Source organism: Vigna umbellata, chromosome 5 (genome assembly GCF_029865625.1).
Source record: "Vigna umbellata cultivar VRB3 chromosome 5, Vumbellata_1.0, whole genome shotgun sequence".
NCBI lineage: Eukaryota > Viridiplantae > Streptophyta > Magnoliopsida > Fabales > Fabaceae > Vigna > Vigna umbellata.
Genome location: NC_142169.1, coordinates 46,231,148 through 46,301,336, shown reverse-complemented (window position 1 = coordinate 46,301,336; position 70,189 = coordinate 46,231,148). Strand labels below are relative to the sequence as shown.

At 37.7% G+C, this 70,189-nt stretch overlaps 1 pseudogene; it reads right to left on the bottom strand.

Moving 5' to 3' along the window:
• Window positions 1-18,651: 18,651 nt before the first annotated feature.
• Window positions 18,652-56,461, bottom strand: LOC124824653 (uncharacterized; annotated as a pseudogene).
• Between the last annotated feature and the right edge of the window lie 13,728 nt (window positions 56,462-70,189).

Here is a 70,189-nt window from a genome sequence, read left to right as displayed (position 1 = left end):
CCTACAAAATCAAGGGAATCTTGCACAAAACCATTAAATTCACTTTCAACTCTCTTATTCTCAAAACTAAAGCAAAAATATGAGTTCAAGCTAGTTTTTAAGTCTTAAAGGTTGCTTTTGGTATCAAATTTAAGCATAAAAATAACGGTTTTTCAACCGTTATCAGGCAGCGAAATGAAGAAATGGTTGGTTAAAACAGTGCACTCAAGGTGTTTGTGATATTGTTTGGAGCGGTTTGCATGTGTGTGTGTAGATTCTCTAACTCAGGAGGCCTTCCAAGAGGGAAGGAAGCTAAAGGATGAGTGTGCTAAAGTGGCACAAAGTAATGAACTCGAGAGAAGTGGCTGGAAATTAAATTCGGCAGCAATTCACTATATCACTCAAGTTCCCCTTTACAGAAGTTCAAAGCTCTCTTTTATAGATGAATAGAAGCTATTAATCGTGTAAGGAAAGCTACTGAATTTCCAAATGACATGTGCTAATGAAGGTAGCCAGCGTGGGTTGTGTTTTCCAGGTGAAACACATTGAACACCTTTAAAATGTGAAATGGCTGATGCAGAAATGTTGGTCACATGCTAGCAGCTTGTTCAATTTGGCAATGGCACTTCTTCTTTGCTTTCTTTTCCTTCCTTTGCTTGGCAAGCTTGGCATGGTTTCCCACCCTTATTGGTGACCTACAAAAACAAGGTAAATGTATTTAGGTAAAGAGAAGAAGGGTTTAATAAGTAATACTCCATAAGAGTAAAGTAGTGAGTGCTTCCTCTTCCTCTTGTATTCTCCTAGACATGGCTCATGTTAGAGGTCCTATTTGTAGCTTGGATGGTCCTCCATCAGGAGCGCTCGTCAACCTTTGCTTTAGCTCTTGGAAACTAGCTTCACACCGATCGGTCCATGCAAAAGGTTGATCTTTCATGGTCAGTTGCGTCAACGACGCTACTACTTGGGAAAAACCTTCAATGAACCGCCTATAGTAGCCCGCTAATCCCACAAAACTCCTTATCTCAGTGGCCGACTGAGGTCTCTTACACTAAAGCACCGCCTTCACCTTTGTAGGATCCACAGAAATACTGCCCACTGAGATTACATGCCCTAAAATTTGCACCTCGTTCATCCAGAATTCACACTTAGACAGTTTGGCATACAACTTCTTCTCTCTCAACACACCGAGCACTATCCTAAGGTGACCCTCATGCTCTTCATGAGTTTTAGAATAAATAAGTATGTCATCAATAAATATGATACACTGTCGTTGAAGCTATCAAATTAATACCACTTTTCAGGCAACTTCAGTATTGCCAAGTAGTATTAAAGAAAGTAGATAGGGTTAAAGTAACCCTGAGTCGTCTCCTAACGAACACGAAATTACTTTCGAATATCTGACTCTTATGAATGCTATGCAATGCTTATGAATAAAAGTAATGGTTGAAGAATGTTTAAAGAATAAATAAGAAACATAAAAACAGTTATGATTAAATAGGCTAATTCCACTACTTTTCCAAGATAGATTCATCATCAGTTATTCACAGTGCAAATGAAATCACTCTATTCTTCACACATAAGTTGACCTTTTTGAATTCCCAAGAAAATAAAATATGAAAGATAATACTCAAGTCAATATGTATCTATTCCTCTCCAACTCTCTCAAGTGTTTTTGGCTTGTGTTTACACTCAAAATACCCATGTAAGTAGACACCATTGATATTTTGCAAGATTCTAACATTCACATACTTCAGAAAACATGCAATTATTGGTCATGAGGGCTTTTTAAGGTTTTATTGAGGCCAAGGCAAAGGTAGGAAATTTTCTTGGAATTTCTGAGTTTTTGAAATTGATATAGAAAGAGTAATGATACTTGATTTCAAAAACAAATCTATTTCTTTTTCTTTTAAGGAAGATTTACTTTTCTTTGTTTTTTTTTTTAAACTCCAACTTTTCATCTTCCTTTTTGCTTTTTCTTTATTATTTTATGGGTGACGTACTCACCCACACACTTATTCCTTAGTTTACTTCTAATAGAATCCATTACTCCTTCTTCTTTCCTAAGGTAAGGAACATATGATTTTTCTTCTTTTCTCATTTGACAATGACTGGAAACAAGAAAAATAGGCTTAAGGCTCAAAGAGGGTTCCAATGGATTAAAGTTAGGACAAGTTTATTTGGCCAAGTAGCTAAAACAAGAAATGTCTCAATCATATCAAATCATGCATATTCACCTCAGTTGCACAACATAGAATCAAGCTAACTATTACAGTATCAACCAAAGAAAAATAGGTATGGCACATGGTGGTCCATCCTTAACATTAAGCCCAAAACTCACATGGTTTCAAATTTCTTTCACAAAAGATTTAATCAGGAAATTCTCAAGTCAACTCAATCAGCAAATTATAAAAGCAATCCACTCATATCAACATGACTCATTTTTTTTCCTTGAATTCATGAGCATTCCAGTTACTGATTCAAACTCTCAAATCCAATGCAAATATTTTTTTTTAAAAAAAAACAAACAAAATAGGGAACAAAATTAATTATTTCCCCACACACCCCCACACTTAAACTATGCATTGTCCTCAATGTATGCCTTATATGTAGAATGCAAAGAAAAAGTATAAGGGTACTTACCTCCTTCGTGGTGGAAGGCATGTTGGAGTGGTCAAATTCACTCCATCCATCGTCTTGTTCAGCATGTCTTGATTTTCATTAAATATCCGCAGACGATGGCCATTAACCTTGAAGATTCTATCAGAAGATTCTTCCTTGATCTCCACTGCTCCATAGGGAAACACTTGTGTTACAATGAATGGACCTTCCCATTTGGAGCGTAATTTACCACTCATAGGCCCTACCCTGGACTTGTACAATAACACCTTTTGACCTATGTTGAAATCCTTTTTGGTCACAAGCTTTTGATCATGGAATTTCTTGGTTTTCTCTTTGTAAAACTTGTAGTTTTCATAGGCTATGAGCCTAATCTCCTCTAGTTCTTGCAGTTGGAGCTTTCTCTCTTTCCCTGCTCCTTCCATGTCCAACTTACAAGCTTTCACAGCCCAATAGGCTTGGTGTTGAATCTCCACAAGTAGATGGCAAGCCTTTCCAAATACAACCCTGAAAGGTGACATACCTATTGGTGCTTTGTAGGCCGTTCGATGTGCCCAAAGTGCATCATCCAATCTTGCGGCCCAATCCTTCCTATTTGGCTTCACTAGCTTTTGCAATATCTTCTTGGTCTCTCTGTTAGAGACCTCAACTTGTCCATTAGTTTGGGGGTGATATGGTGTAGCAATGCGATGCGTCACCCCATACTTTTTCAACATATTCTCTAACAGCTTATTGCAAAAGTGGGTGCCCTGATCACTAACGATGGCTCGTGGTATTCCAAACCTACAGAAAATGTTAGATCTGACAAAACTCATAACAACTTGAGCATCATTAGTCATTGTAGCTATGGCTTCCACCCATTTGGAAACATAGTCTATAGCAAGCAAAATATAAGAAAACCCAGAAGAAGAAGGAAAAGGACCCATGAAGTCAATACCCCAAATATCAAATACCTCACAATATAGCATGGGTTGTTGAGGCATCTCTTCCCTCCTAGTGATGGATCTAGCTGCCCTCTGACATTGCTCACAATTTTCATATATCCTCCGTGCATCTTTAAAGATGGTAGGCCAATATAATCCACAATCCAACACCTTCCTACCTGTCCTTTGTGTGCCATAGTGTCCTTCAAAAGGTGATGAATGACAAAATTCAAGCACATAAGGTATCTCTATGTCAGGAACACACCTCCTTACAACTTGGTCACTACCAATGCGCCATAAGAATGGTTCATCCCAAACATAGTACTTCGCCTCGTTTTTCAGTTTGGCTTTCTCAGATTTGGAGAAAGATGGAGGAATAGCTGAAACAGCTAAATAGTTAACAATGTCACTAAACCAAGGTTCGGGATACATACCTTTTACAGAAGTTAATGCTAGCAAAACTTCATCAGGAAAGTCATCCTGAATAGGAATTTCATCTTCTTCTTTTTCAATCCTACTAAGATGGTCTGCTACTAGATTATGGGCTCCAATTTTGTCCTGAATCTCAATGTCAAACTCTTGGAGAAGTAGCATCCATCTGATCAACCTTGGTTTGGAATCTGCTTTCTTTAGAAGGAATTTCAATGCAGCATGATCTGTATAAACAATTACCTTGGATCCAAGTATGTATGATCTAAATTTATCCAAGGCAAATACAATAACTAGTAATTCCTTCTCAATTGTGGTATAGTTTGCTTGTGCAGTGTCCAATGTCCTGGAAGCATAGTATATCACATGTGGTAGCTTCCAATTTCTTTGTGCAAGTACCGCTCCTACTGCAAAGTTTGATGCATCACACATCAACTCGAATGGCAATGTCCAATCAGGTGGTTGGATGATGGGAATGGTTATGAGTGCCCTTTTCAAGGAATCAAAAGCGGCTTTGCACTTCCCTCCAAAGTCAAATGGTACATCCTTCTGAAGTAAGTTGGAGAGAGGATTAGCTATCTTGCTAAAGTCCTGTATAAACCTCCTGTAAAACCCTGCATGACCAAGAAAAGATCGAATCTCTCGTACAGAAGAGGGGTAAGGCAATTGTGAAATAACATCAATTTTAGCTGGATCTACAGATATACCATTCCTGGAGACAACATGACCCAAAACTATACCTTGTTCCACCATAAAATGACATTTTTCAAAATTCAAAACAAGGTTAGTTTCCCCACATCTCTGCAAAACTCTTGCAAGATTAGCCAAACAATTATCAAAAGATGAACCATACACACTAAAATCATCCATGAAAACCTCAATACAATGCTCCAATAAGTCTGTAAAAATACTCAACATACATCGCTGGAATGTACCAGGAGCATTGCATAAACCAAATGGCATTTTCCGATAAGCATATGTACCAAAAGGACAAGTGAAGGTAGTCTTATGTTGGTCCTCCGAGGCTATACAAATTTGAAAATACCCCGGAGAATCCATCTAGAAAACAATAATGTGACTTACTTGTCAAACGATCTAGCATTTGATCCATGAATGGCAAAGGAAAGTAGTCCTTTCGAGTGACTTGGTTCAATCTCCTATAGTCAATACAAACCCCCCAGCTATTCTGAATACGAGTAGGAATCAATTCCTCCTTCTCATTTTTAACCACTGTGATTTCAGATTTCAGATTTCTTGGGAACCACATGTATAAGGCTCACCCAAGTGCTGTCAGAAATGGGATATATAATACCTGCTTGTAGCAACTTGGTTACCTCTTCCTTGACAACCTCCATCAGTTGAGGATTCAGTCTTCTTTGAGGTTGTCCCACTAGTTTGGCATCCTCCTCCAAAAGTATTCTGTGCATACAAAATGAAGGGCTAATACCAGGAATATCTGCCGAAGTCCAGCCTATTGCTTTCTTGTGATCTCTGATAACTTGTAATAGTTGTTTTTCCTGCTCATCAATAAGCAATGTAGATATAATAACAGGGAGTTTCTTATCCCTCTCAAGATAAGCATATTTCAAATGAGATGGTAAAGGTTTCAACTCCAAAACGGGTGGTTGTATCACAGATGGCAGGATTTTACTGCCTAAGGTAATCTCATCCACCTCAACATCACACTCGGACGCCAGAGAGATATCTTCTATTGACACTGCGTTCTCAATATCATCTGTTTTACAATTTTCTTCGTCGTCCAAAATCAGGCACGACATGTTTGAAAAAGAAAAGTCCAAAGATGCAGAAAAAGTTGAAAAAATGTCCAAGAAACTAACAGAAAAATTATTTACAATTTCACTTAATAAATCAATACAAAACAGAGAATGCTCTTCAATTGGGTGCTTCATGGCTTCCAATACAATAAAATGGACCTTCTCATCACTTATCTTCATGGTTAGTGTTCCTGCATGCACAACTATCTTGGTTCGTGCTGTCATCATGAAAGGTCTTCCCAAGATAATAGTTGATGACTTGATTCCATCTTCATCCTTCATATCCAAGATGTAGAAATCGGTAGGAAAAATTAGCTTGTCTACTCGGACAAGGACATCTTCGAGCACACCTACAGGGTTAATTATGCTACGGTTGGCCAGTTGAATGACCACATCAGTAGTCTTAAGAGGTCCCAGAGATAGAGAAGTAAACACTGATAAGGCATTACATTAATGGAAGCCCCTAAATCTAGCATGGCATTGTCAAACTTTAAATTTCCAATAGTACAAGGAACAGAAAACATACCTGGATCTTTGCATTTATGTGGTATTTCAATGTGTTTCTTAACCAAGCTTGACACATTTCTTTCCAAATTCACAATCTCATTATCCCTAATACGCCTTTTATTTATGCAAAGTTCTTTCAAAAACTTGGCATACTTAGGGATTTGTTTAACAACACCAAGCAAAGGAATGTTGATCTCTACCTTCTTGAAAGTATTTAAAATCTCTTGGTTTAATTCCTCCATTTTTTTGTTTCTCGATTTTAACCGATTTGGATATGGAGGAGGTGGAGAATGAGATGAAGAAGAATTTTTAGAAGAGTTAAAAGATACTAACCTGGATTTTTCAGTGGTAGATTCAGGTGATGGCTCACTTGATCCTCCATTGTCATCAATTTGTGTTTCTTCTTTCTATTTATCTTAATCCTCTAGGAATCCTTTAGGGCCTTCTACCTGCTTACTCGTTCTTAAAGTAATAGAATTTACATTTCTCGGGTTGATCACTATTTGTGCAAGCAGTTTATCTGATTCCTTAGCCTCTAACTTATCCACCCTCTAAGTCAACTCTGCAATTGATTTCTTTATTTCTGAATTTTGCTCAACTATTATTTTCATGAAATCTTGCATTGACATTTCAGGTTGAGATTATTGCCTTTGTTGAGGTGGAACATAAGGTTGCCTGTTCTGCTGATATCTATTGGAGGATGAATCATGATAATTCTGGTATGGTCTATTTCCTCCAATCATGTTTGCAGCAAAAACTTGAGATGGGTTTTCCACAGTGGTTTCCACCAATCTAGGACATTCATCAGTATAATGGTTAGTTGAAATGAAAATTCCACACTTCTTAGCAATTTGTGGAGTTGAGGTTTTAAACAAACTTGCAATCTCGTCGAGTTTGCTTTCTAGCTTATTCAATCTTTCATTTATCCTCTTTCCATCAACTGCACCATTATCAATTTCATGCACTTCCTTCAACAAAGTCACTGAATTTTCTCTTATGCCATACTGTCGATTGTCTACTGCCTTCCGTTCTATTAGATCTATACCATCTTCTGGTGACCTGTCTAAGAAAGATCCTCCGCTTGCAGCATCTGTCCATGACCTATCAGTAGGACTTAAGCCTTCATAAAAGCTTAGAATAAAATCTTCCATTTAGACTTGAGGGCATGAAGAACATAGTTTCTTAAATCTTTCCCAATACTCACTAAGATTTTCTCTATCTCTCAGTCTTATGTCTTGGATTGCTCTACGGATGGCAAATAATCTGGATTCAGGAAAATACTTTCCAAGAAAAAGTCTTTCAATAGTTTCCCAATTTGTAATCCTTGTAGAGAGATAGAGCTGCTCCTTGAAGAGTAAAAGGAAAAGCTCTCATTTTAAGGCTCTCTATTGTGATCCTTGGAGATCTAAAGTTTTCACACAACATGGGGAATTATCTGAAGTGCTTGTGTGGATTCTCCCTTGATAACCCATTGAACTTTGGTAAGGCATTTAACAGGTCAGGTCTCAACTCCCACTCCTCATTAGGGTATTCAATGTTACTTCGGATAAATGTATTCTGGGAGGTGGCTAATTGTCTGATGGTTCTTTGTGCCATATTGTTTAGGTTAGGATCAGGTAAAGGATTAAATGGTATGTTTATAGCTGGAGATAATGAAGGTGGTATGGCCTCAGATGTAAGAAGTGTTCCCTCAGTAGAACACCCAAATTTCAAACTTCTTCGCAGCTTACACAAATTCCTTTCGACTTCAGGGTTAATTTGATAAAATTCTCCCAGGTTAGCTCTGGTCATGCACTACGCAATCTGCTTGAAGTTGTTTCTTTGTTACTTCTCTTTTTCTTTTGTTCTTGCTTTAGAGAAAGATTTCAAATAAGAGATAACATAAACTTGTTGGGTCCACTCCCAGGAAAGAGAGGTGCCTTACAATGGGCAACTTAAGTACCAAGTCTTTCCTAGCCAGAGTGTATTCAAACTAGCCTCAAGTATTTCTCAAGAGAAATTCTTAATTAAAACAAGAACAAAGATTTTTTCTAAAACAAGAATGACTAAAGACTACAAAATAACTCAAATTAAATTAAATGTATGTGCGTTAAAAAAAATAAAGATAAAAAAAAAAGAATCAGAATATTAAAAATACTAACCATATTCCCCGACAACGACGCCTAATTTGATACGCTGTCATTGAAGCTATAAAATTAATACCACTTTTCAGGCAACTTCAGTATTGCCAAGTAGTATTCAAGAAAGTAGATAGGATTAAAGTAACCCTAAGTCGTCTCCCAACGAACACGGAATTACTTTCGAGTATCTGACTCTTATGAATGTTATGCAATGCTTATGAATAAAAGTAATGGTTGAAGAATGTTTAAAGAATAAATAAGAAACTTAAAAATAGTTATGATTAAGTAGGCTAATTCCACTGCTTTTCCAAGATAGATTCATCATCGGTTATTCACAGATAATTGTTCAATTGATTATTATTTAAGTTTCAAATTAATTAAAGTACATTGTTAATTAATTTGAGGGCGATCATGCATTTAACCAAAGTGATGAGTCAATATTTTCTTGACTTCACTTAGTTTAGTATGCCAGAATTAATCAGGGAATTGTGCTTAAATGTCCGGTATTTTTCTGTTTTTGCTAATTGTGCTTAACTTGACCAAAAATTCTTATTTTAATTAATTTGAATTATTTAAGCTAATTATTTTCATCACTGATTGTAGGAAAAATTTTGGAAATACAATTTGGGACATTTTGGAGGTCAAAAGAAAATGTCACATCAAATATACTTTAAACTAAAATGAGTGAGGAGGTGGGCTTTATGGGAATGAACATGGAGATGGGCTTGATTGGAGAAGCTAAGAAGTGGTGCTAGAAGAAAAAGGAAGGCTCACGGCCTTCACACAAGCAAGGCACGAGGGAAAGCAAGAGAAGCACACAACAGCTTTAGTGTGCCACGTCCAGCTAAAGGAAGCTCATGGCCCACAATGGAAAAGGTGCTTCAATTGGAAGATCCACTCTGCTACGTCCAGCAAGCACCTCATGTGCTGAATTGGTGCAGCAGCCCACACGGAAGAGAGCACGACCCACAAAGCAAAGAGGCCTTCACACGTCCAGCAGAGCAGCAACATGTGGTGGCAACGTGAAGCAACATCCAACAAGGCTCACTGGTCCAGCAAGCTTCAGCGGAAGCACATCCAGGAGGTGTCACAGCTCATGTTCGTCCAACATGGCCCACAAGAAAGAAGCACACGTGGCAGTAGGAGATGGCTCATTTGGAAGAAGCATTGATTTCCTTTTCAATGAAGGGGTGGAGCGGTCTAGCTGGCCTTCACGATACAGCTGCAATCCACACGTCCAGGAGCATCTCGGTCCAACACATCAAGCACGTGAGGTGGGCGTTCATTCTTCATGGAGGGGTGCACGCGGAGTAAAGGTCCAGGAGAGGACAACACGCGTCCAGCTGACACACGTCCCTGATCCACTCACGCTCCAGCATCACCACGGTCCAGCAAGCAGAAAGGGGGTGGTGTCCAGAAAGAAGATAACGCCCAGCACACGGAGAGGGATTCACTTCTTCATTTTAAGGGCACATGAGGGATTGAAGGAAGAGGGTGAGCAACCACCCACGTGGGGGTCTCTCTCAGTTTTCCTATTCCAGCAGCACAAATGTTTTCATTTTTTTGGAGAGAAGAGGATGGTTACAGAGATGGAGGGTCACGGTTAGAGGATTCAACACTTTGCTCGGAGGTGAAGCACGCGTAGTGCTAGAAGGGGGCTGGATGGTCTAGGTGCAGCCGCCACTTTCTAAGATTTTATTTGACTTTGCTTTTGAATGTTGTTTGTAGAGCTTCTATGCTTAGGCTTGAACATTTCTTTTTTTTTTACTGCACGGAGATTAGATGGAGAGCATCGTTTGTATTTCTTTTAAAGTTAAAACAACAACTTTGGTTTCTTTATCTTCTAGCAGCTTGCCGCCACTTAGGGGGTAAGGGATTTTGACTTAAAAAAAATGTAGTGAATTGGCAAAAGCGGTGCAGCAAGGGAGAACTCCAAGATGCGTTTTATGATTAGAAATTTTAATTGCAAGTGTTTGCTAATTTGTCCGCTAGTTTCACACACTCTTACATTAAAGTTGTATTTAAAGTCACAATGTGTATTTCATTTACTACCAACTGCTTCTTTTATTCCAACTGTCGTGCATTTAAAGATTTATTCCGCTGGTATGTGTAATTAATGTTTTAGCTTAAGTGTTGCATTTAAATATCACACTACATGTTTCTTTATTATCTGCTGCATTTTAATTAGTTTACACACCTTGCTTTAGGACCGTTCAATTTAATGTTTCCGTTCACTTTAATGTTGTCTATTCTGTTCGGCTTCTTTATCTCTCTGTATTTCCAATTTCCTCACTTGCTTTAGAGACTGTTCGGTCTCGATGTAGAACCGTTCAGTCATCTGTAGGAATGTTGGGTCTTCATTCTGTTTTCATGTACTTTAATGTTTCCAATCGTATTCGGTTGTGTTTAATTCTCATTTTTAATTTCATCATTTACATTCACAAAAACACTCTCAAACCCCCCCCCCCCCACTACGTGTTTGACCTAAGATTCGAACCACATTTGGTCCTTGAGAGACAACCTAGGAGTCACTTCCTAGTTATACTGCATTCTTATTTGCACATCAAATTTGATGGGCCGCGACAGCCGTATCAAATTTTGGCACCGTTGCCGGGGACAAACGGTTCGGTCTTAGGTTTTTTGTTATGTTAGTGTGTGTTGTGTTTTGTCTTGTATTATGATGTGATGTTTTGTTTTGTGTGTGCGTTATTGTGTGTGTGTGTCGCATGTTTAAATGTGTTGTGTTTTGTTTGTTTCGTAATTTTTAGTATTTACTTTCTACATTTTATTTTTCCATGTCTACCTATTTTGATTCAGTGAATAGTGCTTATTCTGCGAGTGCCTCTAATTATGATTCTCCTTCTGCATCTAACTCTGATATTGCTTTTTATGCACATTCTGCTGATTTTTATGTTGAGAACTATATGGCTCATCCTCAATTTCTTGAAAGCGCTTCCCGTGAGCCGGTTCCACCTAAAAAGGATGATATTCATTGTGTTCTAAGCACTGAACTGATATATTTGCTCCCTAAGTTTCATGGTTTTGCAGGAGAATGCCCACATAGACATTTGGAGGAGTTCCACATCATGTTCTCTTTAATGAAGCCTCCACATGTCCCTCTTGATCACATTTTCTTGGGGGCATTTCCGCATTCATTACAAGGAGCAGCTAAGGATTGGAAAGACTCTCTTCCTCTAGGATCCGTTACCGATTGGGGATATCTTGAGCATCAGTTTATGAGCAAATTCTCCCCTGTGCAGTATGGTTACAACAATAATCCTGGATGGAATGACATTAACTTGCGATGGCAAGGTACCCCACAACAACATCATTATCAAGAACCACCATTCCAGAGTACTTGTATGCCTCCACCAGTCCAACAATACCAAAGTCAGCAATATGATGCTCCTCAGCCTTCTACTTCTGAGCCTACATTGTAGGAGTTGTTGGAGTAGATGACCATGCAAAACTTTCAGTTTCAGCAAGAGAACATGCAGTTTCAGCAAGAAATAGGAGCTGTCATTCAGAGTATGATTGATCAGATAGGGTAGATGGCCACTCAACTCACTGAGGAACAGTCTCAAGATTTAAAGTTACCATTTCAGACTGTTCAGACTCGAGATGATGTTAGTGTCATCGACTTAGGAGATAAGAACCAGAGTCTTACACTCATTGTGCCACCTACTCTCCCACCTTCAGATGTCCCTACTCTTGCGCTTGAGGAGATAGATCCTGATAAAGATTTTGAGGACCAGGCAGGTATGAGCAACACCTTTGAGCCAGGTAGACCACTTTCATCTTCCACCACTTTACCAATCTTCAGGGAAGTGGAGGTCAACATACCTCAATTTGATTATGTTGATGATTATGTTGTTGAGGTGTATGTTGATGATTATATTGTTGACGAGCATGCTTTTCATTTCCACTCTTTGCATGATGAGAAACAACTTTTGTCATCCTATCTGAATACTTCTTATCCATGCACTGAACATGAGTATGAGTCTGTGGTTGATATTGTTTCTAAATTTGAAAGTGATTCATGTTCTGAGAGTATAATTGAGGTTCAGTATGATAAATTGGGATTGGGTGTTATACCTCTGCATGTCATTTCTTTGGAGCCACATTGCACTAACCATGTTGCAGGAGGTACACATGAATTTGATCAACAAACACCCACAATTGAAGACAAAGGTGCGAGCCTACAAAACAACTTGAAGATCAATAGGCACTGGTTGAACCTGCTCATCAACAATCCTTCCTTCTTAGATCCAGCTGTGGATGATATCTCCCTGCTAGATCAAATCTGGGGGATGAAGCAATTCTTCCTCACAACTTCTTTGCTAGATCCAATGGTGGGAGATCTCTCCCTACAAGTCCAAAATTGGCAACTGCCACCATGATCAGGGGAGTTTTCTTTCTCTCTTCTCCCCCTTTCCGTACTTTTATTGCACTTGTCCATGATCTGTTCACTGTTCTGATTTTTGATCTTATTGTTTGTGACACACTGAGGACACTGTGTAGTTTAAGTGTGATCTATTGGGGGAGATTTTGATTTTTCTTTGACAATTTTTGTTTTCTTTGTTAAATTTTTTATGTTTTAGGTTGTTTTTGTCGTGTCTTGTATACAGTTTTGCATGATTCTCTTCATTTCTGGACTTTGTTTGGGTTGTGGACTTATCATTTCCTTCACTTCATTAATACTTTGCTTGAAATCTTTGTTTTTCTTTGCTTGGGAAGATGATTCGGATGTTTGAGATGTTGAATTGATTGTGACATAAATACCCTGTGTGAGAATTTGAGCCACTTGATGTTCTTTCTTGTGTGTGATATGTCTCTTGATTATTTGCGCATATGCCTTGGCTTGACTCTTGTTGATAATTCTTGATTGATATGCATGTTTGGAAGTGATAAAGGCATTTTTGTTCTTGAGCCTCTCTAGCCAAATAAGCTTACCTTGTTCTAATCCTTTGATAACCCCTTTTGAGCCTATACTTTCCTCATTTCTTTGTTTTGAAGCTCATACACTAGCCCTAAGTGAAAAACCATGATCACCTTAACCTTAGGGAATTTTGGAGCTTTGGAAGTGTTTTGGGAACAAGTGTGGTCTCCCTGGGGATTCTTATGAATTGGGTAGTTGGTTCCTCTTCTTGTTTTGTGTTTGTAAATATGTTGTGTATCTTGTCTCTTACAGTTGAGTCATAAATAGAGAGAAAAGAAAAGAGACAAGATGAGAAAAGAAAAAAAATTTACAGAAAAATGAAAAAAAAAAATAAAAAAATTGTGAATAATGGAGTCAAGAAGAGGATTGAATTAGAGGTTTTGGGTGTGAGTTGACTGTGTTTACACTTGTTCCCCATTGCTCCTCTATTTCTTTTGGTTTGTAGCTTCTCATCCATATTTATCCTCCCTTGTCCTTGGCCCCATTACATCAATAAAAGACCTTTTGATTTGAACATGCATATGTTTTGAGTGTTGATATTATAGGCTCGCCAAGTCTGTTGTTGCTTGTTTTCTTGAGTGCATCGAGTTGACATTGTTTACCCTAGACACTTGAGAGAAACACTGATAGTGCATCTGTGAGGTTTTCTTACTTTTGATTCACCTCTTGAGCTGATTGAACATTTTACGGTGTCTTGAATTGCTTGGATGATTTCATGAGTATCTGCTTTCTCTGATTCCTGTGGAGGTGACCATATCAATGGTCAATGTGCCTTTCCAATTGAAGCCATAGAGGATGTAAACTACATGATCAATCAGTACCGTCAAGGGAGCTACAATCAAGGGTGGAAACCACACCCAAGTATTGGTCAGGAACAAAGTGGGCAAGCTGGACAAACTGGACAATTTAACAAGCAACAACAACAAACCTTTCTATCAGGAAGTTTGGATGACACCCTTCAACAATTTCTGAAAAATTCTGACGTTACTCAGAAAAGCATTGAAGAATCATGTAAAAGGATGGAGATGCAGCTTCATTCCATTAGTCAGAGATTGAATGATGAGGTTAATACTGAAGTTAACCCTAAGGAGGAAGGGCAAGCCATTATCACTGAAAGTGACAAGATTCTTGATGAGAAAAAAATAGGGGGCGATGAGGAAAAGATAGAGAGAAAAGAAAAAGAAGAATTGAGTGAGAGAAATAAAGATGAAGAAAAAGAGAAAGAAGTGGTTGAGAGAGAAGAGAGAAAGAAAATTTGTGTGAAAATAAAGAAGTTGAAAAGAAAAAGAAAAGGGAAGAAAAAAATAAAAGAAAAGAAAAAGAGAAAATTTAGGGAGAGAAATCATATGAAAAATCACATCCTCATCTAAAGAAGAATCATAGGAAGGAAAAGAAATTCAAGTGCTTTATGGAAATCTTCAAGAAATTGGAGATTAAAGTTCCTATGATTGAGACATTGCAACAGGTTCCTGGTTTGATCAAATTTCTGAAGAAGTTCAGTAGAAAGAAGAAAAAGAAGACGGAACTTGAGCTTGGGTCAAGCTAATGACGTTAAAAGAGCGCTTGCTGGGAGGCAACCCAGTGATTTAAGAACTTTTGATTTTATTTTGGTTTTGTAATTTTTAATTTGTGAACATTATTTTTGTATTTATTTTGTTGGATATAGCATCTACTGAAGGATGCTAGGTGGTTAAGTATCTACTGAAGGATACAATGGCTGTAACACCTACTGATGGGTGTTGGTGGATTTTGGGTCAGGCTCGTGACGTTAAACAAGCGCTACCTGGGAGGCAACCCAGTTGATTGAATATTTCTGTTTGTTTGTTTTAGTTAGGGTTTGCATAAGCATTTTGAACATTGAATTGTAGGGAGCCAGTGAGGGGCATGTCTAGGAGGCACGTAGGTTAAGAAAAGAAGGAGAAGAACACATCACGAAAGTGCCGCTGAGCGGTACTTTACCGCTGAGCGGTACTCTCGCAGATTGGGTTTTAGTTCCCCTTAGTGGGACCCGAGCCCATTAGGGTATTTTTAAACCCTAAGCTGCGTATTCTTTCACACTTTCAGATTTTTCTCTGCACAAACACTCCCACATACCTTCTCCAAGGTTTTCCACATCTTTTCACTCTTCCCTCTTAAGAAAATTTCTCTTCCACTCACTGTCTCACTAGTTTTCCATCTAAGTTTGGGGTTGGGAGAGAGCATCATTGATGGGACTGAGTTTTTCAAAGCACTAGAGCAGGATTTCTTTTATCAATCACTTATGTTTGTAGAATAGGGTTTGATGTACTCAATTGGAAATTTTGTCTATTATGATGGTTTGCTATTAACTATGATTGTGTGATAAGTAATACTGAATGATGCTTATGATTAATTGATGTTGAGATGATGTGCACATTAAAATGCTTATACAGGTGATTCACAAGCTTTGTGAACAAATGCATGATATCATGATTGTGATTGTGAAATTAAGCAGGATGTGTATGTCAAATGTCAATGAGCTTATATGTGAGGTTTTGAGCTCCAGAGTTGTTATTGTTGAATGCTATTACTTTGAAAGCATGAATGATTTTGCCCAGGTTTTCTATGATTGAATCAATTGCTTGTTTTGCATCATATGATCAAGGCCGTTTGTTGGAAACCTTTTTATTGGCCAAATTTGTAAAAATTAGCCCACTAAAAGAGAACACTTTGTGTTCAATCCTTTTGAACCCTTAGCCTTGAACATACACTGAAACCTTTAATTGAAAAATCTTTACCTTGAGTTAAGTAGAAGATCTTGTGTGGTATTGTTAAATGTTCAAGTTTGGGGTTGTTGGGAAAACATGAAAAGCATTGAGCTAAGAGCTAAAAAGTAAGAATATGCATAGAAAAAGAAAAGAAAAGAAAAAGAAGCAAAGCTCAATGCAAAGGCAAAAGAAAGTTGGGAAAGAATAAGATGATTGTGTTGTATGATTCTTTTAACTCAAGGATTTTGTGATCCAGAAAAACCAATTTTCTTGTTAGCCCAGCCACATTATAAGCCATAGAAAAGTCCTTGTGATGATGCATGCTTGTGAATGTTTTTGATTGTGGTAAAATGAAAGGCAAATTTGATTCATGTGACATTGTGATAGTAGAGTGAATGAGTGATCATCTCTTATACACTTGAGTGTGAGTGAAACACTTGACTTAGTGAGGAAATATTACATGAACACATGAACATCCATGCTTAATTGATTGATCATTCATGATAATAGCATTTGTTGGAATTTAAATGACTTTGTGGACACTAAAGCATGTGCACATCTTGATTAAACTCTTGGTCACAAGTTTGAGTGAAGTTGTTACTTATTTTGAAAAAGAGGATTTTTGAATGAGTGAACCATCATATGAATTGGTTGAAGATTGAGTTACATCTTATTTGCTTGAGGACAAGCAAAGTTTTAAGTTTGGGGTTGTGATAACAGTTGAAAACTGTTATTTTTATGATTAAAATTGACACTAAAAGCAACCTTTACACTTAGAAACTAGCTTGAAATCATGCTTTTCTTTATATTTTTGGAAATAAGAGAGCTGGACAGGTTTATGCTTGATTTCAGTGTTTTTGTGCAGGTTTTAAGGTGAATTTGGTGAAAGAAGTGAAGAAGGAGAGAGTTGAAATCAGAAAAGACAACAAAAAGTGCAAAAAGGAGAAGCCGAAGTTACCGCTCAGCGGCAGTTTACCGCTGAGCGGCACTCTGGAAGTCACGTGAGGTCCGCTGAGGGGCAAAATGGCCGTTGAGGGGAGAAAACAAGTCACGTACTCACCGCTGAGCAGTATTTTACCGCTGAGCGGCACTTTAATGGGCTTGGACTTGACTTTTTGTAATTTACGAATGATATATAAGCTTTAGGGTTTCCTAGGGTTAGGCATCTTTGGCTGGAACGAAGCAAACACTCTCTCTTCCACCCCTTTGAAGGAGGATCTTGGATGCTGAGGCTTCCTCTTCACCTTTTTAGGGTTTATTCTTTCATTCTTTCATTGTAATTCATCTAGGTTCACCATGAATATGGTGAACTAAACTTTGTATGTTTGTTGGGGAATCAATGTAATCTTGTGAAACTCTCATATATGGAATCTGTTTTTACATCTTTTAATTAAGACTTATGCTTTCTTTTCATCATTAGTTAGGGTTTTTCCTCTTTGCTTAATGCTTGCATTGTTTAACTCATTCGATGCATGATTATTGGTTTTGTCGATACGGGCACGTACGGGGAAGTCTAGATCCGGGGAATTTCTCCCAATTTTATATTGGTTGTCATTAAGCTCCTGCACTTATGAACTGATCATTAGGAATGCTAGGAATTGTATGAACTCGTGATTAGGGAGAAGCCTTCTGGAAAGGTACATTAGAGAGTGGCATTAACAATGATGATTTGACTGTTGAATTCCTAAAAATATATGAGAGTGGATAAGATGAAATTGACCCCCAACAACATATTCATATCTATATTTCATTGAAAGTGTTTATCTTTTGCTTTTTGCCATTGATCAAAATTCATGCATACATGTTTATTTTCTGTCTTGCATATTAAACCCCAAATATTTCGTTTGTAAGTCTTAGTTAATCAAGAAACCACATAACTAAACTAGGCCGTGAGTCCTTTGGGAAGAACGATACTTGGTCTAACCAAGTTTATTACTTGAACGATTCGGTCATACTTGCCGATTGAAAACAAGTTTGTGACATCATAATTTGGTGTTCATAAATTTGTCCATCACCAGCTTTGACTCATATGGTCGTGGCCAATGGGAACTTGCCACGTGGCTGCCCTCTTCCTTCCCCAATTAGGGTTTCAAGTTGGGGAAAGGGCTTCCCCCTTTGTCGTCACGCGACCTGCGTTGCACCGTGAATAACAAAAAGGCTTCTTTGCTTCTCGCACTAGGATTTTCGAATGGAGATGGCTCACGGCTTCTGAATTTGATTTTTGTGTGGTTGTTAAATATGGTTTCTTCTTGCAGGTGATGTGTCGTGATCAATGAAGAAGAAGTTCATGGTGGTGACGCGAGGGAGGAGAAGATGATGGTGTTTCGAGTTTGGCGAACTCGTAGAGGCATGATGACGATGTTGGATTTTGAAGCGGCGGCAACATTGATGCACTAGTGTTCGACGAAGGAGATGACGACGAAATCAATTGGGATTCTGGCTTGGAGTTCGATTTGGGCGTTTAGTGTTCAAAGGATTTTTCGTATCGGATTGGGTTTTCTGGGTTTTGATTATGGTTTGATGATCTTTCCCTGCAGGTCGCAAATGGAGAAGACGACCATGCGAGGAGGATGGTGGGGAGTGCGGCGGTTTCGCCGTTGCAGATCCGGTGATGGTTTGATGCATGGAGGTTTCGGCCTATGGTTGCTCTGCTTGCAGCGCATGGTTGCGGCGCATGGTTGCGGCAAGGTAGTGACCGGCGTGATTGGCACGCGAGGAAGATGACGGTGGTTGTAGAAGATGTGACTCGGTTCTCGCCAGATGCGTGTTGATGGTGGTGGCTTCACGGTGGTGGCCTGACTTGTATCCGCGGCGGCTATCGGGATCTTGCGAGATGTTAGAAGTGAGGAAAGGTGGTTGTTCGTAAGAAGTACTGTGAGAAATTAAATGGTGAGAGAGAAGTAAGTTTGGAAGGGATTCCTAAACTAAAAGGAAGTTACGTGAGTTTATGCATGTGTGAGGTTGTGCTTTTCATTTCTTACGTATTGGAGAGATTGAGAGTTTTTGGTGTTTGATTTGGAAAGACCTAGGTCCTACTTTGGGCTTAGTGTTAGAAGTGTTTCTTTTGATTTGGAATGTGGTAGAAAATTAGGTGCAGAAGGAAGTAAGGCATGATAAATCATTGCAAAGTGAAAAGAGAAAAGGGGTTAGAGGTGTTTATTTTGGTGCGTACTGTATTGAAGAATGGTGGGTTCCGCGAGTTGAGATAGGGAAAAATAATATTAAATCGTAGAGAATATAGCAATGTATTAGTGGAGTGCGTGAGAGAGGTTAATCTGATTGTGTGGTTGAATCAGAGTGAGAGAAAAGGTTGAGTTTTAGTTTTGAAGTTAAAAGGAGAAAGGGTAGAATGTAGTAGTTAAATGAAAGAAGAAAAGAAAAACAAAGAGTGATGATTGCATGGGTCTCTGCTACGTCCTGGTGGTTACGAAAGTAAAGGTGTGGATTGGGGTTTAATGGGAGAATGAATAAGAGATGTGAGGGTGGGGCCGTGTGGGTCCACTTAGGAAAAGAAAAGTGAGAAGATGAAAATTTAGGATTTGTTTAAATATTAGGTGCAGGGTAGAAAGTATGATAATGTTATATTAATATAATATAGTTATATATATATATATATATATATATATATATATATATATATATATATATATATATATATATATATATAAGATGCAGGGGAGTACGTATGATATGTATAAAAGAGAAAGATGGAAGTTGCAAATGTTCGGAACATGATAATTTATAATATTATAATATGAATGAATGTTGGTAAGTTGGTTTAATATAAATATTACAAATGTTTGGTAAGCTTAATGGTTTAATATAAATATTATAATAGAATTATGAGTTTCATATTTTCAGCACTCCAATCATTCGGTACTTAATTCTTCTTTCAAATCATTCAATTAGCCTACAAAATAAAGGGAATCTTGCACAAAACCATTAAATTCACTTTCAACTCTCTTATTCACAAAACTAAAGCAAAAATATGAGTTCAAGCTAGTTTCTAAGTCTTAAAGGTTGCTTTTGGTATCAATTTTAAGCATAAAAATAACAGTTTTTCAACCTTTATCAGTGGACCTCCATAATTAGAGATCACAAGATGCATGGCGACTATACCATCCAATACTGGAATGAGTTAAAGGTAGCCTTGCATCGGAAGCATGTTCTAGCCTACTGATGACAAATTTATGAACACCGAAAAACGGCGCCAAAAACTTGTTTAACCCTCGGCAAGTATGACCGAATCGTATCAAGTAATAAAACTAGGTAAGACCAAGTATCGTTCTCCCAAAGGACTCACGGCCTAGTTAGTTATATGATTTGTTGATTATTTAAGACTTATGAACAATTAATTGTAGGTTTAAATGCAAAAGACAGTAATTAAACATGTATGCATGAATTTGATCAATGGAAAAGAGGATTACAAACACTTTAATGAATTAGATGGATGAGTATGTTGTTGGGGTTATCAATTTCATCTTATCCACTCTCATATACTTTTAGGAATTCATCATTCTTTTCATCAATGTTAATGCCACTCTCTAAATCACCTTGCAAGAAGGCCTATCCTTAATTACGAGTTCATACAATTCCTAGCATTCCTAATAATTATTTCTGAAGCGCAGAAGCTTAACGACAACCAACCCTCATATTACTATGTCTAGGCAATATGCTATTGGGAGAATTTCCCCGGATCTAGATTTCCCCGTACGTTCCCATATCGACAAAATCAATAATCATGGCATTGAATGAGTTAAACATTGCAAGCTTTAAGCAAAGAGGAAAAAACCTAACTAATGATGAAAGAAAGCATGTATCTTAAAATAAGATGTTGAAACACAAATTTCATATATGAGAGTTTCACAAGATTACATTGATTCCCCAACAACAATACAAGGTTTAGTTCACCATATTAATGGTGAAACTAGATGAACAATAATGAAAGAATGAAAGATAGAACCCTAGAAAGATGAGTAGGTAGCCTCAACATTCAAGATCTTCCTCCAAGGGGTGGAAAAGTGAGTGTTTGCTTCGTCTCAGCCAAAGATACAAACCCTAGGAAGACCTAAAGCTTATATATTATTCGTAATATTACAGAAAATTAGGCCCAAGCCCAAAATAATGCCGCTCAGCGGTAAGTGCGTGAGATTGATTCTTCCCCGCAGCGTCATTTTCACCCCTCAGCGGAGCCAACGTGGGTTTCTGAGTGCTGCTCAGCGGTAAACTGCCGCTAAGCGATAGTTGCGACTTCTCCTTTTGCACTTTTTGAATTCTTTTCTGATTCCATATCTATCCTTCTTCACTTCTTTCACCAAATTCACCTTAAAACCTGCATAAAACACTGAAATCAAGCATAAACCTGTCCAACTCTCTTATTTCCAAAAATATGAACAAAAACAGGATTCCAAGATAGTTTCTAAGTGTTAAAGGTTGCCTTTAGTATCAATTTTAATCATGAAAATAACAGTTTTTCAACTGTTATCACAACCCCAAACTTAGAACTTTGCTTGTCCTCAAGCAAACAAGATGTAACTCAATCTTCTACCAATCAATACAATGGTTTACTCCATTCAAAAATCCTCTTTTCAAGATAAGTAAAAACTTCAATTAAGCTCATGACAAAGACTTCAATCAAGACATACACATGCTTTAGTGTTCACAAAGTCGCTTAATATCCAACAAATGCTATTTTTCATGAATGATCAATCAACTAAGCATGGATGTTCATGTGCTCATGGAATATTTCCTCACTAGGTAAAGTGTTTCACTCAAACACAAGTGTATGAGAGGTAATCACTCATTCACTCTTCTATCACAATGTCACATAAATTGACTTTGCCTTTCATTTAACCACAATCAAATAAATTCACAAGCATGCATCATCACAAGGACTTTTCAATGGCTTATAACGTGGCTGGGCTAACAAGAAAATTGTTTTTTCTAGATCACAAAACCCTTGAGTTAAGAGAATCATATAAACACAATCATTCTTACTTTCCCCAACTTTCTTTTGCATTGAGCTTTGCTTTTTCTTTTCTTTTCTTTCTCTTTTTCTTTCTTTTTCACATACTTAATTCTTAGCTCTTAGCTCAATGCTTTCAATTCCCTTTCTATTTTCCAACAACCCCAAACTTGAACATTTGTCAATACCACAAAATATTTTCTACTTAACTCAAGGTAAACCTTTTGAACAAGGGTTTTCCAATCATGTTCAAGGCTAGGGGTTCAAAGGATAGAACACATAGTGTTCTCTTTCAGTGGCTAATTTCATGAAATTGGCTAATACAAGGGTTACCAACAAATGGCCTTGATCATATGATGCAAACAAGCAAGTAATTCAATCATAGAAAACCTAGGCAAAGTCATTCTTTCTTTCAAAGTAATAACATTCACAAACTCTAGAGCTCAAAACCTCACATATAAGTTCATTCACATTTGACATACACATCTTGCTTAATATCACAATCACAATCACAACATCATGCATTTGTTCACAAAGCTTGTGAACCATCTGTATAAGCATGTAATGTGCATATCTCAACATCAATCCATATCAAAGCATCATCAAGCATTACTTATCAAACAATCACAATCATAAGCAAACCATCAGACAAAGTTTCCAATTGAGTACATCAAACCTTATTCTAAAAACAATAAATAAGTTCAGAACATAATACCAAACAAAGCATAAGTCCTGCTCTAGTTATGATAACATTCATCAGTAAATGCTATCTCAACTCCTCATTAGTCTGAGCTGTCATTTGTATCCTCCTCTTCTTCCTCATCTTCAGCATCCTCAATGCATCATCCTCATCATCATCAGCATCATCTTCATCCATCTCCATAGCTGAAGCTTCAGCTGCTCCAGCTCTGTTGCCTTGTACCTGCTCCTCTAGCCAAGCTACCACATTATGGAACTCCTCCATAGTCCACCTGTGTGTTGGAGGTATCATACATTCCAACAATCATCTTAGTAGTGGCCACCTGCCCTCTGTGGATAGACTGTAACTGTGCACCTATAAGAGACATATACATGTCCCTCATTTGGAAAGGTTCTGCTTCATGTGTCTCAGCAGATGCCTGACTCTGTGCTTGCCCTCTTTCTCTGCGAGTACGGCGTGGTGGAACTGGCTAAGCTGCCTCCTCACCTCCACAGTATTGTCTGTAGTAGGCCTCATCAATTTCTTTCCTTGGCATTTCAAATGGTGGAGCAGAAGTATCCACCCCAGCTATCTTGCAGGGGTGTGTAATCAAAGAAGGATGTCCTAAGGGTGCTTTGTTTGTTGTGTTAGCACACACCCTTATCTCATCAACTATTACCTGTCCAATATTGACATTCAAGTTCCTGATTGCACAGTAAAGAAGGAGTGCCCTGCTAAGAGTGATGTTTGACACATGAGAACATGGCTGAATGTTGGCATGAGAAAACGTCATCCAATACTTTGCAAGAGGAGTCAAGTCAGTCCTCCTAATGTTCACCACAGAGCCAGTTCTATTCCTCTGAAAATGTCCTTCAGGTACACATAAAACTCTCTAAATCATCAAAATCAGTGCCTTCTTCCATACAGAGAGCAAACTGGCACTGCTCACCAGCCCACACAGTATCCAAGAAGTTGTTGATGGAATCAGGATCATACCTAATAGCATGGCCTCTGACATAGCCTAGGTGATAACAGTTGAAAAACTGTTATTTTCATGATTAAAATTGACACTAAAAGCAACCTTTACACTTAGAAACTAGCTTGAAATCATGTTTTTCCTCATGTTTTTAGAAATAAGAGAGCTGGACAGGTTTATGCTTGATTTCAGTGTTTTTGTGCAGGTTTTAAGGTGAATTTGGTGAAAGAAGTGAAGAAGGAGATAGATGAAATCAGAAAAGACAATAAAAAGTGCAAAAGGGGAAGCCGAAGTCACCGCTCAGTGGCAGTTTACCGCTGAGCGGCACTCAGGAGCTTGCGGGAGGTCCGCTGAGGGGAGCAAACAAGTCACGCACTCACCGCTGAGCGGTATTTTACCGCTGAGCGGCACTCTGGAAGTCACGTAAGGTCCGCTGAGGGGCAAAATGGCCGCTGAGGGGAGAAAACAAGTCACGCACTCACCGCTGAGCGGTATTTTACCGCTGAGCGGCACTTTAATGGGCTTGGACTTGACTTTTTGTAATTTACGAATGATATATAAGCTTTAGGGTTTCCTAGGGTTAGGCATCTTTGGCAGAAACGAAGCAAACACGCTCTCTTCCACCCCTTGGGGTAGATTGGGAGATGGTGACAGCTCTCCTCTTCTCTTTCTCGGGTTTTTCTATCTCTTTCATTCTTTCATTATTGTTCATCTAGGTTCACCATGAATATGGTGAACTAAACCTTGTATGTTTGTTGGGGAATCAATGTAATCTTTTGAAGCTCTCATATATGGAATTTGTGCTTGCATCTTAATCTAAGACTTATGCTTTCTTTCATCATTAGTTAGGGTTTTTCCTCTTTGCTCAATGCTTGCTTTGTTTAACTCATTCAATGCATGATTATTGGTTTTGTCGATACGGGAACGTACGGGGAAGTCTAGATCCGGGGAATTTCTCCCAATAGTATATTGGTTGCCTTAAGCTCCTGTGCTAAAAAAACTAATTATTAGGAATGCTAGGAATCGTATGAACTCATAATTAGGGAGAAGCCTTCTTGAAAGGTAATTTAGAGAGTGACATTAACAATGATGACTTGAATGTTGAATTCCTAAAATATATGAGAGTGGATAAGATGAAATTGACCCCCAACAACATATTCATATATATATATATTTCATTGAAAGTGCTTGTCTTTTGCTTTTGTCATTGATCAAAACCTCATGCATACATGCTTATTTTCGTCTTTTGCATAGTACAATCCAATTATTTTGTTCTTAAGTCTTAGCTAATCAAAGAATCACATAACTAAACTAGGCCGTGAGTCCTTTGGGAGAACGATACTTGGTCTTACCGAGTTTATTACTTGAAACGATTCAGTCATACTTGCCGATTGTTCAACAAGTTTGTGACATCATATTTTGGTGATCATAAATTTGTCCATCAAGTTTTTGGCGCCGTTGCCGGGGACTCTGGTTTAACTGGTTAATTTGTGTGATTATTGATTATCTTTGACTTATTTTTTTTATGTTATTTTTAAATTTCGAATTTTTATTTTATTTTTCTGTTTTTTATTTTTTTATTTTTTTTTTATTTTCTGAATATTATATCTTCTCTTATATCTTTTTGTGCTAACCAAATCTTTTCTAGGGTTTTGTGTTCTTGTGTATGCAGGAGGCAATTCGAACTAGGAGCAAGAAAACAACAGAACCTCTGCTTGAAGGATTAGAAGACAGTAGACGGAGGAGAAGAATCATAACATCTAGAGAACTTTTCCCTCCTCTGGAAACTCTGTTGCAACCATCAGCACAAGGTTCTGACAATAGCACAGAAAATATGGAGAATAATAATATCAGAAGAACTCTTGCTGATTACACCAACATAGCTGGACCTCAACACTTTAACAGCATAGCTAGACCTAGAGTCAATGCAGCCAATATGGAGGTCAAACCAGCACTGATCCAACTGGTGAAGAGTAATCAATTTAATGGGTTATCTCATGAAAGCCCATATGAGCACCTTACTACATTTAATGAAATTTGCAACACAGTGAAAATCAATGGGGTGCCAGACGAAGCAATCAAACTTAGTTTGTTTCCTTTCTCATTGGGAGGCAATGCTAAGCTTTGGTTGAACTCTTTTCCAGAAGGAAGTTTCACAGAGTGGGAAGCAGTGGTAACAAAGTTTTTGAACAAGTACTTTCCACAATCAAAGGTGACAAAAGGCAAGCAAGAGATATCTTCATTTAAGCAGGGCATGGAAGAATCACTGGGGCATGCATGGGATAGATACAAAAGTCTGCTAAGAAAAACACCCACGCATGGCTTCAAAGAAGAAGAAGTAGTCCTAACTTTCCTTGGAGGTCTTGGTTCACAAACTAAGATGATGCTTCATGCCTCAGCAGGAGGAAACATTAAATGGAAAACTCCAGAGGAAGCAACTGAAATTATTGAAAATATGGCTACTAATGACAATGAACTCAACATTGAAAAAGGAGATTTTAGTCAGAAGGAGTTGTTACAATCAAATGAGGCTTTGCTTATTCAAAATAGAATTATCGCTCAACAGCTTGAAGAAGTAACTATGAAACTTTCTCAAATACCACAAGAAATACAACAGGTCTCAATGGTTCAAGTGCAACAACAAAAATGGCAGATGCAATTTACTCCAGTTGAGAAAACAACAAAGCTTGAAGAGACTTTCCAAAGATTATTGAAGACAAATGCGTCTTATTGTCATAATGTGGATGTAGCATTTAAAAAAATGGAGGTTTATGTTGAGAGAATTGTTGACGAGATGAAACATGATAATCTTGGAAAGGAGTGTAAAACTGTTGTGACTAGAAGTGGTAGAGTGTTAGAGGAGAGACAAAAAGAAAGAGAAGAGAAAGAAAATGAGAGTGAGAGTGAAAAAGAAACATGTGAGTGGAAAGAAAGAGTTGAGAGAGAGAAAAAGCAAAAAGAAGAAGAGGAGAGGAGAAAAAAAAAAGAGAGAGAAGAGAGAGAGGAGAGACAGAAAGAAAAAGAGTATGAAAAGCCACTTCCTTATCCAAAGAGTTATTCAAGGAAGGAGAAAGAAAAGCAGTTGGAAAGATTCATGGAATTGTTTAAGAAGTTGGAGATCACTATACCATTCTCTGAAGCATTGCAACAGATGCCAGCATATGCAAAATTTTTGAAGGAACTTCTCACAAAGAAACACAAGTACATTGAGAAGGAAACTATCAATATACAGGGCAACTGCAGTGCAATCATACAGAAACTACCTCCTAAACTTAAAGATCCAGGAAGCTTCACTATTCCATGCACCATAGGAGATGTGAAAGTTGGAAGAGCATTGATTGATTTGGGAGCTAGCATTAATCTAATGCCGCTATCCATGTGCAGAACAATTCAGGGGTTGGAAATTAAACCAACCAGAATGGCTCTTCAATTGGCGGACAGGTCTCTTAAGTATCCATATGGAGTGGTTGAAGATGTTCTAGTGAAGGTTGATAAATTTGTATTCCCAGTGGATTTTATTGTGATGGAGATGGAAGGAACTAGTGATGTTCCTCTTATTCTTGGGAGACCTTTTATGAAGACTGCTAGAGTTTTGATTGATGCAGAGAATGGTAAGCTTAAATTGAGAGTTGATGATGAAGAAGTCACTTTTGACGTATCCAAGGCCATGACATATCCAAATGATGACAAAACATGTTTTCAATTTGATGAACTTGACGAAGTTTGTATGGTGCAAGAAAGGATGGTGCGAAATATTTCTCCATTAGAAAAAACTCTCATTGATGCATGTGAAAATTTAGATGAAGAAGAAGAGAAATTGATTGATGAATGTCTGATGGACTTGGAAACATTGAAAAAGAGTCCAGAGGAAGATCCAAGATTTGAAATAATTGATAAGGAAGAAACAGTCAAAACACAGACACCAGAATTAAAAAGATTGCCATCACATCTGAAATATGTGTTTCTAGAAGAAGATGGAACAAAGCCAGTCATCATCAATAACTCTTTATCTCTACAAGAAGAAGAGCAATTGATAGAAATTCTGAAAGCCAACAAAGAAGCAATTGGGTGGTCAATATCAGATCTCAAAGGTATTAGCCTAACTTACTGCATGCACAAAATTTTTATGGAAGAAGATTATAAACCAAGTGCTCAACCACAGAGAAGGTTAAATCCTGTTATGAAGGAGGTTGTCAGAAAAGAAGTGTTGAAACTGTTAGAAGCTGGTATCATCTATCCAATCTCTAACAGTGAATGGGTGAGTCCAGTACAGGTGGTTCCAAAGAAAGGTGGGATGACAGTAATTTATAATGATAAGAATGAACTTATTCCTACTCGGACAGTTACTGGTTGGCGTATGTGCATTGATTACAGGAAGCTGAATAAAGCTACTAGGAAAGATCATTTTCCTCTTCCTTTCATGGATCAGATGCTAGAAAGGTTATCAGGGCAGGCTTTCTATTGTTTTCTAGATGGATATTCTGGATATAATCAAATTGTGGTGGATCCAAAAGACCAGGAGAAGACGGCTTTTACTTGTCCTTTTGGTATCTTTGCGTATAGAAAGATGCCTTTTGGATTATGTAATGCTCCAGCTACGTTTCAGAGGTGTATGCAGGCAATCTTTGCGGATCTTTTAGAAAAATGCATTGAAGTATTCATGGATGATTTCTCAGTTTTTGGAAATTCTTTCCAAAGATGTTTGGCTAATTTGAACACTGTCCTCAAATGATGTGTTCAGACAAATCTTGTTTTGAATTGGGAAAAATGTCATTTCATGGTAACTGAAGGAATTGTATTGGGGCATAAAATTTCTGCTAAAGGAATTGAGGTAGACAAAGCTAAAGTAGAAGTCATTGAGAAACTACCTCCACCAACAAATGTAAAGGGGATTAGAAGTTTTCTTGGTCATGTTGGGTTTTATAGAAGATTTATCAAGGATTTCTCAAAAATTGCTAAACCATTGAGTAATCTTTTAATGAAGGATGCACCTTTTGTGATGAATGAAGATTGTTTGAAAGCTTTTGAGACATTGAAGAAGAAGTTAGTGTCAGCTCCAGTAATTGTAGCACCAGATTGGAATCAAAATTTTGAATTAATGTGTGATGCAAGTGATTATGCAATAGGAGTTGTCCTTGGCCAACGGAAGGAACAAAAGTTTCATCCAATTTATTATGCTAGCAAGGTTCTGAATGATGCTCAATTGAATTATGCTACAACCGAGAAAGAATTTCTTGCTATTGTGTATGCTCTAGAGAAATTTAGACCTTATCTTATTGGGTCCAAGGGTCTATACAGATCATGCAGCTATTAAATATTTGTTGACAAAACCAGATTCTAAGCCACGTCTGATTAGATGGGTTTTACTATTGCAAGAATTTGATGTAGACATTCGTGATAAGAAAGGAAGTGAAAACTTAATTGCTGATCATTTGTCACGATTAGTCAACAATGAAGTCACTAGCAAGGAGTCTGAAATCTGGGAATCTTTTTCAGATGAATCACTCATGTATATTCAGCAGAGACCCTGGTTTGCTGATATGGCTAATTTCAAAGCTGCAAGGGTCATGCCGGAAGACTTAACTTGGCAACAAAGAAAGAAATTGTTGCACGATGCCAAGCAGTTTGTATGGGATGATCCTTATTTGTTCAAAATTGGAGCAGATAATCTTCTGAGGAGATGTGTTACAAATGAAGAAGCAGAAGGAATTCTCTGGCATTGTCATGATTCACCTTATGGAGGACATTTTAATGGAGAAAGAACAGCAGCAAAAGTCCTTCAATCAGGATTTTATTGGCCAACTTTGTTTAAAGATGCTCATAATCATGCTAGAAATTGTGACAAATGTCAAAGAGCAGGGACAATCACTAAACGTCATGAGATGCCTTTACAAGGTATTTTAGAGGTTGAGGTTTTTGATTGTTGGAGTATTGACTTTGTTGGACCCTTCCCTCCATCTTTCAACAATGAATATATTCTGGTAGCAGTGGATTATGTGAGTAAATGGGTGGAAGCATTAGCTTGTCCTAAAAATGATGCTAGCACGGTAATTAAATTCCTGAAGAGGCAGATATTCTCACGTTTTGGCACTCCAAGAGTGTTGATCAGTGATGGAGGATCTCATTTTTGCAATTATCAGCTAGAGAAAGTACTCAAACACTATGGAGTAAAACATAAGGTAGCTGCACCTTATCATCCACAAACCAATGGACAAGCTGAGGTATCTAACAGGGAGATAAAAAGGATCCTGGAAAAAACAGTGACTTCATCAAGAAAGGATTGGTCTCTCAAATTGGATGATGCTCTTTGGGCTTATAGGACAGCAATGAAGACGTCTATGGGATTATCACCATTTCAACTAGTCTATGGGAAAGCATGCCATTTGCCTGTAGAATTGGAGCATAAAGCATTATGGGCTTTGAAATTCTTGAATTTTGATCCTTATGAAACTAAATGCACACGCAGACGGCAGATTTTGGAGCTTGAAGAAATGCGATTACATGCATATGATTCATCCAAGGCTTACAAAGACAAAATTAAATTTTATCATGACAGAAAGTTGGTGAATAGAGTTTTCAATCCAGGACAACAGGTGTTATTGTTCAATTCAAGATTGAAGATATTTCCTGGGAAGCTGAAGTCAAAGTGGTCAGGACCATATGTGATAAAAGAAGTGCATCCGCATGGAGCAATTGAAATATTTAATCCAGTTGCTGCTGATCCACAAAGAAGTTGGGTGGTGAATGGTCAACGTCTCAAACCTTATCTAGGGGGAGAGGTGCAACAATTTTCCACAATGATGTTGTTGGTTGATCCTTGAAAGTTTGGGTCAGGCTCGTGACGTTAAACAAGCGCTCACTGGGAGGCAACCCAATGTTTTGTAAGTATTATCTGTTTTTAGATTAGGGTTTGATGTACTCTATTTGAAACCTGGTTTCTGGTGATGGTTTGCTATTAACTGTGATTGTGTGATAAGTAATACTGAATGATGCTTATGATTAATTGATGTTGAGATGATGTGCACATTAAAATGCTTATACAGGTGATTCACAAGCTTTGTGAACAAATGCATGATATCATGATTGTGATTGTGAAATTAAGCAGGATGTATATGTCAAATGTGAATGAGCTTATATGTGAGATTTTGAGCTCCAGAGTTGTTATTGTTGAATGCTATTACTTTGAAAGCATGAATGATTTTGCCCAGGTTTTCTATGAGTGAATCAATTGCTTGTTTTGCATCATATGATCAAGGCCGTTTGTTGGAAACCTTTTTATTGGCCAAATTTGTAGAAGTTAGCCCACTAAAAGAGAACACTTTGTGTTCAATCCTTTTGAACCCTTAGCCTTGAATATACACTGAAACCTTTGATTGAAAAATCTTTACCTTGAGTTAAGTAGAAGATCTTGTGTGGTATTGTTAAATGTTCAAGTTTGGGGTTGTTGGGAAAACATGAAAAACATTGAGCTAAGAGCTAAAAAGTAAGAATATGCAAAGAAAAAGAAAAGAAAAGAAAAAGAAGCAAAGCTCAATGCAAAGGCAAAAGAAAGTTGGGAAAGAATAAGATGATTGTGTTGTTATGATTCTCTTAACTCAAGGATTTTGTGATCCAGAAAAACCAATTTTCTTGTTAGCCCAGCCACATTATAAGCCATAGAAAAGTCCTTGTGATGATGCATGCTTGTGAATGTTTTTGATTGTGGTAAAATGAAAGGCAAAGTTGATTCATGTAACATTGTGATAGTAGAGTGAATGAGTGATCATCTCTTATACACTTGAATGTGAGTGAAACACTTGACTTAGTGAGGAAATATCACATGAACACATGAACATCCATGCTTAATTGATTGATCATTCATGAAAATAGCATTTGTTGGAATTTAAATGACTTTGTGAACACTAAAGCATGTGCACATCTTGATTGAACTCTTGGTCATAAGTTTGAGTGAAGTTTTTACTTATCTTGAAAAGAAGATTTTTGAATGAAGTGAACCATCATATGAATTGGTTTAAAGATGGAGTTACATCTTATTTGCTTGAGGACAAGCAAAGTTTTAAGTTTGGGGTTGTGATAACAGTTGAAAAACTGTTATTTTCATGATTAAAATTGACACTAAAAGCAACCTTTACACTTAGAAACTAGCTTGAAATCATGTTTTTCCTCATGTATTTAGAAATAAGAGAGCTGGACAGGTTTATGCTTGATTTCAGTGTTTTTGTGCAGGTTTTAAGGTGAATTTGGTGAAAGAATTGAAGAAGGAGAGAGATGAAATCAGAAAAGACAATAAAAAGTGCAAAAGGGGAAGCCGAAGTCACCGCTCAGCGGCAGTTTACCGCTGAGCGGCACTCAGGAGCATGCGGGAGGTCCGCTGAGGGGAGCAAACAAGTCACGCACTCACCGCTGAGCGGTATCACTAGTGCAGAAAGGGGTTTTAACGTCTCCCAATAGACGTCCGTCCACAAAAGCCCCAACGTATATAATTGACCGGTGGCATATTAGTAAATAAGTGGAACTGTAGACGTCCGTCCTGGGGCTAGCCGGACGTCTATAATGTTATGAACGTCCGTCCTTGGAGACGGACGTTTATAGGCTGAACAAAGTGAACACGTGTCAGCCCTTTGGACGTCCGTCCTTGGTCGCGACGGACGTTTATAATGTTATGGACGTCCGTCCTGGGGGACGGACGTTTAATAGGCTGAACTAGTAAACACCTATCAGCTCTTTGAACGTCCGTCCTTGCCCGAGACGGACGTTTAACTTGAGTGAACGTCCGTCCTAGGTGACGGACGTTTATTGGGCTGAACAGTGAAAATCCATGTGCAGGCTTTGAACGTCCGTCCCTGGCCGAGACGGACGTTTATACTTGAGTGAACGTCCGTCCTAAGTGACGGACGTTCATTAGGCTGAACAGTGAAAATCCATGTGCAGGCTTTGAACGTCCGTCCGTGGCCGAGACGGACGTTTATACTTGAGTGAACGTCCGTCCTAAGTGACGGACGTTCATTTGGCTGAACAGTGAAAACCATTTGCAGGCTTTGAACGTCCGTCCCTGGCCGAGACGGACGTTTATACTTGAGTGAACGTCCGTCTTAAGTGACGGACGTTCATTTGGCTGAACAGTGAAAACCATTTGCAGGCTTTGAACGTCCGTCCCTGGCCGAGACGGACGTTTATACTCTAGCGAACGTCCGTCCTCGGAGACGGACGTTAAAAGGCTGAACGTTTATACCCATTGCAGCCCTTAGACGTCCGTCTCAGGGGGACGGACGTCTACGAGGCTGAACGTTTCAATTTCCCAAGTAGGGAACTTACACGTCCGTTTTGGGAGGGCTCAGACGTCTACGAGGCTGAACGTTTCAATTTCCCAAGTAGGGAACTTACACGTCCGTTTTGGGAGGGCTCGGACGTCTATAATAAACACAGACGTCCGTGCCCCTATAACGGACGTTTAAGGTACTGACAGGGTGGTTGGATATTTAATTCTCTTCAGGCCCTCAACGTCAGTCCTACGCGGGCACGGACGTCTATAATATTATAGACGTCCGAGCCCGTATAACGGACGTTTAATGTACTGACAGGGTGGTTGGATATTTAATTCTCTTCAGGTCCAGAGACGTCCCATATGCGGGGCCCGACGTTTATACTATTATAGACGTCAGAGCCCTCGTAGGACGGACGTTGAGGATCTGCCATGGGGAGTTGAAACGTTCAGTTTGTTCAATATAATAGACGTCAGCTCCCCAAAACGGACGTTTAAACCCACCCGCGAATATCATTTTTAAATCATCAAAGACGTCACATTAGTGACGAACCTGACGTCTATACTCTTATAGACGTCCGTCCACAAGCGCGCCGGACGTCTAAGAGTATAATATCGTGCTCCCGCGAACCAGTGACCAGTTAACGTTTGGAAACGCACTGTTCATCGTCTTCCTCCGCAAAACGCTGCTGCGCCATTGATTTCCAGGTGAGTTTTCTCGTTTTTGGACCGTTTAAATTCATTTTCAATCCGATTACATTGCTCTGTGATGAAATACCTTTGATTTGAACCGATTAAAAATCGTTTTCGGTCCGTTTTTTTGTAGACTCTTGCGTGTTCTTGGAGGCTTCTTTGACTGTTTTTGGACTGCGTTTTAGGCCGTTCACTCCTCCGTTTTCATCATTTTCATTTCGAATCTACTTTCCAGGTTAGCTTGTTGGTTGAAATTTTTTTGTATGCATGTAATTGAGTTTTGTGAATGCACGTTTTTTACTGTAAAATGTGACTGCGTAATTGGCTTTTGAATATATCTGTATTAGTTGTGTATTATATAAGTATCAAATCATTGAGTGACACTTAGTTCCCGTTTGAAATTTAAGACAAACGATTAATCTTTTAATCGTTTGTGTTAAATTTTGAATTGTCCGATTGGACAGTTTGAGAAAATTAATTTCCATAATTTGCAATTCCATGTCATTTGGAGTTTAAGGATAAGATTGATAAAATTTCGGTTCAGGGGGGAGGAGGCGGACGTATATATAGACGTCCGTCCAGACACAACGGACGTTTATATAGGCGTCCGTCCAGACACAACGGACGTTCATGTAAACGTCCCTCCTGACACAACGGACGTTCATGTCGACGTCCGTCATGACACAACGGACGTTCATGTAGACGTCCGTGCTGACACAACGGACGTTTTACAGAGACGTCCGTCCTGCCACAACGGACGTTCATGTAGACGTCCGTGCTGACACAACGGACGTTTACAGAGACGTCCGTCCTGCCACAACGGACGTCTGAGCGACGTCACCCACATAAACGTCGGGCGTACGGTGGACGTCAAAAGGCCAAAATATCGGACGTTAAAACCCCTTTCTGCACTAGTGTATTTTACCGCTGAGCGGCACTCTGGAAGTCACGTAAGGTCCGCTGAGGGGCAAAATGGCCGCTGAGGGGAGAAAACAAGTCACGCACTCACCGCTGAGCGGCACTTTAATGGGCTTGGACTTGACTTTTTGTAATTTACGAATGATATATAAGCTTTAGGGTTTCCTAGGGTTAGGCATCTTTGGCAGAAACGAAGCAAACACGCTCTCTTCCACCCCTTGGGGTAGATTGGGAGATGCTGACAGCTCTCCTCTTCTCTTTCTCGGGTTTTTCTATCTCTTTCATTCTTTCATTATTGTTCATCTAGGTTCACCATGAATATGGTGAACTAAACCTTGTATGTTTGTTGGGGAATCAATGTAATCTTTTGAAGCTCTCATATATGGAATTTGTGCTTGCATCTTAATCTAAGACTTATGCTTTCTTTCATCATTAGTTAGGGTTTTTCCTCTTTGCTCAATGCTTGCTTTGTTTAACTCATTCAATGCATGATTATTGGTTTTGTCGATACGGGAACGTACGGGGAAGTCTAGATCCGGGGAATTTCTCCCAATAGTATATTGGTTGCCTTAAGCTCCTGTGCTAAAAAAACTAATTATTAGGAATGCTAGGAATCGTATGAACTCGTAATTAGGGAGAAGCCTTCTTGAAAGGTAATTTAGAGAGTGGCATTAACAATGATGACTTGAATGTTGAATTCCTAAAATATATGAGAGTGGATAAGATGAAATTGACCCCCAACAACATATTCATATATATATATATATTTCATTGAAAGTGCTTGTCTTTTGCTTTTGCCATTGATCAAAACCTCATGCATACATGCTTATTTTCGTCTTTTGCATAGTACAATCCAATTATTTTGTTCTTAAGTCTTAGCTAATCAAAGAATAACATAACTAAACTAGGCCGTGAGTCCTTTGGGAGAACGATACTTGGTCTTACCGAGTTTATTACTTGAAACGATTCGGTCATACTTGCCGATTGTTCAACAAGTTTGTGACATCATATTTTGGTGATCATAAATTTGTCCATCACTAGGTAATTCTCAGGTGGATAATCACCAATCTTCCTTGCATTGGTGTAGAATTCTTTCACCACAGCTATATTGGCAGGTGTAGGGTATGTGGCCAGCTTCCCCCAATCATTTCCCAACAATTACTCTCCAAATTGAGGAGCAAAATTAGGTATCATTCCAACCTTCCTCTCCATAAGGAGTCTCCTATCTTGGACCACCTTGAAGTGCTTCTCATGTTTGCGAGATAGGAACTTACTAGAATGGGGTTGTTCTGGTTCCTTTTCTTTTCTTTTTGATGCCATGGTGTTCACTCTTTTGCCTGAAGAGGATGCCATTCCTACATCAAACACAGATTACAAAACCACAAAACATGTTGTTAATAATTAGTAAACCACAAACGACACATTATTTCGAAGCTAAACCACCGTTGAGGGTCAAAATCACCCCTCAGCGCCACCAGTGCAGCAATCCAGAATACAATCCAGTAAAAATAACATGTTTGTCAGAGTGCCGCTCAGCGGCAATTTACACCCTGAGCAATGACTCTGCAGATTTTTGAAAAATGCACTTTTAACTTATCATAACTCCACCCACATGCAATTTTCAGTCTTCCAGATCAAAATCATTCAGTTTAATCGGTTCAAACATCAATTAAATCATTAAATCATGCATAGAATTCAAAACCCCTAAAATTTCATGCTTCAACAATCAAATTCAACTCAAGAACCCTAGAATGAAAAATGCTTGACTTACTTGGGTGGAGATGCTAGATGAATGGAGAATGTTTTCAAGCTATGATGCTTTCTTCCAACCCTAAACTTAGATGAAAAACTAGAGAGAAAGTGAGTGGAAGGGAGATTTTCTCAAGAGGGATGAGGGAAAAGTTGTACAAAACCTTTCAAAATGTATGTAGGAGTGTGTGTGCAGAGAAGAATATGAAAAGAGAGGCCAAGGCGCAACTTAGGGTATAAAAATACCCTAATGGGCTCGGGTTCCGCTAAGGGGCAACCTAAGCTCAGTCTGCGACACTACCGCTCAGCGGCACTTTCGGGAAGTGCTCCTCTTCTTCCTATCTTAAACTAGGTGCCTCCTACACATGCCCCTCACTTGCTCCCTGCACTTAAATTCTCAGATCACTCATGCAAGTCCCTATCATGCAACTAAAGTAGAACAAACAAAAATATAATCAATCAACTGGGTTGCCTCCCAGGTAGTGCTTGTTTAACGTCACGAGCCTGACCCCAAATCCACCAACACCCATCAGTAGGTGTAAATCTTTCTTACCTTCACCCATCAGTAGGTGTAACAAACCTAGTATCTTTCAGTAGATACTTAACCACCTAGCATCCTTCAGTAGATGCTATACCCAAAAATTTTACAGAAATAATGTCCAACTGATTAAAAATTACAAAACCAAAATAAAATCAAAAGAAAAAGTTGTTCTTAAATCACTGGAATGCCTTCCAGCAAGCGCTCTTTTAACGTCATTAGCTTGACCCAATAAAGTTCAAGTTCCTTCTTCATGGTTGATGTTCATAGCCCACCAACTCCTCAACTGCTTTCGGTACACTTTATTGACTCTTCTAGAATGTGGAGACTCTATCTCTATCATCTCATTTTCTGTGTAGCCTTTCACCACCCACAACTTTTTTTGAATCTCACAGGTGTACCAAGTTGGAGTCGTTCTTTCATCCAGTCATCATGGACTTTTCTTCCTCTTCCAATCTTTTCTTTCTCCTGTATCTGAAACACCAAACAATGTTTACCTTTAACCTGTGCTTTTCATCTTCAGGGCTAGTCATGAGTACATCTTGAAATGCAGATTTATGACTAGCTTCTTCTTCCTGCATTTGCCTCTCTTCTTTGAAGACATCTGCAACAACTCTTTCTTCTCGGTCTTGGAGTACCACTATACCTTCATTCACATCAATGATGGCTTTGGCCGTTTTCATAAACGGTCTTCCAAGAATAATGGGTATCTTCTCAGTCTCCATCTCCATCACCACAAAGTCTGCCAAGAACTGTAGTTTGCCGACACAAACTATAATATCCTCTACTATTCCATAGGGTTTCTTCGAGGATCCATCTGCCATTACTAAATTAACCTTTATAGGCTTCACATCAACATCACCAATCTGCTCAAGTAAAGAATAAGGTATCAAGTTAACACTTGATCCTAAATCAAGTAAAGCCTTCTTTATCCTTTTCTTCCCTATTGTGCATGGAATGGAGAAACCTCCTGGATCTTTTGATTTTGGAGGGAATGACTCCTTCTTAACAGCTTTATACTTCTTTGTATCATCATCTCTACGTCTTTTCTTTGTAGAGACTTCTTCCTCAGGTTTTGTATAAACTACAATATGCTGTAATATCTCCTTCCAAGGTACATCATTGTCCACCATCTTGAATAATTATGTAAAATCAAATTGTTTCTCTTGGTTTATTGGAAAAGGAAAACTATCTTTACTCTTTATCTCTCTTCTCTCTCCTTTCTCTTTTCTCTCTTCTTTCTCTTTTCTCTCTTCTTTCTCTTTTCTCTCTTCTTTTTCTTTCTCTCTGTCTAACTCAACTGTTTCAACATTTGCATTCTCCAACACTTTACATTCCTCCCTAGGGTTAACCTCAGTATTAGCCGCAAAATTTTTGTCAGGCCTTTCTTCCAACTGCTTGGTAATCTGACCCATTTGAATCTTCAAGTTCTTAATAGCAACTTCAATACTCTTTTGAGAAGATTCAGTTTTTTGTATGAATTGTTGAAGAGTTTCTTCCAACCTTGATGATCTTTCATTAAGTATAGAAATTTGTTGCCATAAGGTTGGTTGTTGTTGTTGCTTGTTAAATTGCCCAGTCTGTCCAGCTTGCCCACTTTGTCCTTGACCAATGCTTGGGTGTGGTTTCCACCCATGATTGAAATTCCCCTGACGGTATGAAAATTGATTGGCCATGAAGTTAACATCCTCTAAAGCATTTGCTGGAAAAGCGCATTGACCATTGATATGGTCACCCCCACATAATTCACACAACTGTGGTTGAACCTGTGCAACAGTCTTTAACTCTTTTGGCAGTTGTGCAAGCGTTTTTGTGAGAGTCTCCAATTGTTGAGTTAGTATCTTATTATGTGCTAGCAAGGCATCATTGGTTTGTAACTGTAGAACTCCTTTTTGTTGAATAGGAGCTCCTCTTTCACTGTTTAGTTCATTATCACTTGTAGCCATATTTTCAATAATTTATGTAGCTTCCTCTGGAGTTTTCCATTTGATATTTCCTCCTGCTGAGGCGTCAAGCATCATCTTGGTTTGTGAACCAAGACCACTAAGGAAGATAAGGACTACTTCCACATCGTCAAAACCATGTGTGGAAGTTTTTCTTAATAAGCTTTTATATTTGTCCCATGCATGACCGAGTGATTCCTCCATGCCTTGCCTGAATGATGAAATCTCTTGCTTTCCTTTATTTACTTTTGATTATGGAAAGTATTTGTTTAAAAACTTTGTCACCATTGTTTCCCACTCTATAAAGCTTCCTTCTGGAAAAGAATTCAACCAAAGCTTAGTGTTGCCTCCTATTGAGAATGGAAACAGGTGATGGACAAATTTATGAACACCAAAATATGATGTCACAAACTTGTTTTTCAATCGGCAAGTGTGACCGAATCGTTCAAGTAATAAACTTGGTAAGACCTAGTATCGTTCTTCCCAAAGGACTCACGGCCTAGTTTAGTTGTGTGGTTTCTTGATTAGCTAAGACTTAAAGACGAAATATTTAGATTTTTATATGCAAAAGACGAAAATTAAATATGTATGCATGAAGTTTTGATCAATGGCAAAAAGCAAAAGATAAACACTTTCAATGAAATTTATGTATGAATATGTTGTTGGGGGTCAATTTCATCTTATCCACTCTCATATATTTTAGGAATTCAACATTCAAATCATCATTGTTAATGACACTCTCTAAAGTACCTTTCAAGAAGGCTTCTCCCTAATCACGAGTTCATACAATTCCTAGCATTCCTAATGATCAGTTCATAAGTGCAGGAGCTTAACGACAACCAATATCATATTGAGAGAAATTCCCCGGATCTAGACTTCCCCGTACGCGCCCGTATCGACAAAACCAATAATCATGCATCGAAAGAGTTAAACAATTCAAGCATTAAACAAAGAGGAAAAACCCTAACTAATGATGAAAGAAAGCATAAGTCTTAATTAAAGATGTAAAAACAGATTCCATATATGAGAGCTTCAAAAGACTACATTGATTCCCCAACAAACATACAGAGTTTAGTTCACCATATTCATGGTGAACCTAGATGAATTACAATGAAAGAATGAAAGATAAAACCCTAAAAAGGTGAAGAGGAAGCCTCAGCATCCAAGATCCTCCTTCAAAGGGGTGGAAGAGAGAGTGTTTGCTTCGTTCCAGCCAAAGATACCTAACCCTAGGAAGCCCTAAAGCTTAAATACCATTCGTAAATTACAAAAAATTAGGTCCAAGCCCATTAAAGTGCCGCTCAGCGGTAAAATACCGCTCAACGGTAAGTGCGTGTCTTGTTTTCTCCCCTCAGCGGCCATTTTGCCCCTCAGCGGATCTCCCGTAAGCTCCTGAGTGCCGCTCAGCGGTAAACTGCCGCTGAGCGGTGACTTCGGCTTCTCCTTTTGCACTTTTTGATGTCTTTTCTGATTCCATATCCCTCCTTCTTCACTTCTTTCACCAAATTCACCTTAAAACCTGCACAAAAGCGCTGAAATCAAGCATAAACCTGTCGAGCTCTCTTATTTATGAAAATATGCAGAAAAGCATGATTTCAAGCTAGTTTCTAAGTGTAAAGGTTGCTTTTAGTGTCAATTTTAATCATGAAAATAACAGTTTTTCAACTGTTATCAACAGGCTAAGTTTGATTGCTTCGTCCGGCACCGCATTTATCTTTACTGTGTTGTAAATCTCATTAAAAGTTGTAAGGTGCTCATATGGGCTTTCGTGAGACAACCCATTAAATTGGTTACTCTTCACCAGTTGGATTAATGCTGGTTTCACCTCCATATTAGTTGCATTGACTCTTGGTCTTGCTATGCTGTTAAAATGCTGAGGTCCAGCTACATTAGTATAATCAGCAAGAGTTCTTCTGGCATTGTTATTCTCCATCTCCTCAGTGCTATGGTCAGAACTTTGTGGTGATGGTTGTAACAGAGTTTCCAGAGAAGGAAAAAGTTCTCTAGATGTACGGATTCTTCTCCTCCGTCTACTCTCGTCCAAACCTTCAAGAAGAGGTTCTGTAGTTTTCTTGCTCCTAGTTCGGATTGCTTCCTGCATACACAAGAAAACAAATCCCTAGAAAAATTGGTTAGCACAAAAAGATATAGAAGAAGATATAAGATCAAAGATAAAAAGATAAAATAAAAATAGAAAAATAAAATAAAAACAGAAAAATAAAATAAAAAAAAATAAAATAAAAACAGAAAAATAAAATAAAATAAAATAAAATAAAATAAAATGAAATCAAACAGAAATTCAAATTTCAAAATTCAAAATTCAAGTCAAAGATAATCAACAATCACACAAATGAACTAGTTAAACCACGAGTCCCCGACAACGACGCCAAAAACTTGATGACAAATTTATGAACACCGAAAAACGGCGCCAAAAACTTGTTTAACCCTCGGCAAGTATGACCGAATCGTATCAAGAAATAAAACTCGGTAAGACCAAATATGGTTCTCCCAAAGGACTCACGGCCTAGTTAGTTATATGATTTGTTGATTATTTAAGACTTATGAACAATTAATTGTAGGTTTAAATGCAAAAGACAGTAATTAAACATGTATGCATGAATTTGATCAATGGAAAAGAGGAATACAAACACTTTAATGAATTAGATGGATGAGTATGTTGTTGGGTTATCAATTTCATCTTATCCACTCTCATATACTTTTAGGAATTCATCATTCTTTTCATCAATGTTAATGCCACTCTCTAAATCACCTTGCAAGAAGGCCTATCCTTAATTACGAGTACAATTCCTAGCATTCCTAATAATTAATTCTGAAGCGCAGAAGTTAACGGCAACCAACCCTCATATTACTATGTTTAGGCAATATGCTATTGGGAGAATTTCCCCGGATCTAGATTTCCCCGTACGTTCCCATATCGACAAAATCAATGATCATGGCATTGAATGAGTTAAACAATGCAAGCTTTAAGCAAAGAGGAAAAACCGTAACTAATGATGAAAGAAAGCATGTATCTTAAAATAAGATGTTGAAACACAAATTCCATATAAGAGAGTTTCACAAGATTACATTGATTCCCCAACAACAATACAAGGTTTAGTTCACCATATTCATGGTGAAACTAGATGAACAATAATGAAAGAATGAAAGATAGAACCCTAGAAAGATGAGTAGGTAGCCTCAGCATCTAAGATCTTCCTCCAAGGGGTGGAAAAGTGAGTGTTTGCTTCGTCTCAACCAAAGATACAAACCCTAGGAAGACCTAAAGCTTATATATTATTCGTAATATTACAGAAAATTAGGCCCAAGCCCAAAATAATGCTGCTCAGCGGTAAACTACCGCTCAACGGTAAGTGCGTGAGATTGATTCTTCCCCTCAGCGTCAGTTTCACCCCTCAGCGGAGCCAACATGGGTTTGTGAGTGTCGCTCAGCGGTAAACTACCGCTCAGCGGTAAACTACCGCTCAGCGGTAAACTACCGCTCAGCGGTAAACTACCGCTCAGCGGTAAACTACCGCTCAGCGGTAAACTACCGCTCAGCGGTAAACTACCGCTGAGCGGTAGTTGCGACTTCTCCGTTTGCACTTTTTGAATTCTTTTCTGATTCCATATCTATCCTTCTTCACTTCTTTCACCAAATTCACCTTAAAACCTGCATAAAACACTGAAATCAAGCATAAACCTGTCCAGCTCTCTTATTTCCAAAAATATGAACAAAAACATGATTCCAAGCTAGTTTCTAGGTGTTAAAGGTTGCTTTTAGTATCAATTTTAATCATAAAAATAATAGTTTTTCAACTGTTATCACCTACTATGCCAGAGAGGTCATGGACAAGCTCCATAGACTTCAACAAAGAAACATGAGTGTTGATGAATATAGACAAAAGTTGGAATTACTCATGTAAGAGCTGGAATCAAAGAGGAAGAGAGATTCACCATACCTAGGTTCCAAAGCGGCCTTAACTCTGAGATCTGTGATAAGGTAGAACTTTTACCTTACCTAGATCTCAATGATTTTGTTCAGCTATGTGTGAGAGTGGAAGAACAAATTAGAAGAAAAGCTTCCACTAAAAGGAATTACCCTATCACCTCTGAGTATAGGAAAGATCCTAAGAGGGAGGGTAGTCCAATGAGGTATGAAAAGCCTCAAGAAAAAGAAAAAGAGAAAGTGAGGGGTAAAGAAAACGAGAGAGAACGAGAAAGAAATACCTTTCACAAAGAATCTTCAAAAGAAACAAGGGGTAGAGAGACCAAATGTTTTAAGTGTGGAGAGAGAGGACATTATTCTTTTGAGTGTCCTCACAAACGGTCTACTTATCTCTTAGACCATCAAAGTCAAAATGAAGATTCTTCTAGTGACTCAGATACTTCTATATTTGAGGAAGATGCCTTACCTTGTGAAGGTGAGTTATTATTGGTAAGACGACTTCTTGGAAGTCAAACCAAAGAACTAGAACAATCACAAAGGGAATACCTATTTAGAACACGATGCAAAATCTTTGAAAACACTTGCTCATTGATTGTGGATAGTGGTTCCTCTTGCAATTGTTGTAGTTCTAGAGTGGTGAACAAATTGGCCTTACCTACTATTCCTCATCCCAAGCCTTATACGCTTTAGTGCATAACAGAGGATGAAGAAATAGTAGTGAACACACAGTGATGGAATCGTACTTGATGTAGTCCTCCTTTTGTATTTTTATCTTTTATAGTTTAGCTCTTAAGGAGCATGGGTTACTATAAATACCCAGCTCCTCTATTGTATTGTGACTTTTGAGCTTAATGAGAATTCAATTTTCTGAAATCAGAAATTACTCTCTCTTGAAAGTCACATGCTAGAGAGTCCAAAGACTCCCTCTAGCCACCTTCCTTGCACACTGCCTTCATTCTCATTTTCCTTGATTTCCACTGTGCTCCACCTTATTTCTCTCACTTCCATAACGTTGTTTCCATACGCGTCAGCCATTAATTCACTGCCACGTCTTCAGCGCTTCAACGACACCTCACTGCACCTTGCGCGTCTTCATTTTTTTGTTTTTCTTCTTTCACGAGAGCATTTCTCTCTCGAGTCCCTCGTCTCCAGCCATGGTTCTTCACGGTGAGTCTTCTATCCTTGCAGATTCACTTTGTCATTCTCGTTTCTCCCTCGTCACAGCCTCTTCCACCATTTTGTTCATATTTTGACCGTTTAAACACCTCTCTTCACATCGTTTTCCATTTTCCACCGATTGAACCCTCCTTTATTTCGATCTAATCCTTTTCCACCAATCAATCTTGTGTTTGAACCGATTAATCGGTTCATATCGAGTTTCCTCCCATTTCTAGGGATCCTTCTGACAGTTTAGGGTTTTTGGTTCGATTTGAGCTTGAGTTTAGTTTTTCCTTTGAGTCAGTCTTCGATCTCGTGTTCTCGTCATCATTTTCAACATTCCGCTGCGTATTACTCGTCGGAGGAAGTTTCGAGGAGGTCTGGTTCGTGCTCGCGCAACTTCAATCGGCCTCTGCTCGGGCGTTCGTCCATCACACAGGTAACCATACAAATATCCATTGGCAACTATGAAGAAAACATTTTATGTGATGTTGTACCAATGGATGTTGGGCATGTATTACTTGGTAGGCCATGGCTATATGATCATAATTCCACTCATGATGGCTATACCAACAAAATAACTTTCCTCCATAAAGGAAATAAAATCACATTGATTCCTCTTACACCTCAATAAGTGAAAGAGGATGAGATAAAAATCAAAGAAAAAATTGAAAAAGAAACGAAACAAGAAAATAGGTTAGACAAGCAACCTTCACAAGAAAAGAAGAAGGAGACAAAGGTATGCATGTTGTTAACTTCTTCATTAAAAGGTAAATACCTTGACTCTTCTTCTCAAAAACATCACTTTGTTTCTTCATTTTATCATGGGGAATGTTCAAAATAAAGTGAATCCAAAAATATATTAAAGGCCAAGACTTCTTCTCATACCATTTTTGTCAAAAGGCCTTCATTTTATCTTCTTATCTTTGCATATATTTCATTAATCATACTAATTTTTTGCTATTTTTTGTAGATATATTTTTTACCCCGGTGGCCAACAAAAACCAAAGTTGTGCTTCTTTCTTTCTTCCCGATTTGAGGACAACCCTTTTAGAGACTTTCCATCCAAAGAAGTATCAACTTCACTGATGAGTCAATATTTTCTCAATTTCACTTAGCTTATTGTACGGAATTTAATCAGGGAATTGTGCTTAAATGTCCAGTATTTTCCCATTTTTCTTAATTGTGTTTAATTTTATCGGAAATTCAAATTTTAATTAATTTAAATTATTTGAGCTAATTATTTGCATTATTAATTGTAGGGAAATTGTTGGATAAATTTTGGAACATTTGGAGGTCAAAAGAAAGATGCCACATCAAATATATTTTAAAATAAAATGAAAGAGAGGTGTGGATTTAAATTGGGGGGTGCACATTGAGAAGCTGGATTCGTTTGGAGAGGTGCACACGGTGAGCAGCCACGCGTCCTAAAATGTTTCTTCATTTTAAAGCAGCCACATGCCATAGGTCACGGCCCACATAATGGAAAAGAGGTGCAGATTTTAATTCTCGGTGCTTTCCACTCTACACATAAACTTTTGACTTTTCAATTGGAGATGAGAAGCAACTCTCGGTGTGTGCTTATTGGAGGGGCCCTCATGGTTTTGCTACAAAATTAAAAGCACACGGCCTAGGGCCCATGAAGCAGCATAGGAGCAGGTGGTGTCACGGTTTGGGCCATTCAATTCTTCTAGAGAAGAGGCCTTCACACGTTCCAGCAGTAGGGGCTGTAGCTGGACAGCAAGCACACGGAACTGTAAGGGTGCACATCCAGCTTTCAAATGGAAAAGAATTCCACACGTTCACGGTGCATTCAACAACTTGGAGAGATTCGGCCCACACTTGGCAGCACCCACGGTCCCATTTTGTTTGGCACGGTCCAGCAAATTTTGGAAAGGAATCCACGTCCAGCTTGGAGAGAATGGAGGGAAGCGGTCCAGAGTTGAATGGAGAGGTGCACCTAGCACATTAACGCCCAGCAGAGGCACGAGGAGAACACACAGCCGCGACAGTAGAAAGGAGTGTGACCTAACGGGGGAACAGCTACCAGCTTCACGAGAGTTTTCCTTGGAGCAAATTTTTTTTCATATATTGTAGAAATGGAAGGTTACGGGTGACGGCCTGGACGGGTTTGATGTGCACACTTGGAAGCTCCAGCCGCCACTCTCTCTCATTTTATTTTCCAGCTACCGTGGATGGCTCTTTGCTTTGCTTTTGAATGTTATTTTGAGGGCATTTTAATGCTTATGCTTGAACTGAGTTTTTTTTTACGTTGTCACAATGGATGAGAAATGAAGCACATTTACTTCTCCGTTTAGTATTCTTTTTGCAAGCACAAAGGGATGAATGAAACATCTTGGTTTTTATTCCAGTAGGGAAATCAATTTTTCTTTTCTTTCTTTAGACAGTAGCAACACAAATGTTTTCTTCTTTCTTTTGGATAAGTGTGGATGATGAGCTGAGAGAGAAATGGAGCGGTGATAGAGAATGAACATACGGGAATGGTGACTCTCGGCTTGCTGGAAGAAAAGTGAAGCGTGACTCACTTTGAATGAAGAGATGGAACGGTGATTGACTTTAGGAGAGTATTTCTATTAGCTTAGCTGGAGTAGAGAATGAAAGGTGGACACTTGGAAAGAAGAGCACGGTGTAGTGTTTCTTTCGGTTTGGAGCACAAGCATGGGAGCGTCCTGGAATGAAGCGGTAATGAGTTTTTAATTTCTTTCTTGGAGAAAGAAGTGAAATGGTGACACGTTTAGGAAGCACGCAAGGGGGAGAGAGTGGTATGCGGCTGCTGTGAAGGTGGATGGTGTCTTTAATTTTATTCAGAGAATAAAAAGAGTGGATTAGGATAAAGTATAGGGTGATGGGACATTTGGCAGAAATTGTTGGAGGATGAAGAAGTGATTTAAATGTGGTAGGTAGGAGCTGGATGAGCACGGTCACGTGGAGCTCTCGGAGGGCAGATTCATTTTCTTTTTAGAAGCGCACAGTGATTGATGATTTCACTTGGAGAAGTTGGCTGATTTCATTTTTATCTTTACTGTTCATGAATTTACTTTTAAGTGTTATGTGCGTGAATGATATGCGTTGGGGAATGTCTTCAATCAGCAATTTATTTCTTTACCTCAATAGTTGCATTTAATAGCTGAATTGCATTTGCTGAAGTGTCTACTGCATCCTAAGTGGTTAACGCCCTTTTTTCCAATTAAAGTTTAGTCTCGCTACATGTGCTCATGAATCGTGTTTTCATTCCAACTATTTTACTTTCGCTAAATTGTGCTTCTGTTGATGCGTTGAATTCAATAGTGTTAGATGAGTTTTCAGATTTTTCTAGTGCATTTAAATTAGTTCACACATCTTGCTTTAGGACCATTCAGTTTACTCTCTTTATTTAATTTAATGTTTTCAATTGTATTCGGTTGTGTTTAATTTTAATTTTAGCTTTAAGTTTTTCTGCAACAAAAAAAAAATCACAAACCCCCCCCCCACTATGTGTTTGACCTAAGACTCGAACCACATTTGGTCCTTGAGAGACGACCTAGGAGTCACTTCCTAGTCTATACTGCATTCTTATATGCACAACTTTTGTGGGAGGTGCGACCCTCACAACATTCACTCGAAGACCAAGAAAGGGAAGTTGAGTAAGGACTTAATCTTTTCTTTCTAAGTTTTAGCATGTTCTTCTTTAACTAAATATCTTTACCTTGTTTTGTAGGACAATAAAGGTTGGAAGGATCATAGGAAGTTATCAAACAAAGAGGAAACAAAGGAAACAAGTAGGAATGTATGTTGCAGCCAACCATGAAGCATGTTTTCCACATTTTCCATGTACAACCCACCCAGCCGTGTTTCTTCTTTCCTTTGAAGCACAATTCTCACGTGGAACACAAGCCAACGTGAAGTTTTTTTTATTTGCTCATGTTTTCAACAATTAACACATGAAACACACGACCACCTTTGGGAACCAGCTCTTGCACATTTCACTTTGCTTCATGCACGTTGTAATTTCCAGCTTTCCTTACACGTTCTCAAGCTTCTCTTCATCTATAAAAGAGAGCTTGATACATTGTAAAAAGTAACTTGAGTGATGTAAAGAAATGTTGTTGCAATGAATCCAGCCATTCTTATCTTGAGTTCAATCTTTGTGCCTCTTTAGCACGTTTCCCTCTAGCTCCCTTCCCCTTTGGAAGGTCGTCTGAATTAGAACTCACTTCACACCACATCCAAAACTCTGCCACACATTTCATCAAACACCTTGCAAGCACCGCCACCTTCATCCGTGATTTCCATTCCGCTGCCACTTTTGGACCGAGAAGCCACTCCATTCTTGAAGGTGGAGATCACTTCTATCACTGGGTTTTTATACTGGTTCGGCCAAGCCTACATCTAGTGTCCTTCCACCACAGGAAGCAAATGCACTATAATGATCAAGGTTTTTACAACAAGGCTTTTATAGAAACCTCCACATCAAACATATAAAACACCTCTCTAACCATCTAATCAAAATATAGGCATACAACAAAAAAACCAGCAACAAGATGTCCCCTCTTCTACTGTGTACACCCTTTGAGAAACCCCTCAAAGTCAAGAACGTAGTACGCTCTTCTTCCTGTAATCACAACAGGGAAATAACCCAATCTTTAGTAGATTGTCAATTGTGATCTTTCAGTTAAACACCTCTCTGTGCAGATTTGATCGGCTCTTTCAAAGCACAACAATCTTGCTCTTCAAGAAATCACAAGAGATGATCACCACGGTCTTCTTCTTTGATTCTTGGAGCTTTTCCACGTTCTGTAAGATAACACTAATCTGTAATGAATATGAAAATGTTAGAATTCACAAAAGTTCTTAAAGAATTCAAATTTGCGTCTACTTATAGTTTTTTCAAATCCTGATGCTCTCAAGTCGACTTAGCTACTAATGCAATCGAATACAAAACTTCAGTCGAAGCAGTTAGCAGCAATCAATGTAGTTAATTGAATGTACAATTAATGCAGTCGAATCACAATAAATGCTTGGTCAACATATTTAAAAATATAGTCGTTGTAACATTTAATACAAGCATTAACAGAATTTCAAAACTGTAACAGACTTAGTCGAATTCAGGTTGCATGTAATTGACTATACAACACAGTTAAACAAAGTTATGAAAAACTTTCTCTTCAAAAATTATCACAACACACTTTGAAAAAGTTTGTGCAAAGCCACGAGTTTTAATCGACTTACTTCATAATGAACTCGACTTAAAACTACTATTTTGCCACATATTATAAGTTCAACAAAAGTGCTTGTGGTTTTCCTTTTCTAAAACAAATGTCATGCATTCACAAATAAGATCTCATGTAAAACATACTGAATTGCAATGATCAACACAACACAAACATGTTCTCAAATATTCATAATCATGAAAGTAATGAACATGTAACACATAAACACATGTGTTATTAATTATGTGTTGTCATCATCAAAATCCATAACCTCTCAGATTGTAGGTTCAGCTAAACCAATGCTCCCCCTGTCAACAATCTCAACAGATGTGATGAACTGTTGTTTTTGATGAGTAATATTCTTGTGTTTGCTCTATTGTTTTATGATGCATGTTGAGTTAATGATTGGTGAGGGTTTTAAGCATAGATGGTGGTTGCACATAGTTTTGTTAAAAACAGATGCATGATTTCCATTGTGATTAATGTGTTGGACAGGATGTTATTAAATTGTGGAACTTGATCTAGCCTATGAGAGATTGGGCTCTAGACTTTTTGATTGATTGAATGCTATTGCTTTAGAAGCATGATTGATTTTGCCTAATTTTCTATGATTGAACCACTTGCTTGCTTGTTACACATGATCAAGGCCTTGTTTTCTTTTCCCTTAGAGCCAATGCCAATAGGTGAACCCAACAAAGAACAATGTTTCTCTTTACCCTTTGAACCTTGAGCCTAAATTTGAATTTTGAATGAAATCCTTTTTTAAATCCTTACCTTGAGTTGAGTAGAGTATGTTTATATGGTAATGGAGAATGGTTCAAGTTCGGGGTTGTGAGAAACCGGAAAGAACTTTGTGAAATTCATTAAAAAGCAAAAAGCAAAAGAAAAGAAAAGAAAGAAAAGAAAAGGTTAAGCTAAATGCAAGTAAAGTTGGGAATAAGTTAAAAATTGGTTTCTCACATAAAAGACTAAATAGAGTTGATTTTTTATGAGAATAAATGAATTATGCACTCTCTTAACTCAAGGATTTTGTTGTCTAAAAAAACCAATTTTCTTCTTAGCCCGACCTCAATACAAGCCAAAAAAAGTCCTTGTGATGATAACTAGTTTGTAAGTGTGTTCGATATGTGGTTAAATGAAAGGAAAATTTGATTCATATGACATTGTGATGGTAGAATGTAAGAGTGTCCCTCACTATAACCTTTGAGTTTGAGTGAAACACTTTTGAGTGCTTGAGTGAAACACTTTTGAGTGTTTGAGTGAAACACTGTCTTTGGTGAGGAATTGTTCCATGACTATATGATAACATTCTTTCTTGGTTGTTAATTATTCATAAGGTTAGCATCTGTTGTGTATGTCTTGATATGTGAGCACCACAGTTGAAGCTTGATTGGCTAAAGCATTATTATATCTTGACTAATCTTTCTATGATGAGCAAACATGAGTGATTTACTTGTCCTAAAGGAAAATGCTTTTTGGTGTGTTAGACCATTATAGTATGATTATTTTGTCTAAGCCAAGTAATATTTTGCTTAAGGACCAGCAAAGTTTCAAGTTTTGGGTTGTGATAACGGTTAAATATACCGTTATAGGCATCCGAGTCACAAATCTACCCCCTCCTCCCGTCGGACCTGATCCAGAGCTCGTCATACATGTTTACAAAGCGTTAGTAAATTATAGTTAGAACAAACAAAATAAATAAATTGTACAAGTAATTAAAACAGTGTTAAGACACCTATTTATCCCATATGCCTTCGTTGTGATCACATCGAGTTGCATGTATTTTATTGGGTACATCATCAACCTTATTTTCAATGGTTCTTGATGAGAAGGAGCTTTTCTCAAGTATATCTAGAGAGTCTTCATCATCAGTTGTGTGCATGGCTCTGCCTTCCAATATCACTGACCAATTATGATTCACTAGGTCAATGACATAGAATATTTGTCTTGCTTGACTAGCCATAATAAATGGTTCGTTCGTGTAACTCATTTTGTTAAGATCCACCAAAGTGAATTCGAGGTCTTTTGTCACCACACCAAAATTACTGTCAACCCATTTACACTTCAAAACTGGAACTCTAAAAGTGACATAATCAATTTCCCAAATTTCTTGTATTATTCCAAAACAACTGATTGATGCTGTAATTGGATTCTTATCCTATGAACTGGAAAAGTGATGAGTTTTTATTTCTTGAACTATATTTAGTTTATTGCACTTAAATAAACCAGGGAATTGTGTTTAATTGTCTGTTATTTCCCCGTTTTCCGAATTCTGCTTAATTTGGTCGGAAATTTGTAATTGTGCTAATTTGGGTTTTCTGAGCTGATTAAGTGCATTTTTTTATTACAGGAAGAATTTTGGAGATACATTTTGGGACATCAGGAAGAATGCAATTAAATTCAAGACTCTCCACATAGACATTTTAGAATTAATTAAATTGTAATTCAGTAGTTTAGAATTTTTGAATCAACTCTTACATTTTGGGTCAATTTTTGGTAAACTATATTAGACCCAAAATTAGAGGTTAGTGAATTGGACCCTAGGGTTTTATTGTGTGGACCCCACCCCTATTAAAGAGAGGACACACGGCCAAGGGTTATAGCCGCCACTTGCCACTCACTCTCTCGGTCTTTAGTTTTTTTTAGGCTTTTGTTTTTGAACTTTTCTTTGGTTGGAACGCTGTTTTGAATGAAGAGAACCAGGAGGCACGTTTGTTTTTTTTGAAGAATGAAGCTCTGATTCAATTTTATTTTTTTTCTTTGTCTTGTGCACGCTGTTACGTTTTTAATTTGCCATTTAATTTCATTTTGGTTCATGAAACTCCTGAGTGAACCTTCGGCCCAATAATGCTTCATTATTGGACTGCACGGTGATTTTCATTTTGGAAGAGAGGGTTGATTTCTATTGAAGTTTAATGTTGAGTTGGAGACACACGGAGGCAGCGGAGCACGCTATGATGTCCAGCATTGCACAGTAAAAGCACTCTAGGAGAAGAGCAGCTTGGTGAAGCAAAGTAGGAAGCGCTGAATCGTTTTTGGCTGGAGAAGAAAAGCTCGGTCACGGTCACAATAAAGGAGCTATCGGTTCCTTTTATTTATTTCCAGCTGCACGCACATGAGAGAGGAGGCAACGCTAGACATTTTGGAAGCAGCAGCACGTTGGGAGCAGTGTGGTGTCACGAAGGAGGTCTTCCATGTTTTGGGAACATTTTTCTTTACCCTGTTACATTGAGATGAAATGGAAAAACACATTTTCTTCTTCTCTTTTAGTACGTTACGGTAGATGGAGAATGTTAGAAGCATTCTTTCTTTTGTTTTGAAATGAAGCGGTGATTTTTATCTTTGCTTAATATAAGAAAGGGCTGAAGCATGGAACTTACGGAAACGGTGATTGAAGCTTTTAGAATGAACAAAAGTGTGCACGCTGTGATGCTGGAATGAGAAGCACAATGGTTTAATTTATTTTTCTTTGCTTTGCTGGAGAGGCGGTGATTCAATATTAGAAAAGGTGTGACGTCCTAGCGCGAAACGTGGAGATGGGAAGAAGGGCATGGTATGCACGGGAATGTGAGCTGGAAGTAGATTAGGTTGGAGATGTCTTTTATTTGAGAAATGAAGAAGTAGATTAGGTGGGAGTAGGTGTCACGTCCAGCAAAGGGGAGAAGTCACATCAATTCTAGCACATTTGGAGCATCAGCACGTGAATGAGCAGATTCTCATTACATTTTTTTCATTTGGTTTTGTCCACGGAAGAGTAAGCAGCTGTCACGTTCAGAGGGCACAGGGCACTCACCTTGCGGGCTATCCTGGAGTGTGCACATTCGGTGATTCATCCTTCATTTAGAGAGCCGTGAGGTGGAGGGGAATTGATTATTCACTTTAGAAAGTTATGTAGCGCATTAAGAGTGGGAACGCAAGAGGAGTTGTCACGGCTGGAGAGGCAGCAGCTCATGTCCCAAGAGGTGCACGAAGATTGAGAATGAAGTGGTGATTTATTTTAGAAGAGCACGGAGATTGATTTTTCTTTAATTGGGTGCAACACAGATTTCTTTATTTCTTTCTTAGTTGTTCCGAATATTGCATTTTCATTTATTAGATAAGGCATATTTTCTTTTATTCCAATAGTAATGATGCATTTTGTCATTTATTTATTGCATTTCCACGTGTCACACACTTTGGCATTTCGTTTATATTCGCTGCATTTCAATTGGTTCCAACTCTTTTAAATTGAAGTTTTATTAGCTTAAGTGTAGCAATTGTTTATTCCAAGATGCAATGTGTGTTTTCTGATGTATCAATTTTTATTCAAGTGAGTCAAGCAAGTTTTCTTTAATTTAATGTTAGCTTAAGTTAGTTGGGTTGGTCATTAGTGATATTACATTGTTTCTCTGAGATTTCCGGACTGTACTTGTGTTTATTATGCTTTGCTTATTGGTGTTTTAATTTAGTTCATTTTGAATCACAAAAACACTTTCAAAACTCCCCCACTACGTGTTTGACCTGAGACTCGAACCACATTTGGTCCTTGAGAGATGACCTAGGAGTCACTTCCTAGTTTATACTGCATTCTTATTTGCAATCAAATTTGATGGGCCGCGACAGCCCGCATCAAAAAGTGTACAGCATCAACTTGTAGGGTAACTTCACTATTTTGAACTCTACTTTTATCGTCTTCCTCCTTTGCATAGAACAAGTAATTGTTTATTTAATAGCCGCCGAAAGTAATCACATCAGTGTTAGGTCCACGAGCTAGCCTCAATAGATTTTCAGAAACATTCGGAGTCGCATAAATATTTTTCTTAAACCAACCTAAAAAGGATTTGTTATGTTCATTAAGTGTCCACTTTTCACTCATATGTGGATGTGCTGACTTAATTTCATCAATGTGTTGTGAAATGTAAGAAATAACATCTTCTGTGTTGTTTAAAATGTACAAATGTGCTTGATTGACTTCTTTTCCACTAACACTTTCAATCCTTACTCCTCGAACTCCCTTTTCTTCACGTCTGTTTTCATGTCTTTTCTTTGGAAGTCCTATTGGGCCACAACTTGGCATATAACTTAAGCAGAATTCAATGGCTTCCTCTGCAATGTAGTGCTCTATAATCGAAGCTTCCTATCTCAATTGATTCTTAACATATCCCTTTAAGATCTTCATGTATCTTTCAACCGGGTACATCCACCTCAAGAAAACCGGCCCACATATTCTAATTTCTCTCAGTAGATGGACAATCAAATGAACCGTGATACCAAAAAATGAGGGTGGGAAATACATTTCCAATTTGCACAATAGTCTGACCGCCTCATTTTGCAAATCATCTAACTGTCGAGAATCAACAACTTTCTTGCAAATGGCATTGAAAAACAAACTCAAACGTGTGAGAATACCTCTAACAGAGGAAGGTAATATGGCTCGAATAACTACTAGTAAAAGTTGTTGCATTAAGACATGACAATCGTGAGACTTTAAACCAACCAACTTCAAATCTTTCATAGAAATAAGGCTACTAATATTTGACGAATAACCTTTTGGAACCTTCACACTATGTAAACATTGACAAAAGCTTTCATAGAAATAAGGCTACTAATATTCGACGAATAACCTTTTGGAACCTTCACACTATGTAAACATTGACAAAAGATTTGTTTTTCTTTTTTTGAAAGAGTGTGACAACCAAAACGGATTGCGTCTTCCTACGGATTGCGGATGTAACTCAAAACGGATTCTCATGTCAACCAAGTCTTGTCGTGCTTTCACTCCATCTTTCGTCTTTCCTTTAACGTTTAGTAAAGTCCCAACAACACTATTACATACATTTTTTTCAACATGCATCACGTCTATGCAATGTCGCACATCAAGTTTACACCAATATGGAAGATTAAAGAATATTGATCGCTTTTTCCAAATGTTTTTCTCAACAATCTTCTTATGTTTTCTTAAGACAACATCAATGTTCCTCACCTGGTCGTATACTTCTTTCCCATTACGTGGTCTGCACACTACACATCCTCAGGACTTCCATTAAACGCTTTTTTCAATCTACGGTAAGGGTGATTTCGAGGAAGGAATCTTCGATGTCTTGTGTACACAGTTTTATGCCCATGATTCAGTTGAAGATAGCTAGTATTTTCTTCACAAATCAGACATGCAAAATGACCTTTAACTCTGTAACCACTCAAGTTCCCATATGCTGGGAAATCATTTATGGAGCAAAACAACATTGCACGCAAACAAAAGTTTTCTTCTGAATATGAACCGAAGACCTCGACGCCCTCTTCCCACAACATTTTTATATCATCAACTAACGGTTTTAGATAAATATCAATGTCATTTCCAGGTTGTCTAAGACCCGATATCATCATAGACAACATCATGTATTTTCTCTTCATGCACAACATAGGAGATAGATTGTAAATCATCAAAATAACTGGCCATGAACTATGTTTGCTACTTAAGTTGCCATAAGGATTCATACCATCGGTAGCAAGTGCAAGTCTTAAGTTTCTCGGCTCTACACTAAATTCGGGAAATGTGCCATCAATGTTCTTCCATTGTGGGGAATCAGCTGGGTGTCGAAGAAGATTATCACATTTTCTTCCATCAACGTGCCACATAAGATTCTTCGCATCTTCTTTAACAGAAAACAATCGTTTCAACCTAGGTACTATAGGTAAATACCACATGACCTTAGCCGGTGGACCTTCATTGTGTTCATCGTTATTTCCACCAAGTTTCTTCTTAAATCGTGATGAACCACACGTCGGACACACCTTCATTGAAGCATATTGATCTCTATACAATACACAGTCATTGAGACATGCATGTATCTTTTGGTATTCCAAACCCATTGGACATAGAATTTTCTTCCCGTCGTAATTACAGATAGGTAATGTGTTATTTTCTGGTAGCATCTCCTTCAGCAACTCCAACAATTCCATGAAACTTTTATCAATCCATGCGTTTCTTGCTTTCAAACAAAACAATTTCAAAGTAGCCGATAACCTTGTAAACTTGATGCATCCTGGATACAACTCTTGCTCTGAATTGTTCTTAAGACTATCGTATAAATGAGCTCTTCCAAAATTTTCTTCGCCAACATCACGTACCATTTCGTCTAAATGATCACTCATCCATTCGTCGACATAATCCGAACCTCTTAAAGTTATTGGCTTATATAATACTTCCCCTTGCCAAGTCCAAACCATATAACTTCCCATTATTCCATAGATGAATAGATGATCACGAATGTTGTCCAAGTCTTCATATACTTGATTGAGATAACGAACACAAGGGCAAAAATATGCCCCGTTCACTGGTTTTGTCTCTTCTTTAACATATTGTATGAACTCATAAACCCCTTGCTCATACTCTTCACTAATACGACGCTGATGAATCCAGCTTCGGTCCATACTACTACACTAAAAGAAAAGAATCCACGAAAAAAAAAACTAACTTACGTAGAGAAACAAAAATAAATACCTATCATACGTTGAAGGAAAAAAATAAACTATCATTGTATAGGTACACGAACACAAATATCCATCGTTATACATATATCATACGTCGAGAATTGATAACGGTTGAAAATACCGTTATTTGTGATGTAATTTTGATAATAAATGCAACCTTTTTGACTTAGAAACTTGCTTTAACTCATGTTTTTGCTTTAGTTTTGTGAATAAGAGAGTTGAGATTATACTTGATGATTTTATCAATAAATTCCCTTGATTTTGTAGGCTATTGGAATGATTTGAAGGAAGAGTTAAAGTACCAAAGAGCTGGAATGCAGAAAAGTCAACCAGAGTGCAAAAAAGTCAAGAGACTGCAGTCTACGAGGCTTGGGCGCCCCCCAGAGGGAGCTTGAGTGCTAGAAAGTGCCGCAGCACGCCCGGGCGCCCTTCTAGGCGTGCCCGAGTGTCGTGCGTCGTTGAAGGCCCAATTTTTCTTTGTTTCGACTCTTTTGGACCAGGCCCTGTTTCTACTCTTTTTCGACTCTATTTAAAGGATCCTAACGCTCTAGGTTTTGTATCTTTTGATGGCTTGAGCACAGAAACACACTTTTCACCCCTTGGGGGTAGATTTTGGGGATCTGGCAGCTCTCATTTTCCTTGAGGGTAGATTTTAGGTGATTTAGTGAGTGACGTTAACATTAATGCATAAAGAAGAATTCTTATATACATGAGAGTAAATTAGGTGTAATCTAAACCCCAACAACATATGCATCTCATATTATCAACTTCATCCATTCATTCTTGTGTTTAGCCTCAATTGATCAAATTATACTCATGTTTATTTTATTGCATTTGCTTTCAAAAACCCTAAAAATATGTTCTTTAGAGTCTTAATTAGTTGAGTAATCACATAATTGTTTAGTGTCGTGAGTTTCTTGGGATACGATAATTGGTTTTACCATTTTATATGACTTATGCGATGTGGTACACTTGCTAATCCATCAACAAGTTTTTGTCATTGTTGCTGAGGATCAAAAATGTTGTTAACAAGTTTTTGGCATCATTGTCGGAGACTCGTGGTATAATTATTCTATTTGTGTGATTCTTAACCGATTAGACTTTATATATAATTTTATCTTGTTATCTTTCATTTTTTTTTATCTTTTTATCTTTTTATCTTTTTATTTTTATTTTTTATCTTTTCATCTTTTTATCTTTTTATCTCTTTATCTTTTTATATTTTTATCTTTTCATCTTTTTATCTTTTTATTTTTTTTATCTTTTTATTTTTTATCTTTTCATCTTTTTATCTTTTTATCTTTTTATCTTTTTATCTCTTTATCTTTGTATCTTTTTATTTATTTTTTCTTTCTTTTTATCTTTTTATCTTTCTATCTCTTTATCTTTTTCTATTTTAATTTTTTTTATTTTTTATTTTTTTATGTAATTGGGTGCTCTAATGCAATGTTCTTTAGTGTCTGCAGGATAAAATCCGAAAACCTGTACTAGGAGCACAAGATCATCAAGAGAAGGAGGAGGAAGAAGGTTGTAGGGCGTGCCTAGGCGCCCCTTTTAGGGTGCTGAGTGCCAGTCTTCAAGTGCCATGTTCACCAAGACTCTTTGCATGAAGTGGTTAAAGATATCAAAGAGAATGGAATCAATGAGATTGAGGCTCCTTATTTAAGGAGGGAAAAGATGGTGAACTCGAAGATGTTGCCGATAAGTTAGTGTGATGAAAGCAAATGGAACACCAAAGTCAAAGATCCAGATTGAGTTTAGTGGTGTCAAGCTCGTGACATTAAACAAGCGCTTATTGGGAGGCAACCCAATTTCTGACATTTTCTTTTGGATTTGAATTTGCTTTGCAGGAATGACAATGATGAGTCAATATTTTCTTCACTTCCCTTAGCTTATTATGCTAGATTAAACCAGGGAATTGTGCTTGAATGTCCAGTATTTTCCCATTTTTGCTATTTTTTCTAGTTTTGCTTAATTTGATTAGAAATTCTTATTTTAATTAATTTGAATTATCCGAGCTTATTATTTTCATTATTGATTGCAGGGAGAATTTTGGAAATACATTTTGGGACATTAGGAAGGCTGTCACACAATTCAAGACTCTCCACATAGACATTTTAAATTTAATTATATTGTAATTTAGTTGTTTAGGACTTTTTGAATTAACTTGTGCACTTTGGACCAATTTTGGCAAAAAAAGATGTTGGGCCCAAGAGTGGGGGTGAGTGACTTGGCACCCTAGGCTTTTGGTGCAGCCACCACTCCATATAAAAAGGCACATTTCATTTTAGAAGGAGGGGGGGGGAGGGGGGGGGGGGGAGGGGGGGGCTGTGACGGGAAATGGAGAGCCAGCCGCCAACCTCATGGTTTTCTTTTCTTTGAACGTTTTTTATATTTTTTTCAATGGTAGAAAGTGTGCAACGCTGTTACGGTGATTGATGAATGAAATTCTAATTTTTATTCCAACCTCACGCACAAGGATTTAGTTTTTCTTTCCTTGAGGATAGTAGCACACACTCGGTTTTCTTCCTTTAGACAATGCTTTAATTTTGCTTCCAGCGGTGATTTTGATTCTAGTGTGAATTCATTTTTCTTTTAATCATGGATGGTGTCCAGTCTCGTTTTTCTTTTTCATGCTTGAATTAGAATTCAATTTTCATATTCTATAAATTAGGTTGATATTTCATTTGAAAAGAAGTGTGCACACGTTGAACAGTTGTTGAGAAGCGCTGATTCATGGCATATGGGAGGCGCTAATTCATTTTCAAGAAGAAGCATGATGATTTACTTTTGGAGGAGGGCACATGGGTGTCACATCCAGAGGGGTACACACGGTGCTTTCCAGCTACATTGCATTTTATTCATTAGCTAAAGAGTTGCATTTTCTTATCCCACTGCATCGTGATTAAATTGCTGACACATTGTCTTCCAATTATTATCATAAATGTTGCATTTTGCTTTTTATTCCCGCTGCAATGATGATTTTTCTAGTTTAGCAATTTCATTTCCAACTTATGCAATTTATGATTTAGCAATTTCAAGTGGGTCATGCATTTAGTTTTCACGCCAAATTTAATTATCTCGCTGGTGTCAAATGTTCGGTTTAGTACTGTTCGGTTTACTATTTTCATTCACTTTAATGCTTTCAATTATGTTCGGTTGTGTTTAATTTCCATTTTAATTTAGTTCATTTCTAATCACAAAAATACTCTCAAAACCCCCCTCTACGTGTTAGACCTATTACCTGAACCACATTTGGTTCTTGGGACGACCTAGGAGTCACTTCCTAGTCTATACTGCATTCTTAATGCACATTAAATTTGTACGGGGTGCGACACCCATCAGACAACATCTACTAATGGATGCTGGACAACATCTACTGAGGGATGCTAAGAGGATTTAGATAACAACATCTACTTATGAATGCTGCTACGATAAATGATAGCCCATTTTTCTGAACTTTTCTTTTTAGTTGATTTAATTGTGTGGTTTTGATTTGATTTTTTTTCTTTGTGTGTTTAAGTTTTTTTAGGTTAAATGTTGCTTCTGATGGCAATAATGATAGCATCTACTGATGGATGCTTCTACAACATCTACTAATGGATGTTGCTATGATGAGGATGATGAGTGACATCATCTATTGATGGATGTTGTTATGGAAGAGGACGGTGACTAGACATCTACTAATGGATGTTAGGTGATTAGGCATCTACTCATGGATGCCAATGAAGATGAGAAAGATTGGTGTCTACTGAGGGATACCAATGAAGATAAGAAATATTAGAACCTACTGATGGATGCTATGCGATTAGACATCTACTGATGGATGCTATGATGATGATGATGGTGTCAAGCTAGTGACGTTAAAGAAGCGCTTACTAGGAGGCAACCTAACTTTCTAAACCTTTCTTTTTAATCAATTGTTTTGTCATTGTACATTGCTTGAATGAACCACACTTCTTTGATTCAATTGTGTTGTATTTTGTAATAAGTATTGCTTTGTGATATTCTAGTGTATTGATTGATGTTGAGATGATGCATGATGTGCTGATATACAGGTGATGGCTCACAATGTATGAAACAGGTGCTTGAGGTAAAACTTGATTGAGATATTGAGCAGGGTGTTTTTCTGAATTCTGGGACTTGAGAGTTTACCTGTGTGAGTTTTGGGCTTCAGAGTTGTTATGAATAATTGTTATTACTTTGGAAGCATAAATGATTTTGCCCAAATTTTCTGTGATTGAACTACTTGTTTGTAGGTTTCATATCATCAAGGCCATCTTTTGTTGTCCCTTATTCTTTTAGCCTTCACATAAAATTTTGCCCTTTGAAAAAAAAAGAACAATTTGTTCTAACCTTTGAACCTTGAACCTTATGCAATTTTTGAAAACCCTTTTTGAAAATCTTTACCTTGAGTGAAGTTGAGAACATTTGTGAGGTATTGATAAAGGTTCAAGTTTGGGGTTGCTGGAAAGATTGAGAAAGAATAAAAAAGAAAAAGCATTGAGCTAAACAGTGTGTACATGAAAAGCAAAAGCGAAAGAAAAAGAAAAATGAAAAGAAAAGAAAAGAAAAGCTCAATGCAAGGGAAAGTTGGGAAAAAGAAAGTAAATTTGTGCTTGAATGATGAAATCATAAATGTCTCTCTTAACTCAAGGATTTTGCTGACCAGAAAAACCAATTTCCTTCTTAGCCCAGCCAAGTTACAAGCCATGAAAAGCCCTTGTGATGAGAACTAATTTGTTAGTATGTTTGATTGTAGTTAAATGAAAGGCAAAGTTAATTTGTGTTACATTGTGATAGCAGAGTGAAAAAGACGCCAACACCTCACTATACACCTTTGAGTTGAGTGATAGACTTTGGAGAGCTTGAGTGATACACGTTTGAGTGCTTGAGTGAAACACTTTCTTTGGTGAGGAGTAGTTCTTTGAATTTCTGAGTACATATTTGCTTGGTTGATTGATCATTCTTAAGGATAGCATCTGTTGAAGTATATGAGCATCACATTGATTTTGATTGGAATAAGGCATCTGTACATCTTGACTGACATCTGTATGCTGAGTTGATAAAAGTGGTCTCTTGCCTTGGAAGAACAAGTTTTTGAAAAATGTTGAGTCATTGTAGTGATTGTTTTGAAAAGATGGGTTACATTCTGTTTTGCTTGAGGACAAGCAAAGTTTTAAGTTGGGGGTTGTGATAACGGTTGAAAATACCGTTATTTGTGATGTAATTTTGATACTAAATGCAACCTTTTTAACTTATAAACTTGCTTTAACTCATGTTTTTGCTTTAGTTTTGTGAATAAGAGAGTTGAGGTTATACTTGATGATTTTATCACTAAATTCCCTTGATTTTGTAGGCTATTGGAATGATTTGAAGGAAGAGTTAAAGTACCAAAGAGTTGGAATGCAGAAAAGTCAACCAGAGTGCATAAAAGTCAACCAGAGTGCAGGAAAGTCAACCAGACTGCAGTTGCGAGGCTTAGGCGCCCCTATGAGGGTCCTTCTAGGGGCGCCCGAGCATCGTGTGTCATGGATTAGGCCCAATTTTTGCTCTGTTTTGAGTCTTTTGGACCCGGCCCTGTTTCTACTCTTTTCCGACTTTATTTAAAGGATCCCGACGCTTTAGGTTTTGTATCTTTTGATGGCTTGAGCACAGAAACACACTTTTCACCCCAGGGGGTAGATTTTGGGGATGAGGCAGCTCTCCTTTTCCTTGAGGGTAGATTTGGGGATGTGACAACTCTCCTCTTCTCTTTCTAGGGTTTTTCTATCTCTTTCATTCTTTCATTCCATTGTAAACTCTATTTGTTGTTGGGGGATGATGTAACCTTGTGAACTCTCATGTATTTGAATTGATTCTTAATACCATATGCTTTTTCATTAATTGTTAGAGTAATTCATATGTGCTTATTACATGATTTGTTTAACTCATTCATCGCATGATTTATGAATGGTATGAGTGCCGGGAGGTTCCTTACAATTCAGGTTCTTGTTGAATTATCCCAAGAGTAATATTGCTCAGGGATGAGGGTATGAGTCTTGGTCGTCTTTAAGCTCTTGATCTTCAGATTTAATTACTAGGAATGCTAGGAATTGCATGAACTGGTGATTAAGGACAGACTTATTCGCCGAGGGATTGGGTTTAGGTGATTTAGTGAGTGACGTTCACATTAATGCATAAAGAAGAATTCTTATATACATGAGAGTAAATTAGGTGAAATCTAAACCCCAACAACATATTCATCTCATATTATCAACTTCATCCATTCACTCTTGTGTTTAGCCTCAATTGATCACATTGCATTCATGTTTATTTTACTGCATTTGCATTCAAAAACCCCAAAAATATGTTCTTTAGAGTCTTAATTAGTTGAGTAATCACATAACTGTTTAGTGTCGTGAGTCTCTTGGGATACGATACTTGGTCTTACCATTTTATATTACTTGTAAGATTTGGTACACTTGCCAATCCATCAACAAGAATCGACAAACACGAACACATATATCATACGTAAGAGATATTGAAGGAAAAAGAAACCAAACTTGAAATGGTGTCAATGAAGAAGATGACGAAGTTCGCTGACAACGAACGAACATAAATATCATACGTTGAAGGAAAAAAAAACTATCTTAGTATCGTTATACATATAGATATCATACGTCTAGAATCGACAAACACAACACAAACACGACCACATACATCATACGTTAGAGTATTTTACGAAAAAAAAAAAACATACTTCAAATGGTGTCACTGGAGAAGATGATGAAGTTCGCTGACCCCGTACGAAAAACAGCCTAAAGATAAACGAAAAATAATCGGTCAATCTTAAAAATGAGAACCAAATGACATTACAAAGACAAAAACGACTTAAAAATAACCTTCTTTCTTTATCGCATTCGTCCACCAAGAAGAAAGTTCAAGCAGAAATGGAACCACGAACAAACAGTGAGACTGTGTTTTGTTTTTACATTCAATAAAAAAATTTCACGTCGAATACAACAAAAATTTGATGTTATGTTTAAAAACAACGTCAAAGTCCCAAACCAGTCGACGTTTTCTCTTAAAACATCACGCCTTTTTTATTAATTTTTTCTTATAAATTGCAAAGGTTACGTCGAATTTGAAGGGGCTTAGACGTAGTATTGGAAGCCAAAAGTTTCTACCTTTTCAATTCTTTTTAGTTTTTTCTTTTAAACACGAGAGCATTAATAGAACATCGAGTTCTGTTGGAATTCGACGTTTTGTTTTTCCGCCAAAAAGTACCATAATTTCGGATCTTTTTTCTTTTCTGCCCTCCCATAGAACGTCGTAGGCTGCCAGGCTGGGACGTGAAGGGAATTGAAGTACTTGGTAGAATTAATTGTGTGCTTAATAGAACGTCGTATTGATGTGGCTTCGACATTTTTTTCTAGCGCTCTTATGATTATTTTTTCTTTAAAATCAGACATGGAATTTTTTTCTTTTTACTTCTTCCTTAATCGATTCAAGTTAGTAGTGTACTGAAATTTGCACGTTTAAACCAGTGATCAGTTTTTGATCAATATCAGAACTGCATAATCTTCTCTTCTCAACTAGATTGAGGGTTAGTCCACATACAATGCAATCAACATTCACAATTCACATATCGTTTACTAAAATAAATCTTGATGTCACATTTCAAAATAAAACCGAAGCAGTACATAAAACCAGAGGTGACTTAATAGCCATGATTACAAAATATAAAAAAACAATCCACATAGAAAAGTAGTCCCTATTCTTACCAAGAAGATTCCATTAAATCTTCATCAGTTAACTCATCATCAGAATCTTCAGTTTCAAAGTCAATGTCATTCTTGTTTCCCTTCTTCTCCCATCTGAAAAAAGTATCTTCAACTCTCTCATCCCTTTTAGACTTCTTCCTAAATTGATCAACAACATATTTTTCAGAATCAGTTTGTGGAATGAAGGCAGTATGATCTGCAGCAGGAGTAGGTGTACTTCCAACAGTTAGCTCATCTCTGAAGAACGATCCATTCACAATCCTTTCCAGCCCAATAGAAAACAGACTTAGTATACCAATTTCTTATGACTTATTGCACAAAAGTCTGACTTGTTAAGATACATCTATTCCTTGGAGTATCAGCACCTGGCTAATAAATACTCCATATGGCAATTTGTGTGCATATTTATCTCCTGCAGTGATCATGTGGTCTTTTAGTACCGCAACCCAGTTGGTTGGGATTCTAGTCTTGATAGCATTCAATAGAAATACATCTTCTGTTGACATTCTATCCTTGACAAATCTTCCAGACAACAGTAGCCAAGTCAGGACATAAGCAATCCGTTTCTCCTCCTTGTTTAAGCCATCATGTAGGTACTGCTTATCCACCGTGTACCTTCGTGGATATCTTAAGCAATTTATATATATAGCTCTCTTTGTTAGCCATCTGTTTGACTCAGAATCATGAATATTAGAATCCAAACCTTCAGCTTTCAATCCAGCAATGTGTGACCAAACATTATCATCAATAGTAATGCTAACACCTTTTACCTTTGAGTGAATGACCCCATTTACAACCCTCAGGTTTATGTAGAAAACCTCTATCAAATCTGGATAGCAATCTCCTTTCATTTGGACAAAATCAGTAAGCCCTTGATATGAAATCCATTCTTGAAAAAGGAACCCTTCTTTCTTGAACAATTGCAGGTCCAGATACTTGTGAGGAACTACATATTTTATAAGGTTTAATCATCTCGGACATCCCTATTTCTGTAGGATTTTCTCAAATAGGTGATAACAATTGAAAAACTGTTATTTTTATACTTTAAATTGACTTCAATTAAAACCTTTATGACTTTGAAATTAGCTTGAACTCATGATTTCGTTGAATTATTGGAAATAACATAGTTGGACAGATTTTATGCTTGATTTCCTTGTTTTTGCAGGTTTTTAGATGAAATTGATGAAAGAAGTGAAAAGGGATAAAGATGGAATTAGAAAACGACACAAAAAGTGCAAAAGAAGAGAATCAGCAAGTATCGCTCAGCGCCATTTATCGTTGAGCGACACTTTTTAGTACTCGTTGGCACCGCTGAGGGCTAACTATGCCGCTGAGGGGAAGAATTGGCAACGCATTAGTACCGCTGAGCGGTATTTACCACTAAGCGACACTCTTCTGGGCCTGGTCCTACTTTTCTGTAATTTTTAGAATATTATATAAGCTTTAGGACGTTCTAGGGTTCGTATCTTTTGCTGGGACGAAGCAAAAACGCACTCTTTCACCCCTTGGAGGAGGATTTTGGATGCTAAGGCTCCTTTCTCAACTTTCTAGGGTTCTATCCTTCACTTTTCCATTGTATTTCATCTAGTTTCACCATGAATATGGTGAACTAAACTTATTTTGTTGTTGGGGAATCAATGTAAATCTTTAGAAACTCTCTTGTATGGAATTTGTTCTTCAAGATCATTTATATGATACATGCTTTCTTTCATTAATAGTTAGGGTTTTTCCTCTTTGCTCAAAGCATGCATTGTTTAACTCATTCAGTGTCATGATTATTGGTTTTGTCGATATGGACACATACGGCGAAATCTAGATCTGGGGAATCTCTCCCATCAGTATATTACCAACCTAGACATAGGAGTATGATAGTTGGTTGCCTTTAAGCTTCAGTTCATTATAATGCATGATTAATTGCTAGGGAGACACGACATTGTCAACTAGTAATTATGATTAGGCTTTCTTCGCCGAGACATCGGGTTTAAAGTAATTTAGACAGTGGCATTAACATTAATGAAAAGAATGATGAATTCCTAAATACAAGAGAGTGGAAAAGGATGAAATTATTAAACCCCAACAACATATTCATCCATATATTTCAATTCACGTGTTTTTTTCTTCTTACCCATTGATCATCACATGCATACATATTTACTTTTCAGTCTCTTGCATTTGAAACTTACAACAATTCGTACTCGAGTCTTAATTAATCAATAAATCACATAATTGTCTAGGCCGTGAGTCTCTTGGGAAACGATACTTGGTCTTACCAAGATTATTACTTGATACGATTCGGTTACACTTGCCGAGGGGTAAACAAGTTTTTGGCACTGCTGCCGGGAACTTGTGGTTTAACTAGTCTAGTAGTTGTGTGATTTTTGATTATTTTTGAGTTTTTCTGTTTTTATTTTTTTGTTTTTATTTTATTTTCTGTTTTTATTTTTCGGTTTTTATTTCCTATCTTCTTATCTTTTTAATTATATCTTTTAATTATTTCTTCTCTTTTTTATCTTTTTATGCTAAAATAATTTTTCTAGGATCTTGTTTCCTTGTGTATGCAGGGTAATATTCGGACTAGAAGCAAAAAGATTTCTGAACCTCTTCTTGAAGGCTTGGACGAAAGTAGAAGGAGGAGGAGAGTTCGAACTTCAAGAGAACTATTCCCTTCTCCTGAGACACTCTTACAACCTTCACCACCAAGGTCTTACCATAGCACTAAAAATATGACAGTGGAGAATAATGGTTGGCCCTTAACATTTTAACAGTATAGCAGGGTTGAGGGTCAATGCTACAGACATGGAGGTGAAACCAGCATTGATACAGTTGGTAAAAAGCAATCAGTTTAATGGGCTATCACACAAAAGCCCGTATGAACATCTCACCACCTTCAATGAAATCTGTAACACCGTGAAGATAAATGGAGTGCCAGACGAAGCAATCAAGCTTAGTTTGTTTCCTTTCTCATTTGGAAGCAATGCTAAGTTGTGGTTAAATTCTTTTCCAGAAGGTAGTTTTACAGAATGGGAAGCTGTGGTTGCAAAGTTTTTGAACAAATACTTCCCACAATCTAAAGTAAACAAAGGGAAGCAAGAGATCTCTTCTTTCAAACAAGGCATGAAGGAGACATTAGGTCAAGCATGAGACAGGTACAAAAGCTTATTGAGAAAGACCCTTGATGACAAATTTATGAACACCGAAAAACGGCGCCACAAACTTGTTTAACAATCGGCAAGTGTGACCGAATCGTATCAAGTAATAAAACTAGGTAAGACCAAGTATCGTTTTCCCAAAGGACTCACAGCCTAGTTAGTTATATGATTTGTTGATTATTTGAGACTTGTTAATGATTGATTGTAGGTTTAAATGCAAAAGACAGTAATTAAACATCTATGCATGAATTTGATCAATGGAAAAGAGGAAAACAAACACTTTAATGAATTAAATGGATGAGTATGTTGTTGGGGTTATCAATTTCATCTTATCCACTCTCATATACTTTTAGGAATTCATCATTCTTTTCATCAATTGCTAATGCCACTCTCTAAAACACCTTGCAAGAAGGCCTATCCTTAATTACGAGTTCATACAATTCCTAACATTCCTAGTATTTAGTTCCGAAGTGCAGGAGCTTAAAGGAAACCAATATGCTATTGGGAGAAATTCCCCGAATCTAGATTTCCCCGTACGTTCCCATATCGGCAAAATCAATAATGATGGCAATGAATGAGTTAAACAAAGCAAGCTTTAAGCAAAGAGGAAAAACCCTAACTAATGATGAAAGAAAGCATGTATCTTAAAATAAGATGTTAAAACACAAATTCCATATATGAGAGTTTCACAAGACTACATTGATTCCCCAACAACAATACAAAGTTTAGTTCACCATATTCATGGTGAAACTAGATGAACAATAATGAAAGAATGGAAGAGATAGAAAAACCCTAGAAAGAGAAGAGGAGAGTCGTCACCATCTCCCAATCTACCCCCAAGGGGTGAAAAGTGTGTTTCTGCTTCCTCCCAGCCACAGATACAAACCCTAGGACGTGCAAGTCCTTAAATAAGGCATAAAAAAACATAAAACAAGTCCAAGCCCATAAAAACAAAAGAAGACCGATCCAAGCCCACTTAGAATGATCCATTTTTCCCCCTAGCTAAGCGGTACTAGCGCATGATCCATTTTTCCCCCTAGCTGTTGTTTTGCCCCTCAGCAGTGATTTCGGCACCTGAAAACTGCCGCTTAGCGCCAAATTTCCGCTCAGCGCCACTCGGTCACATTTTTTTCTGCATTCTAGTTGACTTTTCAGCATTCTAGTTGACTTTTCTAGTTGACTGGTTGCTTTTCTGGTTGACTGGTTGATTTTTCTGGTTTCTGGTTTACTTTTCAGCACTCCAATCATTCGGTACTTCAATTCTTCTTTCAAATCATTCAATTAGCCTACAAAATAAAGGGAATCTTGCACAAAACCATTAAATTCACTTTCAACTCTCTTATTCACAAAACTAAAGCAAAAATATAAGTTCAAGCTAGTTTCTAAGTCTTAAAGGTTGCTTTTGGTATCAATTTTAAGCATAAAAATAACGGTTTTTCAACCGTTATCACAACCCCAAACTTAAAACTTTGCTTGTCCTCAAGCAAACAAGATGTAACTCAATCTTCCATCAATCCATATAATGGTTCACCACATTCAAAAATCCTTCTTTCAAGACAAGTAAATACTCAATTTAGCTCATCATCAAGACTTCAATCAAGATGTGCACATGCTTTTAGTGATCACTCAAACACATACTATCCAACAAATGCTATTTTCATGAATGATCAATTAACTAAGCAAAGATGTTCTTATGTGTTCATGAAATCTATCCTCACTAGATAAAGTGTTTCACTCAAACACACAAGTGTATAGGAGATATTCACTCATTCACTCTACTATTACAATGTCACATGAATCAACTTTGCCTTTCATTTAACCATAATCAAAAACACTTACAAGCACACATCATCACAAGGACTTTTCAATGGCTTATAATGTGGCTGGGCTAACAAGAAAATTGGTTTTTCTAGATCACAAAACCCTTGAGTTAAGAGAATCATATAAACACAACCATTCTTACTTATTCCCAACTTTCCTTTGCATTGAGCTTTGCTTTTTCTTCTCTTTTCTTTCTCTTTTTCTTTTTCTTTTCACATACTTAATTCTTAGCTCTTAGCTCAATGCTTTCAATTTCCCTTTCTATTTTCCAACAACCCCAAACTTGAACATTTATACTTACGACATAATATTATCATCTTAACTCAAGGTAAAGCTTTTCAACAAGGGTTTTCAAATCATATTCAAGGCTAAGGGTTCAAAGGATAGAACACATAATGTTCTCTTTTAGTGGCTAATCATGAAATTGGCTAATATAAGGGTTACCAACAAATGGCCTTGATCATATGATGCAAACAAGCAAGTAATTCAATCATAGAAAACTTGGGCAAAGTCATTCATGCTTCCAAAGGAATAGCATTCAATCACAAAAACTCTGAAGCTCAAAACCTCACATATAAGCTCATTCACTTTCCACATATAACATCCTGCTTAGAATCATAATCACAATCACAATATCTTGCATTTGTTCACAATGCTTGTGAACCACCTGTGTAAGCATATAATGTACACATCTCAACATCAATCAATATTAAAGCATCATCAAGCATTACTTATCAAACAACAATCATAAGCAAACCATCACAACAGACAAAATTTCCAATTGAGTACATCAAATCCTATTCTAAAAACAAAAGTGATTGATAAAACAAATCCTGCTCTAGTGCTTTGAAAAACTGAGCCCCATCAATGATGCTCTCTCCCAACCCCAAACTTAGATGGAAAACTAGTGAGAAAGTGAGTGGAAGGGAGAT